A 70,352-nucleotide genomic window follows, 5' to 3' on the forward strand; every position below is an offset into this window, starting at 1 on the left:
AACAACCCCATTCTGAAATGGTCAGGCTTGAAGGCTGCAAAAACTTTGGGGTCAAAGCCCTCCTTGGATAGAAGGATTCCTTGGTGACATTATGAGTACATTAGGAGACAGGTCAAAAGCAGATAGGAGAGTGTGTGGGGGGCTTGAGCGCTTACACATGACTCCTGGGCTGAGGAGGACATTGCCTGCCCTCTGAGTTGGGGGGCACTGAGCGCTAACACTATGCGACATCCTGGATAAACCAAACCACCCTCAGCTCCAGGCTGGGCTCTGTGAGCAGAAGCAGGGCTTGCAGGCAATGGCTGCCCTGTGAGGAAGGGAGGACAGTGCCCAGAGTGGGCATCTCACAGCCTGGCTGTCACCAGGAAGCCTAGAGAGCCACTCTCCAGAAAAAAGTCCAGCCCCACTCTACCTGGCACCTGTTGTTTTTCTTCCCTGTCCCATTTTCCACATTGATTACGGTAGGCTAAGTCCTAGTAACAGGTGGACCCCAACGTATACTGTGGCTGAAACACAGTGATGGTTCGGGAGCATGTTCTTGGCCAAAAGACCTTTGCGTCCCAGACTCGTTCTATTTGGTGGCTCCATCATCCCCTAGAGCTTTGTCGCCATAAGCATGCAAATGGCAGGCAGGGAAGGGAAGCTGCAGCATGGAGACCTGCTCTCTTAAAAGCCCCAGCGCAGAGGTGACAGGCAGCCCCTCCACTCATACTCCCATGTTGAGAATTAGTCACCTGGTCACACCTAACTACCAAGGTGTCTGGGAAGGCCGGGTGCCGTGGCTCATGCCTGTAATCCCAGCACTTTGGGAGGCCGAGGCAGGCGGATTACCTGGCTAACACAGTGAAACCCCGTCTCTACTAAAAATACAAAAATTAGCCGGGCGTGGTGGCACGCACCTGTAATCCTAGCTACTCAGAAAACTGAGGCAGGAGAATCGCTTGAACCCAGGAGGCAGAGGCTGCAGTGAGCAGAGACTGTGCCACTATACTCCAGCCTGAGCAACAGAGCGAGGCTCTGTCAAAAAACAAACAAACAAACAAACAAACAAAGGTGTCTGGGAAGTGAACTGAGTCACAACTGTGGAAAGAGAGGAGAGACTTCACTGGGCAGCTAGTGGTCTCTGACCCCATCTTTTGATTTTTGTTTTTCCTTACATCTAAGCTAACCATGCACATCACTTGAAGAGTCAAGTCGTTCTACAAGGTTAGGAAACACAGCAGTCCTTCCCTCCTTTCCTCCACTTTCCCTCCCTAGAAATGATCTCTTTTTCCTCTTTTACCTAATTATTTCCACAACTCAAAGAGCATGGGTATTCATTTTCCACTGCTGCATAACAAAACAGCACAAGCTTAGAGGCTGGAGATAGCACCGGTTTAGCATCTTGAGGTTCTGTGATCAGAAGCCTGGGCGAGGTGCAGCTGGGTTTTCTGCTCAGGGTCTCACGAAGCTAAAATCAAAGTATTGCCCAGGCTGTGTTCTCTGCAGCTTGGGGCCTTGTGCCAGCTCCACGTGGTAGGAGTCTTCTTTGTGGTTACAGGGCTGAGGTCTCCATTTCAGTTGACTGCCATCCGGGAGCCACTGTCAACTACCAGAGGCTGCCGGAGTTCCTTACCATGTGGCCCCTTTGTCTTTAAAGCCAGCAATACAGACTCTTCCTCACTTCAAACCCCTGTCTTGCTTCTACTCTCTCTGAGTTCCCTGTCTCTGACCTTTGACCCAGATTGAAAGGGCTCAGGGGATTAGTACAGGCCCACCCAGATACCATCTCCCTATCTTCCAGTCAACTGATTTGGGACCTTGATCACATCTGCAAAACTCCTTCACAGAAACACCGAGTGTTTGACTAACTGGGAGAAAGGTGGTGAGTACAGACCACAGGCAGGATGCTGGGGCCATCTTAGAATTCTGCCAACCACAGCACGATTGCATCGCTGCTTCTCGGTTTTTCAGTTTGGAGCCCTGTCTATTGACTTCCCATTATGTAGATAGGGACTTCCCTCCCACCCCTGTGCCATGTGTACACCTGAGTACCCCATCCCCCTACCAGATCCATGCAGAAAAGCTTATAAGATCAGTGTTCAGTATTATTACCATTATGAAAACACTATTTGCAACTGTGCCAAGTAGTCAACTATAACGGACTTTCTTTTTGTTTTCTTTGGAGCTCTTTATTGTCTTTTCTCTTCATTTAGTTTTCTGTCTACTTATTATTTGAATCCCAAACCCTTCACCAGTTTTCTCAATCTTCTCAAGTCAGATTGGCTATTGGAGAAACTCTTAATGTGTCCCTGAATAGCTCAGTTCCTTGCTTTTTGGACATCATGGGTCTACTCCTGGCTCCCTGTTGACAGGATGGTATCTTAGTCTGTTCAGGCTGCTATTACATAATCGCCAGAAACTGGGAGGCTTATGAACAACAAAAATTTATATCTCACAGTTCTGGAGGCTGGAAAGTCCAAGATCAAGGAGCTGACAGATCCGGTGTCAGGTAAAGCCCTACTTTCTGGTTCACAGAAGGCCATCTCACTATAACCTCACATGGTAGAGGGGGCCAGGGAGTACTCTGGGAGTACTCTGGGGTCTCTTTTCTTTTTTTTTTCTTTTTTTGAGACAGTCTTGCTCACCTAGGCTGGAGTGCGGTGGAATGATCTCAGCTGACTGCAACCTCTGCCTCCTGGGTTCAAGCGATTCTCCTGCCTCAGCCTCCCAAGTAGCTGGGATTACAGGTGTGCACCACCATGTCTGGCTAATTTTTGTATTTTTTTTAGTAGAGATGGGGTTTCACCGTGTTGGCCAGGCTGTTCTTGAACTGCTGACCTCAAGTGAATCCACCTGCCTTGGCATCCCAAAGTGCTGGGATTACAGGCGAGAGACACTGTGCCCTGCCTGGGGTCTCTTTTCTAAGGACACTAATTCCACTCATGACCTAATTACCTCTCAAAATCTCCCCTCCAAATATCATTATATTGGGATTAGGATTTCAACATACAAATCCTGGAGAAACACAAAACATGCAGTCTTTAGTAGATGGTCCATGTGACCAGTTATGAGCAGAAATGATGTGTGTCACTTCTGGGCTAATGCAAGACCTTACAGAAAGTCCCTTTTTCCTCTGCCATGGTGACTGTCAGAGAGTGGCTGCTTTGTTGATCTGAGTGCTGGGGTGAGGATGATAATGACAGAGAACAAAGTCCCCATCCAACCCTCAATGTACTGAGAATTAGGCTTTTGTTATTTTAAGCCAGTAAGCTTCAGGAACTATTTGTTACTGTAGCATAACTTAGCTGATCCTGACTGATCCAGAGAATAGTAACCAGGAATGGGGCACTGCTGCAACAGAAACCAAGATATGTGGCTGATCAAGCAGGCAGTGGGAAAATGGATTCTGAAGGCTCGAAGCATGGCCATCCATGTATTGAATGGCATAATATTTGGTAAATTGTCACCTTGGATACCTTAAAAGATTCAGGGAAAAGCAAGGGTGTTACTCTACCATCAAGGACTGAGAGGCTCAGACAATCTGCAATCAAGTTGAGAGAGAGACATGTCTTGAAAAGTACTGTGAGTAGATACTGACAATGAAACCAAGTGAAAGCAAAGAAACTAGGTAAGATGTTAACTACATTTTTGAGAAACTAGCAGTGCCCAAAACTAGGATTAATACAATCTGTGGCTGGAATACAATTTCTGGCCTCCAGAACTGTGAGATATAAACTCCAAAAGGAAAAACTTCCCGAGGGTGGAGTAAAGCCCCTGGCTGCCCCATCCCCAAGCTCCACAGTGAGCAGATTTGAGGCTATTCAAGGACTAGTCTCACTTTAGGGCAGGGGACAGTATCTGCCCAGCAGGGTTTCAGGATTGCTATGGATACTGTCTACTGTATGTCTCCCCCTCCTCCCTTTTCTGAATTAGGCTGTTTGTTGTGTTATTCTCTTTGCACTTCCAGCATTGGGTGTGCATATGAGCAGCGGGGGCCCAGACAATTCATCTTTAGGCTGTAGGTCTCTAGACCAAGAGGAACCACATGAGCCACATGAAGAAGCCACTGTTCCTCCCACGGGGCTCCTGGGCTTTGAGCTGGCTGCCACAGAATGTCCCTCACCTCAAATTCCTGTTATCCTGTCTCTGGCCTCTAGACCCAGACTAAAAAGGCATGTGAGATGGGTCAGGCCCACCCAGGGAGGGGTAAAATGTATTTTGTGTGTGGGAAAGAAGGGATAGCTAGCACCCTTGGGTCGATGCTATCCCTTGTCTTCTGTGCAGCAATCAGCACATTCTAGACAGAGGCTGCTCCATCAACCTGCTGTCCCCAGGTGCCTCCCTATGGACATGCAGCACAGCCAGAAATAAACCTTTGAGCTTTGCTGTGTGGCCCAATCTCTCCTGACTGATACAGGGACACTGTTCATCCTACCTCTTGAAGACGTGTTCCTGGAGCTGCTGATCTACTCCAGCCTCGGCTGCTGACCCTCTGCACCTGGCTGGGCAGCTATCACCTGGGACTTCCTTTCCCTTCCATCCTGCAGTGACTTTCCTGTTTCTGGATCACATGTCTCCCACTTTCTTGGTTTACATCTTTGTTTTGATGAAGTATAACCTCTGGTGGCTTCCTACTATGAGAAAGGATGCATGGGAGATAAATTTTTTGAAACCTCATGCATCTGAAAAATACTTGGTTTATAGTTTGGCTGGGTGAAGGCTGGAAAATAAATTTCCTTTACATTTATTTCCCACGGCTTTGTTCCCTTCCTTCTAACTTCAACTGGTTGTTGTGGAGAGGCCCACGGTCATTCTGACCCGACTATCCGTATGTGACCTGTTTTAATGTTAGGACACTTTTGTCCCCTGCATTCTGAAACTCACCAATGATATGTCTTGGCGTAGAGCTATTCTTTCCCACTGTGTTGGGCTCTCTCCCTTTCAGCATGTGGTGAAGACCTCTCGGATTAATAATTCATTGACGATTTTCTCTCTTGTGTTTTCTCTGATCACCTGTTGGGGGTCCCTATTCGTTGATCAATAAATTTTTTGGTTGGCCCACTAATTTAGCTTTTCTCTATTTGCTATATATTTTTTAATTTTGGTTCTACTTTCAAGGAGGTTTTTTACTTTCACATTTCTGCTACCTTGTAAACATCTCAAGAACACTTTTTGTTTTTCCCCTGAATGTTTCTTTATATATGTTCTCCCTTCACAGGTTGTATGTCTTTTAAAATTTAATGAAATTATTGATGGTTTTGTTGATGTTTACTTCTTTCTGCATAGTCTGTTTCTTCCAACTTGCTTTTTAAAAACGCTATCGTAGCTTTGTATTTCATGACACAGGGTTTCCTGAGATGCCGGTCAGCTCTGGCTGCCTGCTTGTATTTTGCCTGGGAGGGACTGAGAGACTGATGAGAACTTCTGTGCACATGAGTGGCAGTGTTAACTGTGGCCTTCCCTATAGGGTGAGCTGGCTGTTTAGTTGGGCAGCCACAAATGTCAGAATGTCTGGGTGTTTCCCCTTGGGATGGTAGGCTCCCCCAGGAAAGACCCTTCTAGTCTCCTGGCTGCTTGCATTCTGAAATCCCAGAAAGGGGCTTGTGGGTCTCAGCATCCAGTATCCATGTGTGCATTTAATCCCCTGATCCTATTACCGTACCTCTGTCCTTAATTGTGCCTGGTGTCCACCCACCCAAGACGCTGCCTTTTACTTTTTTCAGGTCATAAATATCCAGCCTTTTGTCAGAACAAGGAAGGGGCAGCTGTCAGGCTGCATGAAATTGGGGTGCAGATATGGGCCTCTGAGTGCTCCTCAAGCAGACGTTCTGCCAATCTTTTCACCCCCGTTTACTCTCACATTCAGAGGTACGTAGTGCCACCCATTAGTGAACCTTCTGGGGGATTCCATGGAGTATGTTCTTAGCTTTCCTTCCTAGCTACTATCTCAGGGTTTCATTTTCTTGGATCTGCGAAGTATTTTAGCTTCAAAAACTGTGTTGCTGTTACTTCCTCTTGTTCTCCTGTCTTTGTGGATTTCTGCCTTCTAACAAATGCTCCAGAAGGAAGTTAAAGGCAACACATACTAACCATCCACCAACTTTACCCAGAAACTCAACCACCCTTTCAGCCTTTAGTCTCTATACTCCCCAGACACACCTGCTCTGCTTTTCTGTTGCTTCCATTTGAAACGAGACGGCCCAGCCCTCACATATACATAGGTCATCTCTGTCAAAATCTTACTTAGAAAACACGGACTCTCAGCTAAGAGGAGATTTTCTTTGGGGAAGAGCTGTGTCTGTCCGGAAGACACTTTGTAGGTTTGGGATAAAGTCAGTGAACACCCCGACAATCATCAAATGCTTGATGAGAGGATTTTTGAGAAACCAGCCAAGGGGCTCAGCTTTCTATCCAGAATGCCACAGGGCACAGTCAAAATTCTTTGGGACTCACATTCTTGGAAAATTCTTGGAAGGGGTTCCATCAGTGCAGAGGACCCTTGACCACGTAGTGCATCCCTTCACTCAAGGCAGGCCTGTTTTGTTCATGGCTGTAGTAGCCCAATATTAGAATAGTGCAGACTCTAGGCGGCCTACCATTGTGTATGCCGGCTGGGGTGACCCAGTGGGGAGACGTGGCACCTTGAAGATTGGGGAGAATTCTGCTGGCTGGAAAGGGGCCAGGAGGGTATGGGTGGCTGATAAGCTGGTGTAGGACCACTCCTTCCTTAAGAAGTGACTGATTGTGACATGTGGTGGGAATGGAGGAACATTCCGAATCATTACTTGGTCAGGACACACGTCTCTTATTAAATGTCATCAACACAATCTGCCTGGAAGAAACATGATTACTTTCTACCAAGCACAGACCCTCCTAGAGAGACCAGACCCAGTCCAGCACCTTCAGTTTCCCCAGAGGGTAGCAACTCAAATCAGCGAGACCGCATTTCAGGGTTTTAGTTACAGATACTGAGGATGCTCAAACATCCATGCAGTTTGCCGTTCACTGTAACACGCAACCCAGAATGGCTGTTTCAGTCCCCCGTCGGTTATCTGAAAAGCAGTCTTACTGAGCTCCAACCCCAAATTAATTTGGTGAGAACTTGAACTAGGCTATTAACCTTAATTCTGAGAGAAGAATGACACCCCCCTCCCACTGCTGGGGTCCAATGAGGGTGAGTGCCCGGGATCCTTCATTCTCCAGGCTCCTCTCAGAACACAGCAAGGGTGGCTGACTCCCTCGAACGTCCATTAAGCACAATGCACCGGGGCAAGGCAGTAGGGGGTTTGCTGAGCCCGGTTCTGCGGCGGTGGGAAGTTATTCACCGGCGTCTCCGAGGACGGCCCAGGCCTGCAGAATGGCTGGGGCCGCGGGCTGGGGTAGGGGTTACCGGGAGAGTCAAGGGCAAGTTGGCCCGGCCCGGGCTAGGAGGCGCGGGCTGGGCGCAGCCGAGCATTTCCTCCGGGAGGCCCAGACAGCGGGCGGGTGGGGCGCGGTGGGCGGGGTCCTCGCAGCTGGTGGCGTTTGAAGCCCCCCCGACCGCGGTGGGAGAGGGACAGCCTAGAAGAGTTGGCAGCGGGCCTGGGGCGGGAGGGGGAGGAAGGGGCCCCGCGTTCCCTCAGCAGCGGCGCCGGCCGCCCTGGCACGTAGTTCGCTTCTGGAGGCACAGGCCACGGTGGGCGCGCCACGCCACCCGGGCTGCCAGGCTCACCGCCAGCCGAGGCTAGTCCTGCTCGGGCTGACCCGAGCTCAAGGACAGCGCGGCCGCACCCCGGATCCCAGCCGCCAGGAACGAGCCCGAAGAGTCTGTCCCTCCCGCGGGAGCTGCCCCGCCCGGACTCCCGGAGCTCTGCAAGGCAGGGGCGTGGGGAGGGCGAGCGGCCTGAGGCTCTAGGCGCGGCCACCCGGCAAGCCGGCGGCGGAGGGCGCGGCGCGAGTACGTTCCGCCCCTAGGCAGCCCCGCGCCCAGCCGGGCAGACACGCCTCCCCGCCGGCGCCCATCGCGGGCGGAACAAATGGCGCTCTCCAGAAACCGCTCCCCTCCATACCGGGGGCCAAGGCTGTCACCACACAAAAGCTCCGGCAGACAAGTGCCCGCTGTGTCCCCGCCGCGGGGGGTACGGACAGCCGCTCCGCGCCGCGACTACCCGGCCCACCGTCCCCGGACGTCATGCGTCAGCGCGCCCCACTCCAGTTTCCGCCCCTCCTCCCACCGGCCCGGGGGACACGCCCACTGGCCTCGCGCAGGGCCCGGGACCCGGCACGCCCCTCTTGCGGCCCGGATTGGCCTAGCCATGAACCCACGGACCAATGGCGTCTGTCCCGGCCCTCAGTCACGCCCCCTTCCCCAGGCGCGGGCACGCGACCGCTCCGTTCCGCCGGTGCGCGCTCTGGGCTCCCCGCCCCCTCCGCGCGCGCAGCTCCCCGTGGCCGCCGCCGCCTGTAACCTGCGCCGCCAGGATGTGGCTGGGGGCTGACGTCGGGTCCAGATGTGGCCCCGGCCCCGCCCACCCCTGGGGCCAGGCCGCCCACACCGAGCCGCGGCGCGCACGGCAGCTGTCCCGCCAGCCACAATGCGCGGCGAAGCTGCGGCCGCGACTTGGCGCGGTAGTCCTTAACGTTGCCGCTCGGCATCCTTAGAACCGGCCGCCCCTGACGCCGGGCAGGGACTCCAGTCGCCCGCGCCCCCCATGCGCTCACTTTTCGGTGCCTGGCCGGGCCGGCGCCTCGCAGACGCGGAGCCGCGCGGGTGACGGCACAGGCGGCTGCGCGCCCAGCCCAGCCCAGCCCAGCCCGAGGAGAGGGCGCGCCGCGCCCCCGCCCCCCGCCCGCTCTCCCGAGGCCGTGGGTGCGGATGCGCGGCTGACGCCTCGCAGCAAGAGCACCGCCGCCGGCCCCAGCCCGCAGCATGGCAGCCGCCGCCTATGTGGACCACTTCGCCGCCGAGTGCCTCGTGTCCATGTCGAGCCGCGCGGTCGTGCATGGGCCGCGGGAGGGGCCGGAGTCCCGGCCCGAGGGCGCGGCCGTGGCCGCCACCCCCACGCTGCCCCGCGTCGAGGAGCGCCGCGACGGTAAGGACAGCGCCTCGCTGTTCGTGGTGGCGCGGATCCTAGCGGACCTCAACCAGCAAGCGCCGGCGCCCGCCGCGGCGGAGCGCAGAGAGGGCGCCGCGGCCCGGAAAGCGAGGACCCCCTGCCGCCTGCCGCCGCCCGCCCCCCAGCCGGCCTCCCCCAGCGCCGAAGGCGCGGCGGCCGCGCCCCCCAGCCCGGCGTGGAGCGAGCCGGAGCCCGAGGCGGGGCTGGAGCCCGAGCGGGAGCCGGGGCCCGCGGGGAGCGGCGAGCCCGGCCTCAGACAAAGGGGCCGGCGGGGCCGAAGTCGCGCCGACCTCGAGTCCCCGCAGAGGAAGCACAAGTGCCACTACGCGGGCTGCGAGAAAGTTTACGGGAAATCCTCGCACCTCAAGGCGCACCTGAGAACTCACACAGGTCAGTGGGGCGGCGCGGGCGCCCGGATCGCGCGGAAGGGGTCGGCGCGAGCTGCCCGACCACGCCCCCGGAGCCGCCGGCGGGGTGCGAGGTGGGGGCCGGGCGGGCCGGGTTGCCCCGGGCCTCGCCCCTTCCTTCGCCGCTCCGACCCGCGGCTGGCCCCGCGCGCCGCGCGAGGCGGGTCCTAGGTCTCGGAGCCGGCGCCCGCCAGGCGACCGCGCCCCCGCCGGGCACGCCCCCTCCCTGGGCGCGCTCGGGTGGGGCCGCGGGGGCGGATGTAGTCATTTGGGCCGGGGGCGGGGACCCCGCCCGGCCGGGAGGCGGCGCGGGCAGGTGCGGGCGGCCTGGGTGTGGACCGCAGGCGGCACTCGTGACGGTGGGGCGCCCGGAGCGGGGGCAGGGGAAGCTCTCCGGGGTCCTTCTCGTCTCCTCCCCCGCTGCCCGGGCGCGCGCTCAGGAGGGGAGGGGCCGGCCCCGGCGCGCGGCGGGCGAAGTTCACGTAGGGACAAGGCTTCCTTCGCCGCTCGGCACATTCTTCGCTTTCTTTTTCCTGTAATTTTTCAGCACTCTTAAGGTTTAATTTGTCGTGGCCAAAGTCAGCGGTGGCGCTGGGCGATGCGGGCGGCGGTCCCGGGTCCCGCTCCCCGCCTGCGGCTCTTTGTGGGAGCCCCCGCCCATCCGGCCCGGCTGGGGCGCGCCCGGCCCTAGGGCTCCTCGGCCTCGAGGCTCTCTGCGGAAAGGAATGCCCTGGCCGCTGCCCATCCTCCATGCTGCCCTCTCGCCTGCCCACCTCTCACCTGCCCTGCGCCGGTGCGGGGCGGGCGGCACCTGCGCCAGGGCGGGCGCTGAGCCTCCAGCCTGGGGATCACCGCCCGCCCCCGCCAGCCCAGCGGCAGCAGTTCCCACGCGCGGCCCGATACTTTGTAGTTGATTCATCTGTGGCGGTTCCCTCCCCCCTTTGTTTCGTTTTTAACACAAAGATGAACATATTTTAATGGACGGCAATCCTTCCCCATTTTGGTGTAAAGAATTGTATGCTTCCTCTGAGCTCACGTGAGTTCTTCTGTGACACTCACCTCTTATACCTTGGGGGCAGGCTGAAAACCCGTGTACTGAATACTCTTGCCTTGTGACCAAGGGTGGTGGTCTATCATTTGTAAAATAGTTCACATAGTGATTAAAAGGCATAAAAAGAAGCTGCAGTCTTGGATATCCTAGAACTGAAGGCCCCTTTTTTTTCCGGTACATTTGGAACTGAAAGGGCCCGAGGTCTGCAGGTGAGGCTTTCGGATCTCGGACTAACTTTCCCCCGGGAGGCTGTTGTGGCCGCCCCAAACCACGTGGCAGGTGATGGGGTAGAGGGTGAGAGCGGGGCCGTTTCTAGACATTCCGGGTCAGTTAAGGGTGTGGGGGCTCAGGTTGGGGGTGGGAGTCAGTGTGGGCTGAGAGTTCAGCTCGGGACGCGGCGCAGGGTGGGTGTGGCCCTGGGGGAGGGGCCAGGCTAGGCTCAGCTCGGCTCCAGGTGGACCCTGAGTATCGGGTAGGGGCAGCGATTGGGGCGTGGCTGGGGTTGAGATGCGCTTTGAGGGACGATGCCCGTGCTGGGCAGGATTCTTAATGTTTGGGAAATTTTTCTACCGCTCCTGTCAGGGTGGCCTGACACTCGGCAGCACCGGTAGCGGGGAATTGAGGAGGGGGGTGGCCTAGGGGAGGGGCTCGCCGTCGTGGGCGGGGCCGGCTCGTCAGGGCCTCAGCCCTGGGATGTCTTCCTGGTGGTGGGTCCACCTCCCGCTTCAGGCTCTGGCCCCGCGCGAGCCCCTTGACTAGAATATTGGCGCAGGGGCGCTGGAGACCCGGGCCTCCCGCCGTAGGTGGGGCCGGTTTCCTCGGAGCGCCTGGAAACCGAAGGCAGGCAAAAGAGAATGGGACCAACCCTTTGAGTGTCTGCAGTGTGCTACGGTGCCCATTCTTGAAGCAGAGAAGCTATTCCACCCTTCAGGTGTGCAGACATCAGAAGTCCTACCTCCAGAGTGGAAGCCGGCCTCTAAGTCGGAAGTGCACAGGGCTCCGGCAGCGGGGTGGCGGGGAGTTGGGAAGAACGCAGATTTCCAGGCCCCTGATGCCGACCTAGTACACACAGTTCCAGCCTGCAGCTGGGAATGCATGTTACCGGTACCCCAGGTGACCCATTATGAGAGTTGCACTGCCCAGAAACCTACCTCTGAAGGTAGTCTGGTTCAGCATCTGGTGGAGGGCACCCCTGGGAAGCCCATTTCCAGCCCCTGCCCAGGTGTGCAGAGCATAAGTAACTGGTGTTCCTCAAGGGAGAAGAGGAGCTTGCTGTGGGGGGAGAAAGGAGCATCTTGCAGAAGGGAGAAACCCAGGCAGGCCTCAGAGATGACTGAGAAGGCAGGCCACAAGGTGGTGGCTTCGCTGCAGCCGTGGGCTCAGGTGTCCGTGGTTTGTGGGCCTCTAGCAGCATTGTGGGGTCTCTGCAGTCAGTGACTGAGGTCATGCCGGGCCTTGTACTCCATTAGGCACGGGAAGGTGCCCCCGCCCCACTTCCCGCATTTCCAGGATCCACAGTAATTTCATGGCAGTGGGTGAATATCAAAACCAGGAAGGTAGCCAGCTGCTCTGTGCTGTTCCTCTATGTGACCAGGGACCGGTTCCCAGATCTCCTTGCACCTTGGTGATGTCTGCCCTGACCACCTGCAAAGTCTTCAGGGAAATGAGGGTCAAGTATGTGAAGACCCTTTGGGAAGTGCAAGGGTCAGCCTTGACTCTGGAGGCGCTTGTGGTCCCTTGGCCGTGGCTCTGCTCTGATTTTCCACCCCCACTCTCTGAACAGCTTCATGCTAAGAGCTTTCTGTCCTGGTTAGCTGTTTAGCAGTTTGGTCTCCCACTCCCACTCTCCGAGGAATTATCCTGTGGACACATTGGTCTTTGTCACATTTAGGTAATTGTTGATGTTGTAACAATGCATGATAACACAAAACCAAGAAAAGCATCTTTACAGCTCGTGCTGCTTTATTATTTGGCCAATGAGAACTTCCCAGTCCAGACCTGGAAAGTTTGCTCAGAGGGGCTTAGGGGAGCAGCAAGACCAGGAGCAGATTTTCTTGGAGCCTGAGGTGCTTTAATGCAGAAATTCAAGGACTCACCTTCAGATAGGTCAGGCTGGGGCCCTCTTGAGGGCAGACTGGTTGCCCAGATCCTGCCTCTGGAGAGTCCTGCGTGTTGTCCTGAATGGGGAGACTTGGCAGGCCCCCAGCAGAATGGCCACTTGGTCTTTCTTGGCAGAGAGACCCTGAATACATTTCTACCTATTTGTACCCACAGATAATTGTTTTCAAAACTGCTGTGTGTCCTGTTTCCCTCCAGTGCTGGAGCCAAAACATCTCTGCATGCTGGGCCCTCTCTGGGTTCTGGGGGTCCCATGGAAAGGTGGGCACAGTGGCGTGCCCAGCCTTCCCTCCTGCAGAACCTGAGGCATGTTTGTGGTCACTTGGCCCTGTTTGGGTGAAGGAGGGAAGTAGAGTAAGATCACATTCTGTCAGCCATTTCCTGTGATAATTTGGGTGGGGTTCACCTGAAATTTATCTTAACCCACTGAAGCAAGGATTCGATCCTAACAGATTATTGCGACTCCTCCCCCAGGGCACACTCCGGCTTTGGAGACTTGTTTCCAAGCACACCGCCCCCTGGGCACCCTGCAGGTCCTCCCTGATGCTGCTGCCTGGGAAAGCAGAGCAGAGGACATCTGGCAGAGCAGAGGGCATCTGGGCGGGATCTCCTTTAAACAGGGCAAAGCGAGGCTTGTTGGTGGTTCGTGCTTTGTTCAGAGACACACGCAGGCCAGTGGCTCAGCAAACCCACCCCTCCCTCTCACACCCTCGAAGTCCCAGGCTGCCAGTGGCCCTAGTTGTGAAACTCCTCAAACAATGCAGAAGTGTATGCAGCATGGGAGGTGCCAGCCTGCACCGCCACCAAACCACTGTTACCCCACGTTGGTGTTTTTCTTTACAGACCTTCTAGATGGATTTGCACGCATGCATACGTGTGTATCCATGTAGACATTTTGAAACATACTTAAATAGGATCCTAGCAAACATCTCACTGCTGGCATTTTGTTCTGTGTGTTTGCTTAAACGAGGCATCTTCATTCATTTTCACAGCCTCATGGTATTCCAAGATGTGGTTATATGGCTGCATTGTAACTTATTTACCCTTCACTTATGGAAAGGACAGCTACATTGCCTTTTTTTGTTTTTTGTTTTTTGTTTTGCTATTACAAGTTGTGTAGCAGTGGACTCTGGTGTGTGTGTGTCTTGGTGCAGGGGAGCTGGCATTTCTGTAGGATTGAGACCTAGTGGTGGTATTGACAGGGTTGATAAGTGTTGGTTAACTTTGTTGTGGAGTTACTATGTTATGTTTTTAAAGGAAATAGACCACACTTGTTGGTCCCCCCTCTGAGGGAGAGACCTGTGGTGTCGCCACTCCACCTTCTTGAAAATGTTTACTTCTCCCAGTTCTCCTTTTGCATGTGTGAGAACATTGAGAACATTTAAAACAGTACTAGCAAAACCACTGTCACTCCCGCACGCCTGGTGGCTGGCTGTCCTGGCCATCTTCAGTTCTGGTTTTACAGAGACTGGAAAGTGTGTGGTGGGTGCTCAGCCCCAGAGCAGTTGGGTGGGGGCTGGTGTGGTGCCATCTCCAACCCCCCTTCCCCCCCTGTTGAAAGAAGGCTGGAGGCTGTGCTGCCTGAGTGAACTGATAGGACGCAGTTCATTAAACCAGTAGCCTGTGTCTGGGGCTTCACATGTCTGGAACACAGTAGAGATGGGGGCCCGATCCTTCTGAGTAGGTGCTATGAAGCCCGCTTCTCAAGCTTCTGACAGCCTCCTGCCCTTAGGTCCTGTGTGCTCCCACTTTACACATAGCTTTAATCCGACTGGTTACTGGGGAAGGGCAAAAGACATGGATAGCAGCTAAAGGGAAGGGAGGAAACAAACCAGCAGGTTGTTAACATATGCGTGTGTAAGTGTGTGTGTTTAAATGGGTCATGAAGGAGCCCTACAGTCAACCAGCGCTGGAACAAGCGTGGGGCCATTTGTGGAGGGGCACATGTTTCTCCGCAGCAGTCCCTGAGGTCTGTATGAGAGACCCTGGCATAACAAACACTCTAGCAGGGATCTTGAGATAACAAGGCACTGTGAAGTGTGTTCAGTTTGTGCTTTCAGGAAGCAGTTAAAATAGTTTTAAAAATAAAAACTTCTAGAAAGGTACACTCAGCTTTCACAATCCTAAGACTTCCAGACTGTTTGCTCTAGGGGCCAGGCATTGTTCTGTTTGTATTAGTTTACATCAAGCTATCTAATCTTCACAAGGACCCTATGAAGTAGGCTCTATTATTATTACTAAATTTCAAATAAGGAAGCTAAGGCTCCAGTGTCTTAGGAATCGTGCCCAAGGTCACACCGTAAGTGAGGGTGGAACAGAGATTGGAGCTGGGGCTTGAGCCTGGGCAGCCACCCCTGAGGTGGGTGTACCTGCTGTGTCCTACTGCCACTCCTGTCTGGACCAGTGTTTCAGGTGACTGCAGGTGAGCAGGGCCCCGTAGTAGTAGAAATCTGGATGTCCCCAGCACACGGCTTCCCGCACAGATTTTTACTGCTTCTTAAAAGTTGAGGGAGTAGTATAGTGAACACTCCTATGCTCTTCCCATAGGGTCATTGGGTAATATTTTGCCACATTTTTCTCCTTTCCTCCTCTTTTTCTTTCTAAAGAAAGAAAAATTAATTTTTTGTCTATATTTTTCTCCCTTTTCCATCTCGCCTCTCTCTTTATATATTATCTGATACACAGTCCATGTTCAGTTCCCCTAGCGATTCCTAAAATGTCCAGTATAGGATTCAGGATCCAGTTAATCACACATTGCATTTGGTTGTCCTCTCTAGTTTCCCTTAGTTTAGGCTAGTTTCCCGTCTTTTGGTCCTTTATTATGTTACGCTGGCATTTGAAGTCCCGAAGCCAGTTGTCTTGTAGAACAACTCACAATCTGGATTGATCTGATTTTTTCCCGTGATCAGGTCTGGTTTAAACAAATTTTGGTCCAAAATATGGCACAGGTGATGTTGGGCACTTCCATTGCCTCATGGGGGTGGGAGAATGGGATATTAGCCTGTCCCACTGCAGGATCACATGGTTAAGGTGGGCAGCCAGGCTCAGCCACTTCCATCCACCTGGTTGGTTTCTAGTACATCTTCCAACTTCCTTGACTGGAGAGATGTTGGGGGTTGGGTTCAGCTTTGGAAGGCTTTTGAAGTCAAAGGACCACCTAGAGGAGGCCTGGGTGCTCCTTTCCCCAAACAGACGAGACACCCTGATTTTCCTTTGAATGAAAGTGGCTCCAGATAGTATTAATAGCCAGCTCAAGGGTAGCTGTGAGTGTGTTCTTGGTCAGCCCACCTGAATGCCGGCCCTGTGGCCACAGGCAGCCTGTCTCCTAGGGCTGGAGAGGGCCTACAGCAGGTGACACTCTCCAAGTCCTCGTGAGTTGTTATGTGCTTTCAAGAAATAAACAAAAATTGTCCTAAGTCCACACACTTGAGCCTGTTTTTCTTTCCTTTTTTTTTTGTTGAGACGAAGTCTTGCTCTTGTCCCCCACACTGGAGTGCAATGGCACGATATCGGCTCACTGCAACCTCTGCCTCCCAGGTTCAGGCGATTCTCCTGCCTCAGCCTCCCAGGTAGCTGGGATTACAGGCATCTGCCACCATGCCCGGCTAATTTTTGTATTTTTAGTAGAGACGGGGTTTCACCATGTTGGCCAGGCTGGTCTTGAACTCCTGACCTCAGGTGATCCGCCCACCTCGGCCTCCCAAAGTGCTGGGATTACAGGCGTTGAGCCACCGCACCCGGCATTTTCTTTCCTTTCAAAGCCCCAAATGGAATTATTTTCTTGAGAAGTCAACTTCCTGTCGAGATGGGAATAAACTTTTCACCAGCTTGGCAATTCAGAAGCAGCCGCAGTGCTGTGTGGCTGGGGTTGGGGTCATGAAGACAGCCACCAGTGCAGTCCTCGGGGTGGGAGATACTGAGTTCAGAAGGCTTTGGACACTCTTCTGGGCCAAAATAATGGAAACTTGAACTTGTTTTACTCTTGGCATCAATTGGGTACTAGGCACAGAAGAAATCCTCACCCAACCAAAAGCTCTGCCATTTGGCCATAAACACACTTGTATGCCTCCATAGCCACATACATGTGTATAAACGCATATGGGTGTGTGTAAGTGGACGTGGCACCCTGCTCATGTGCTTGCTGAACGGGGGAGCATCCACACCTGGAACATAGTAACTATGTGGAACTTCTGATTTCTAGTTCAGTTTTAGATCTTAGGTCCGTCTTCACCCCCAGCAAACGTTATCAGCTGTTTGTGAGTCAGGCGCTTTGGGGAGACATGGAGTTTGCTCAGTTGAAACTAGGGCTGTGGTGAAGGGGCTATGCCTTCGCACCTTGCTGCCCCGCCCAGCAGAGTGACTGGGCTCCTGTGTCCTCCACACTGCTTCAGTTCCCCTCCTGATGCAGGGCCAGGCTGTGATCGCCATTTGCTGTTGGGCATTGTGTGTGTGTGTGTGTCTGTGTGTGTGTGTGTGTGTGTGTGTGTGTGTGTGTGTGTGTGTGTGGTGGCGGGGCAGGGGGAGGGCACAGCATGGCACCGAGCACCAGAAACACAGCCTTGACCAGTCCCTGGTCAAATCATTCTGGACAAACAAGACAGAGCACACTTGGCAGGGGCAGGATTCTGTTTATTGTTCTCCGTTTTTGAAGTTCATCACACAAAAACACTTGCTAACCAGAAACTTGGCTACACTCCGTGGCCATTGGCCAGTCTGTCCCAAGGTGACTTGTTTGGAGCACTGAGGCTTGATGCCTCAGATTAAATGTCCTTATGCTGGTGCCACAGGGGTGTGGCCTACTCTGCATGGATGAGTGACCCTGGGTCCCCAGGCACAGGGCACAGGCTCGTCTCCTTGAAGCTGGAGCCCATGTTGCATCATGAAAGAGCTCTGCAAGAATTGAAGGCCCAGAGCAAAAATCGCTCACCAAAGAGCATGTGGCTCAGAGCCTACCTGGGCCTCCTATCTCAGTTAAAGTTTCTAAAGGTGGAGTTGTGTCACGTGCTTGTCTCCTGTGAGCACAGGCCAGGTGGGAGGAAGCTTGGGAGTGGGGAGAGGATGACGTGGGCTCAGAGGAGCCACGGGCTTCTCCCCCGGCCCCAGCGTCCACTGGACACACATGGGAGGTGAGGTGATGCCTGAGCAGCCTAGCAAGTGGTCAGGGCCCTGGTTGGGGCCTCCTCACTCCCTTTTGGAGCACTGGCAGCTAGTGGCAAGGGCCTTGTGCTTCCATATGTGGGTCCAAGCTGTGGATGGGGAGGCCAAGTGTCCTGGCATGTGGGAGGTGGTGAGGTGCTCCCTGGAGATCTAACAGGTATGCACGGGTTAGCGAGACCTGAGAGTCCTTCTTGGGCCACACCTAAGTATGTGCAGGGCCTGTGATACAGCCAGAATTTCCTCCTCTGATAAACTTCTCTGAGCCTTTCTACTTGTCTTTAACTCTTTTATCGTCTAAATGTTCACTAAAAAGAAAAAGAATAAAGGGAATTTGGTTTAGGGCTATTGGTAGAAGTTAAAGTTGATGGCAGAGCATGAATAGGGGTGTCTGCAAGGAATTGTTGGAAAAGAGATTGGAAATAGAGCAAAGGCTTGTGTGAGTCTCAGAACCTGACTCCTTTGTTGACTGGGAGTAGGGCAGAGGGCAGGGGTCCAGCAGGTCATTGGTCTCGGGTTACCAAAAAGGTTAAGGCTATTCACCTGGACCGCTGGCTGGGGGTGCTGCTCAAAGCCAGGATCTGGGAGCCAGGGTCAGCACCTTGGGTGCACCCAGGCATCATAGCAACAACAAACCCCAACATGTTTTCATAGACCAGGGCAGATAAATGGGAGTTAATGACATGGTTCCCACACATCCGAATCTGGGATATGTAAAATGTGACACACAGTCTGAGCATTTGGCAGGCTCTCCATGGTCTTGCTTTGCATATTTTGGCCTATCTGCCCTCCAGACTTACTGCCCATTGTCCTCACCTGCATGGCTGGCCATGTCTGGTTTGCCTACTCGTCATTGAAGGCATCCACAGGGGTGCCATCTGCCCCCATGTCCCTCTCCCACTAGGCATGCTAAGTGGCCCATGGCAGGGCAGGCAGGGACTCAGATTCCCTTCATCCCATCGCTGAGGTCTCACTTCCTTTCTCCGCCCGCCTTACACGTGGAAGGTTTCTCCTGTGCTTGTCCACCAGTTGTCGTTTTTGTCTCCTAGCATGGATGGTGTGGCAGAAGAAGGCCTTGCACAGCAGCACATGAGGACCCACAGGGTTTCTGGCCCCTTGCAGCTGTGCATTCTGAGGGAAGATGCCCAAGGTTTTATTATCTTCTCCAGAGCGCCCTTTTTTTCTGCTTGCATGGCAGGCCCTTTCTAAAATTACGGTCACAGGTTGCTTAATGACAGGGGTGTGTTCTGAGAAATGTGTCGTTAGGCAGTTTCGTCCTCATGTGAACATCATAGAATGCACTTATTATGCACACCTAGATGGCATAGCCTACTGCACACCTAGGCTGTATGGTGTAGCCTCTTGCTTCTAGGCTGCAAGCCTGTACATCATGGTACTGTCCTGAATACTATAAGCAACTGTAACACAATGGTAAGCATTTTGTGTCTAAATATAGAAAAGGTACAATTAAAATGGGGTATCGTCTTATGGGACCAGCCTCTCATCCCACGTGGACTGTCATTGTTTGAAACGTCATTAGGTGGTGCATGGCTGTACTTTGCTGCTTGGCCTAAGGTGCCAGGGCATTCTCTGGGTAAGCCTGAGGGGCCTTGCAGGATACCGTCTTCTATCAACGTTGAAATTAGTTTTAGCACTTTACACTGTGTCCCCTTTGTGGCTGATAGAGCAGGAGCCCTTCAGTGTCTACTGTCACAGGTGTAGAGCTGCTGTGTTGGCGAGCAGGTAGGTGGTTGTCCTGAATTACTGTCAGGCTTTAGAGTCTTACAGGAAATACAGCCTTGGCTACTTATAGCTTGTGATTTGAAGTTTCCATAATGATGCACTGGGTAGTACTCTTCAGCAGTTTGCTTTGGACAAACCATATCATTCTTAAGTTCACTCACTTTAGCCTTTGAGAAACTTCAAAGTTTGTTTCCCTGATCTTCCTAGTTGCCCTGGATTATGAGCCAAGCATTTGAATTCCTTTGCACATCTAGCACTGCACATGGCCTTGGAAGATGGGTATTTATGTGAGTGTGTGCGTGTGTGTGTGTGTGCGTGTGTATATATATATATGCCCGTATTTGCGTGCATGTGTGTGTGTGCTTGCGTATGCACAGGCACACGTGGTCAGCCATGCAGCCAAGTCTCAGAACAATCGTTCCACTGGAAGTAACCCAGTCTTGAGGCATCTGGCCAGGTGGTGTGGGCTGCAGCACGATGTTTGTTTCTCCCAGCCCCATGAACCCCGGTGGGGCTGCATCACTTAAAGGCCAGTCTCTACAAGAGCAGGGTAGGAAGCAGCAGTGCGTGCCCAGCCGTGGCTGTGTAGGCTGAACCAGCCTTCAGGATGGAGGGTGGGACCCTGGAGCCAAGCCAGAGGATGTATACCCTTGGTCCCTAATGAGGTACTCCATCTTGGGCCATTCTGCCCCCTGGTCTCTCTGCTCCTCCTCTGCAAACCAGGGGGGCCAGCAGCCTGCTGGGATCCTGGCCCTGGCCGGGTTAATGGATGGGAACTGAGCTCCTTGTCTGCCCAGCTGAGGTTCAGTCTGGCCCCGTTCTCACTTCTTCTACTCCCCGTTGTACTGTGGGATCTGAGCATTTCTTTAACAGCCTTCGGGGGTTTCCAGCCCTCAGGACAAGCAGCAGGTGGGTATACAGGGGAGCAGACCCCAGGGGGGCCTGAGGAGGGAGGGTGAAGGCACCCCTCCTTTGTGCTGTCTGTAGCTGCTCAGCCTGGGAGACACTGTGGAGGAGGCTGTGGCTTCCTCCTTCCGCCCTCTGGGGATGCCCTGGCGGCCTGTCCCTTGGGGTGTTGGGAGGAGGTGGCTTGGCTGACTGTCCCTGCTCACGGTCAGGGTCCTCCTACACAGCAGAACTGGAGGTAAACACTGGGTTGCCTTGGCAACTGGGCTGCGCCACGGCTCCAAGTGCTCCTGGCTAGAGAAGTTCCCATTGTCTCAAGTTTCTAGGATGGGTTTCTATTTTGATTTTTTTTTTTTTTTTAATTAGCAAGAATGACTAAGATACCAAAATGTCTGACCTGGTTTCTATAATTTCTTAATAAACATTTGTCTTCCCTTTATAGGAGGAATGTTTTAGTGATTCATTGACTTTTCTTTTAGACGGTGGCAAGGCCCTGGTGAGGCAGTGCGGGGGCAGCACAGAGGGCCCCCCACTGCTGACAGCTGGCACGGGAGGCTGGGAGAGCACTGGCCACGATCCAGGGACCAGGCGTGCTTACGTGGACACCACACCAGGATTTTATTGGCTTTGAGGCTAATTAAGTTCCATGGAAAATTTTGGGGAGATGCCTCTCCCCTGTTGGGTGTTCAGATACCCACAACTGGTGCTTCCAGAAGCTGTCTGAAGGCTGATGAGTCTGACTGAGCCCGAGGAGCGCCCTCCCACCCAGTGCTGGACTCTCCCGCCAGAGGCCTGGCCCCCTCCCTGCAGGTCAGGGCATGTGCTTGTTTATACCTTGTTGGTGTTTGCTGTTAAATTCTAACTGCTCACCTAGGTAGCCTGGGCTGGCTGCGCCCAGTGGATGTCCTCCCACCCCCCGCCTGCTGTCTCATGGGAGAGCCCCAGGTGACACTTTGCTGTGGGAGATGCAGCAACGGGCTCTCGCGCAGGCCTGACCCTTCACCTTGGATTTCACTGGGCTTCCCTGCTCTGCCCACCCATGCATTATCTTGTACAGAGTCACCCGCCCCATGGAGGAGCCTGGTGAGGATCCAGGGAAGTGGCTTTGTTTATTTTACTGTCAGTAGGGCTGACCCAGGTTGCCCTGGTGGGTGGTGTGTCCTGTGAGCCTCTCTGCCTCTAGGCCTGTTTTCAGGGTCTCGTCTTCATTGTAGGCTTGCAGGTCCATTTGGGTCCCTTCTCACGACTCAGGCAGGCTGAGGATGTGCCCAGTTGGGCTGGGCTGCCTCATGGGTCATCTCTCCACTGCCCTCACAGCCAACCTCAGGCGTGAACCTGCCTACAAATCCTCTCTCTGCAGCAGCTGCTGTGGCAGTCGCCAAGGGAGCTCAGCACCAAAAAAGATGTTAAGATTTGCTGCATTTGTTTTGGAATGAGTCCCTGGTGTTGCTTGTGCACACCCCAAGCCTCCTGGCCGTTCCAGGTTTCCCTGTTGAACAGACAGCTCTCCTGTGGTTGGGTGGCACAGGGCTGTGGTGAGGGCCCCAGCATCCCTCCTCACCTGGGTGCTCAGCTCCTTGTCATCCTTTCTCTCTTTGTAAAGCAGAAACAGTCCTGCTAACATCACCCCCTTCAAAGATGTATGCAGAATTTGATTTTTTTTCCTGGAAAATACACTTTTTATAGTGTTTAAGAAAAAACTTGTGTTGGGCATGATAACTCATGCATGTAATCCCAGCACTTTAGGAGGCTGAGGCAGGAGAATTGCTTGAGCCCAGAAGTTCGAGACCAGCTTGGGCAACATAGTGAGACTCCACTGGGCATGGTGGTGCACACACCTGTAGTCCCAGCTGCTCAGGAGCCTGCGGGCGGGCGGATCACTTGAGCCCAGGAGGTGGCAGCTGCAGAGCTATGATCTTGCCACTACACTCAAATCTGGGTGACAAGGGGAGATCCTGTCTTAAAAACAAAAGAAAAAAATTTCAAGTCAAAGGTATTGAAATAGTATTGGAAAGTGTTAAAGGAGTCCAAAACATGAGCACACTTGGGAGTTTCGCGGGAGACCCAGCGCCCCTGTGCCCTGTGTTCATCCTGACAATTTGGACTCTGGACCTGGAGCCCTGAGACATTGCTGTGTCTCTTATTGGATCGCCTCGTGGAAGTTTGACTCCACAGATGTTGTATTTGCATGACCTTCCTTGGGAGCCTTTCAGTGTTTTATTTTTCATCAAGAGAAAGGCCTTCTTGTTTGATGGTTCTTTGTTATCTAAACAGCAGCACTATGGCGTAGTGATGAGGAGCCCTGGCCTCGGAGTGGGACAGGCTGAGCCCATCTCTGGGTTTTCACTATGAAATGGGTCTGGTCATGCTGCCTCTAGGAGCATAGGGGTAGAATGTGGGTGAGGCACCCAGCAGGAGGGGTGTGTGTGCGTGTCTGTTCGCGTGTGTGTACGTGTGTGTCTCGGGTAAGTGGTGATTAACTTGCAAGAGCAGAATTTCACCCCCTGCAGTATTGTTCATGGGCACCTAAATGAACAGACAGGTTTGCTGTCTTCTCTTTTGAAAAGAAACAGACACATAGACAATTCAGAACTTTTTTTTTTGAGGCTGGGACAATTCAGAACTTTTTTTTTTGAGGCTGGGTCTCAGTCTGCCACCCAGGCTGGAGTGCGGTGATGCGATCATGGCTCACCGCAGCCTCAAACCCCTGGGCTCACACTATCTTCACAGCTCAGCCTGCCAAAGTGCTGGGACTCCAGGTGTGAGCCACCACACCCAGCCCAGAACTACTGTTTTAAAGCAGGTGCTGGGTCACTTTCCAGGATCCTCACAGCCTGCCTTGAGCCCCCCTTCCCAGAGTCACCCTGTGACACAGCATGTGGGATGGTGCTCCTGGCATCCCAGCCCTAGGCACATCCAGCCTCAGCTTCCGTGTCTGTATCTTCCTGGATAAACCCAGACTGGCTGCAGAAAAGTGGTACAGTCTGTGAGCTTCTATGAGCATCCTGTTGTTGCTATGGAGACCCTGTTGCTAGGCATCAGGCATGCTCAGACTAGGGAGTGGTGACCCCGTCTCAGGTGAGCCTCATGTGTTACCAGGTAACCAACCCCTCTCAGGTACCAACAGGCTGTATCTGGCCAGACTCTTTTAATTAGCAGAAGTAGATGAGCTGAAACCTCAACCTCAAGGTGAAAGACTCAGTCACCAGTCATCAGAACAGTTCTGGACAAGTCCACCTGTCTGAGGTGGGCTTGAAGGTTGCCCTGCACCCTGTGTCAGTAGTCTTGGGCAGTCTTACAGGGACAGGAGAGATTGTGTTTGCAGGTGGCCATGCTAGTCCTGCTGAGTGACCCCACCCCAAGGGAAGGACTTTCTGAGACCAGGCATTCTCTGGGTGAGACTCCCCACACTGGGCAGTCTTGGGTGAGGATGCCGGCTGCTCTCCCAGGGACGCAGCGCCCTGCTGGGTGCCCCGCCTCCCCTCCCGAGGCCCAGGCACCATGACGGGTTTCTTAACTGACAGCTCTTCAGTAGAGAACAACAGAAATCCTGTTTGCAGCAAAACTTGCCTCACTCGACCACTTTATAACAGCTCCTTCAAGTGGGGCGAGTTCATCAATGCCGTTGGCATCTCAGCCATCAGCAGCCCGGAGAATCCCACTCAGGACTTAGGTTTGCTATTTTTGTGTCTTGCCTGGGCTTCACTTGTTTCTATAGGCATTCCACTTCTTGTTTACAGGAGTAATTGCCTTCATGAGCTTCGTGGGCCATCTGCGGATATATGTATTTTTTTCTTTATTTTCTTTCTTTTTTGGGGTAGCAGTTCTATGTTTGCAAATATGAGGATTGTTTCCTAAAGGGAAGCATGAGGCCGTCTTGAGGCTGGCCTCTTGGCTGCTGAGCCGGGCCTTCGCACCCCTTTCCTGCTTTATTTCCGTCTTCCTGTGAGTGTATTTGGTATGGAAGTGCTTCCTGTGGTTGGAGGTGAACATTTGGAGTGACTAAGGAGAGCATGGCCTTCCTCGCTTTCCCAGCATCTGATTGCTCCGTGGACACTTGTGCCTGTTCCCCAGGCAGGGCCTGCTTGCTGGAGGGGGTCAGGGCTGCTCCTGGCCATGGGGTTTCTGCATCGTCCTGCTGGCCAGGCTTCTGTGCTTGGGGAGAGGAGGACGCCGAGGCACATACTGTCTCCGTGCTCTGCTCTTGTGCTCATGAGTGGCCTCTTCTCTCTTCTGCTCTGAGTGACTGGGTGTAGAGTGGCCCCTGAGCTGGGGACAGTCTTGCACCCTTGCGCAGAGCCCGCCGGCTCAGGTGTGCAGCAGACACCATCCTGGGAGAAACAGTGGCAAGGTCTGGGGTGGCCACATTTGCACGTTCTGCAGAGGCAGATGCCTTCGGGACTTCAGACTTGCCCCCAGCCCTAAGGTGGAGTGCAGTGCCCACAGCCCTAAGGCGGGGTGCAGTGCCCACAGACAGGCTGGGTGCATACAGCCTCCCAAACAGCCTCCTGCAATCTTTAAGTCTGCACACCTTCCACCAGGTGTCGGCCCCCAGCAGTGGGAAGGAGACCAGCCTTCAGGCTGCTCACCTGTAGGGAGAAGGCAAGGAGGCATGAGGGGTGCATCCAGCCTCCAGTGAGGACCCACAGGTGGCGTGGGTGCTGATGGGCCCTGGCAGAGTCTGTGTGCCCACCCATGCTGTCAGTCTCTTGAACCGCAGGAGCAAGAACTGGATTTCATGTTAGGAGATAATTTCCAACTTCAAGAAATGACTGGAAAAGTTTTCTACTTAAACTGCCTGTTGTTAAGAGCTGGCCAGCTCTGGCTTTCCAACAGCGCACACAGCCCTCGGGCCAAGCTGAGTACTGGTGTGGGGATGTTCCCACTGACTGCAGGTCACCATGACTCCATGGAGAAGGTCTCCTTGGAGAGGTCTGAGGCTCTGGTATACGAATTAACGTGCTCCTTAGTCTTCCCTGGGAGACCTCTTGATCCACTGTCCCCACCCATACTTTTGGTCACTTGTCAGTCTTTGTATAATGTGTTCAGTGTCCCTCCCTGTGAGACGGCAGCAGAGACAGGAGAGCTACGCATTGCAGGTGGCCCGTGCCTGGTTGCTGCCCTAAATACTTACTGTGCACAAATGGCCTGGCTGTCAGGGGTGACATTGGCCCTGGGGGATGTTTTCCAACCCCCTGGGACAAACACCTGCCAATACTTAGCAGCTACCTCCTGCTAGCGCTGGGCACCCACACCACGCTGGGCCTGTCACTCTAGCTCCAGAGGTGGGGCTCTCCCCACACCCATACCCATCTCTGTGCAGATGGAGACATCTCAGATCCGCCCCTCTAGCCTGTGTCAGGAGGGGAGTGGGCACCTAGGCTTTCCCCTCTTTGTGGCAGGACTGGAGGAGTGTCAGCAGAGTGGCCTCCTTCACCTGCCTTTTAAGCCAGGGCATGCTCTGAAAACATGCCAGGCTGGACGTTTTCATGTGTCTGGCTGGCAGGGGCTCCAGGGGAGGTGGCAGGGGTGCCAGGCACCAAGGCCAGGAATCCCCAGCCACCCCGACATTTGCCAGGCTTGGCTCCTCAGTGCCTTGGCTGGTGGCCTTTGGGGGTGACTTCACCCCACTGTCATGGCTGGCCCATGGCAAGAGGGGTCACCTGCTGTTTAGGAGCTGAGACTGGGCTGGGCCAGGCCAGGGGCCCTGTTTCTCTTCTGGATTGTGGGGGTTTGGGCCAGTGGGAAGGGAGAGCTCCCCCAAGGGACCATTATAGAATTTGCTGTAAGGATGTGGAGAAGGAGTTCTGGTCCTCGGGTTTACAGGTTTTTATTCTAAACCTAATGGAACCTTTCTTTTAACAAAATCTCCTGGAATCCAGTGCAGAAAAGAGCTGGGAGGATTGTTGGGTGGGGCAGGATGAGGGTGGGAGGGGTTTTGACTTTGTCCTGAGGCTGTGCAGGATCCTCCCTGGGTCCCCCAAGGAAGCTGCCTGAGTGGGGAGGGAGGGGCCACAAGTAACCAGGAGCAGGCCAAGGTTCCAGGGTTCAGCCCAGGACAGCCAGGCTAGGTGCAAGCCAACCCTGGGGGCTGGCCAGGGAGTGTGAGCTGTTGCAGTTTGGGGCGGGTGCCTTCCAGGCTCTGTGGGTCAGGGTCGTCTCCTGGCCCTTCTGAGGGTGCCACCCTGGCCTCCCAGCCTTTTGAGCAGGTGGGGGTTGGGTCTGGGCTCCATAGGACTAGGCAGGAGGAGGCAGCTGTGAGATCCCAGACAGAGCCAGGAGAGGAGCAGGACAGATGGCAGGCAGGCAGGCATGCTGCATCGGGCTGGGATTGTGGGGTGCCAGCAGACAGGGGTGGAGTGGGGACTTGGGCATTCCTCACTCATTGCCTGAGTGTCGTGAGGGGCCTGGCTTTGGCTGGTGTTTCTGTCCCTTGAGGGTGTGGTATCTGAGGGCAGGGCCTGTGGCTCCACCCTGTGTGCTGCTCTGGGGGCCTGGAGGCCTGTGCCCCCGCCTCAGCCTGCCTTTGCCCTGCTGCACCTCTGGCCTGCCTCTTGCCCATTCGGGTACCTGCTTGGAGAGCACTGGGGTGGGGGCAGATCCTACCTTGAGTGACCACCGCGTGCCCAGCAGTGAGCAGCAGGCGATCTACAGGAGCGTAGCAGGGTCCCATCCTGAAACTGACAGGAAATCCGTGAGTGTGAGGGTGGGACGGAGAAAACCCGGGAGGTGCATCGTTCCTTTGGCCCCCAGCCCCCTCACCAGGGGACCCTGCCCTGCTCACTGTCTCCCAATGGCCCTACATGGGCAGCATCCTGCCTGGCTGTTGTGGTTGTGAGGCCGCAGCCTGAGACTGACCACACCAGGGCTTAGTGTGCTTGGTTCTGACCCGGGTGTCTGCCCCGCCAGCCTGGTGTAAAGTTGTCAGATGCTGTGGGCCACGCGAGGTCATATTTGCACCGTCAGTTTATTGGGGGCAGATGACCTGCTGGGGAGGGCTGCAACTGCTCCCCATCTCTCACCCCTGGTTGTCTGTTTCCCGGAGGGTACCGTTTGTAGGCACTGATGGGGGTTCTGGTTCTAGAGGAAGAGAGTATCTGAGCTCAGAGGGAGTGCAGCTCCACAAGTGTGCCCCTCTGTGCCGGCATGTGGCACAGGCGTGCGTGAACCCCTCTGTACAGATGCCTGCCTCACGCTGAGATGCCCACGGCCCAGGCATATCTCTCAGGAGCCCCCAAGAACCCTGACGGGAACCCAGAGCTGTTCTGCACAGAACACCAGGTCAATGATCTTGACTCTGTTTCTGGGAAGATTACCCATCTGTGGCTTCCAGAAAGCACCTCTTCCTTTTTCTGAAATTCACAGCCTTCTCCCCCGATCTTCTGTCCTCTGCTTTTCTCTGAGGCCAGAAGGAGAGATTTCCACACGGGCCCTTCGCCTGGCCACAGGCCTGAGCTCCTGCATAGCAGCTGCTGTCCTTCCCCTTCTGGACTGGTCCACTCTAACCTGACCCTTTGGTAAAGTGTATGATGGACCCCCCCACTGCTGTTACCAGTATTGAGCCACGCTGGAGCTGCGGCCACCCACACAGCTATGGAAAGCCCCCAGGCCACAGCCAGGCAGGAGTTCTCTCCGGGCTCTCTTCTTCCCCTGCAGGAGCTTCCAGGCCAGAGCCCCAAGGCCTCATGCTGCCCCCTGCCCCAGCTTTCTCAGGACATGAGGTGTCCCCTCCTTGCAGGCCCCCCAGGCTGACTTCTGTGTCACACAGCAGCCTTCACTTCCGTATCTTTCTTTCTCTTTTAAAGGCATCACCTTCAACTGGAAGAAGAAATGAAAATACCACCTGTGCCTCGAAATCTTTCTGTTTCTAGACAGGGACATCCTAGGCACTTGGTGGTGGGGCCAGGGCTCCTGCCGGCCATAGCTGGGCTGTTGACCTGCAGGCCAGGTCCCTGCCTGCCACCACTCTGCACCCCTCTGTGCTGGCGGCATCAGGGAGGGTCTGGGGAGATGCAGACTGGACGTGTGGGTTGGGTGGGCCAGCAGGGGAGAGGGGCAGCGTAGGGTCCTGAGTCTGGGGGCAGGAGCAGACGGTAGCAAGCATGGGTGAGGACCTCAGTTCCCCCACCTGCTGGCTGTCATCGGGGCTGGGACGAGGTCAGGTGTGTGACAGGGCACAGCACCAAGCCCAGCAGGTAGGAGGATTTGAGGACCTGTGAAGCTAGAAGGTCAAGCAGGGAATTCAGGATTTGGACACCCTCCTGGGATCAGCAGGTGTTCCCCCTCCATTGCTCTGCTGGTAGCACCAGCCTTCCCAGAAAAAGGCTTCTTTGGCAGGGCCTGGGAACCTCCTGGAGGGAGCAGGGTGACCAGCTTCTTTACTGAGCCCCACTGGGACAGCACACCTCAGGAAGAGGCCATCCTTGGTGCTCGTGATGGGGAAGGGGAGCTGTGAACAAGGCTTCCCCCTGAGGCAGGGCTGCGGATGGGCAGTGGAGACTGGAGGCAGGGAGGAGCTACCCAGGCTTTGCCGTGTGTGGATGGCAAGCCCTCTAGAACCTGTGTGTGCTAGTGTCAAAGGGGACCCTCAGGGGGCTGGGCTGGGGAGGGGCCCCACCTTGACTGTGGTGATGAGAGAGGCAGGATGTGGGGCCCAGGAGGTGGCTCTGCCTTGGAGGTGCTGCTCATGAGGGACGGGGGCATCCTATGGCAGGCCTTTAGCCAGCGGAGCCTTAGAGTAGGGGAGAGAGGCGGGGCAGTGTGACTTGGGAAGCCAAGGCAAGAAATGGCTAAAGGAAAAGCGAGTGTCGCAGTGGCTGGGCCCAAAGGCTCCCATCCTGCTATCCTGTGGCAGCAGCTTGAGGGGGCCCCAACCTCTTCTGTCTGCCGTTCCACCCCCTCCAGCCTCTGGGGCCCTGGGGCAGTGTATAGGCTGCAGGGGTTGGGAGCTGCCTCTGTTGTAGTGGCTGCAGCGCTGGTGGAACAGGAAGGTGTGTTGTTGGCTTCTCCTGGACCACACCCCCTGAGGGTGACACCCTCCCAACATGACGAAGAGAGCTGCGCTTCTCAGTGCGTTCCAGATCTCAGGCTTCAATGTCTCCAGCCTGGCCTTCTTGGCCACTCCACATGAGTCTGCCTCAGTGTGGAGGCTTCTTCCTGCACTTTCTGGGGGCTTTATTTCTGAAGGCGGAAGGCAGGCCTCGAACCCCAGGTGTTCTTGCTGGTGGAGGAGAGTGGAAAACATGCAGGCTTTGTGGGAAGACAGGACACCACTCCTCCAGTGGATTGCCTGTGGAGCTGGGACAGGCAGCTTGCCACTCTTGTCAGGATGACTGTGGAGGGTGACTGGAGGGGGACGTCTAGAAGAAAGAGCAGGAGCACAGGCGCCCCTCTTCAGCTTGGTTTTGCACTAAAGGGACAGCAGAACCCAGAGGGCCTGGCTCTGTCAGCCCAGCCTCCAGTGTCTTACGAAAGGAAAAACCATGCATGGTACGTAGGCACACACACACGCCGCACCACATACTTTTTATTGAAGTATACACGTGCTACAGACCATTTAAGTACAGAAAAGCTAAAAGAAGAAATTAAGTGGCACCCACAGTTTTACCTCCCAGACAGGACTGTTGCCTGGCCCGGTTCTCACTGAAAACCTGCCAGCGTAGAGCCCAGGAAGCCTCTCCTGGCAGCCAAGGGTGTGGCCCTGCAGTCACGGCAGCCTGCCTGCTCTGGCCACCGATGTCTGCATTTTTTAGACCCTGGGGTCCTGACTGCATCTCAGGCCGCAGTGCCTTGGGCTCCAGTGGGGTGTCTCGGTGCTGGTATTGTAGAGTTTAAGCACCGCCCCAGAGCCGTGGTGGAGGCTCAGTGTGCTGCTGTAACAGAAATACTGGAGATGGGTGGCAAATAAACAACAAGTTTATTTTCATAGTTCTGGAGGCTGGAAGTCCAAGATTAAGGCACTGGCAGATTGTTCTGTATCTGGTGAGGAACCCTCTTCCTGGTTCGTAGACAGCTGTCTTCTTACTATTATGTCACATGGTAGAGGAGGCGAGGGGATTTTCTGGGGTCTCCTTTCTAAGGGTACTAATCCCATAAGGAGGGCCCTGTCCTCATGACATTATCACCTTCCAGAGGCCTCACTTCCTAAGACCATCCATCACCCTGGGAGTTAGGGCTTCAGGGTATGGGTTTTCAGGAGGCACAAACATTTAGCCTATAGTGCCCAGCATTCTTGCCTAGCTACGGAGTGCAGATGGCGAGGTAGGGTGGGGTACTGTATCCTCTGCAGGCCTACTCCCCCCACTCATGGCAGCTTTTTTGCCCCTTAACTTTGTAGGGCCACAGCCTGTGACTGTCATTCCATTTGGGGGAATCCCAGGACCCAGGGCAATGCTGCTGCTGTCCATTTAGGGAGGGGAGGCTGACACTGCTTTCCCCGTGAGCCACCTGTGCAGATTACGACATGTTTCCCCAGAGCATGGGATGGACTGATGCTGGCTGGGCCACATGGGAGGAGGGTGCCCTGTCAGGCAGCAGTGGTACAGCAGTGCTGTCTTCAATGGAACGGCCACCATGCTGAGGACCTGGGGATCTGGAGGGCGCTTGCCTCGTTCTGCACTGACCCTCAACATGAGCCTCTGGGACCCAGTCTGCTCCAGCTGGTGCCAGCCTGTGGTTAGTTACCTTGCCTCTGATACTTCACTGCCCTGGCTGCATGAGTGCAAGGGCAGTGCTGTGCTCTTAGTGCCTAGCATGCAGTGGGGAGGAAGTAGGCTGGTGTCTGCAGAAGTCCTCCGGGCCCATGTGAGGTGAGTATGGGCCAAGCCTGTGCCCCTGTGCCTGTGACCCAGGCTGGGAGCAGGGGGCTTCAGGTCCTCGGGCTGCTTTAAGCCTGTTTCTTTTGGGCCTGGAGGGCTTCCTGGGGGAGGGGGTTCACAGCTTCCAGGTCCCCTCCTGCCAGTGTGAACTTGGGTGTGAATTAATGAAAAGCAGATGAGCTCAGATGTCCCTGGAATTCCACATGAAGTTGAATGGTATAATGTAACCAGCCATGTGTTCTTGGCGGAACCAAAAGTACTCAGAGTGTTGCTGAAGCTGCCAAGTCCTCAGAGTAGCCTAGCCTTTGCTGCATTTGTGCTTCATGGGATGAATCCCATTTCATGAGATGATGTGCTTTTCTCCACCGAGTGAAGCCCTAGAGAAAATGGCCCCTAACCCTCGGCCATTCCAGACTTAAAGAGTAATACAGCATGCGGCCCCTGTTTTTAAGCCAATGTGCCCATTATAGGGCAGGAAGGGGCCAGGGTCTGCCCCATTCATGGTAGGATATTGGGCACCCTGGACCCACAGATCCTGGACAGAAAGATGAAGTTTTGGGATTGGGGAGGGAGGGGATGGTCCGAGCAGGCCCCCCAGGATGCAGGGCACCTGGATGCTGACCACATTGTTCCCTTGTTCGGAACCTCTCCCTAGCTCTCCTCTGCCTGGGCCTAATGAGAACGATGGTCTGTCAGCTGAGCAGGTGGACACCTGTGAACTTCATCTCATTACAGATCTCAAAGGAGGGAGTCTATGTGGTTCTGGGCAAGGATGTTCCACTTCGCTTCTGTCTTCACCAAACTCTTAAAATTTGAAGTGTAGGAAATTTTGCCCCTGCAGGGTTCAGGATAAAGGAAATGACATCCAAGCCTTGGTTATTTGTACCTGTTCCATCCACTGGGTATTTAGAGAAAGCAGCTTGGCATGTAAGGTGGTCTCTGGTCCAACTTCACCCCCTTTTTTGGTGAAGTCTGGGACTTGCACAAGGACTGGCTTTTTGGCTCAGCTTTCAGACCTTGAAGGATCCACAAGGAAGCTTTGGTCTGGGTACAGTCCTTGAGAAGGGCCTTAGAGGTGGCCATGCCAGTGGAGAAGGTGAGGCTAAGCAAGCTCTTGAGGTACCCCATGGCCAGGCCAGAATGCAGGCCTGGCACTCTTCGCCCAGGCACCTTCTGGGCAGCAGCAGTTTTTTGAGTAAGGAAGGAGCCTAATGTTAAATGGCCTTTGTGTAAGAACATGATAATGATGGTGAGAGCAGGGAGGCTGGGAGGGAGTGTGTGGATGGACATCCGAGTAAGAGTTCCCCAGTGTCTCCAGGAACCACTTGCTTTGTAAAATGACCCAAATCCACCATCCCTGGACCTGGTGCAGATTCTGAGTTGGGCCAAGGCCTGGGAAACCTGAGTTGGGAAGTCTTTGCTCAGCCCATATCATGGACTTGCTTTTGGTGCTCTGGGCTGGGGTCAGATTTGTAAGTGTGTTCCTGTTGTAAGAAGTTGCCTTGCCAAAAGTTCATCATTTGAGTGCCTGGCATTTGTTTTTATTTCTGCTTGTGAAAGTCAAGCATGTTAATTAAGGATGATTTGAGAAACAGGAAAGTATCAAGAAAAATTAATAAAGAGGAAAATCAGTAACTTTAATCCCACCACTCACAAGTCACCACTGTTAAAACTTGGGATCATTCCATATAAGTCATTTTCTGTTCTACATTTTCCTGCTTTAACATCCTGTCAGGCTCATAACCCAAAAGCACTGACTGGTTTCTAACCTGGTCTGAATGGTTGCCCTGTGTGCCCTCGTCTTGCACTGAGAGCTCCAGTGATTGGCTGTCCTGGGACAGCCATCCACCTCATTCTTTTCAGGGGGAGTTCCCAGGAGCCTGCAAAGGAATGTGCATTTTCAGGGCAGGTTGCTTCTTTTCAGAAAGGAAGGATGAGTGTGCTACCCACAAGCAAGGCATGAGAGTGCCCAGGTACGCACCCTGGCAGGGAGAGTGGGTGGGTGGCTGTTGGATGTCTAAAAGGGTTTTGCATGCCGGGCGCGGTGGCTTATGCCTATAATCCCAGCACTTTGGGAGGCTGAGGTGGGCAGATCATGAGATCAGGAGTTCAAGACTACTAGCCTGGCCAACATGGTGAAACCCCATCTCTACTAAAAATACAAAAATTAGCTGGGTGTGGTGGCGGACGCCTGTAATCCCAGCTACTGAGGAGGCTGAGGCAGAGAATTGCTTGAACCCAGGAGGTGGAGGTTGCAGTGAGCTGAGATCACGCCACTGCACTCCAGCCTGGGCAACAGAACGAGACTCCGTCTCAAAAAAAAAAAAGGGCGGGGGGTTTGCAGTGAACAGAAGTCACTGTTTAAGTAGAGTTTACACACAACAACAACAAAAGGGTTTTGCAGTGAACAGGCTGCCCTGGACGTGGGAGCTTCAGACTGTTCCAAATAGGCCTCCTCTGGACCGTCAGATCTTGGAGGCTTTGTGATCCAGCCTTGGATGCTAGGTCCTGAGATCTTGCAGTCCAGTGAAAGGTGAGATTGTCTCACAGCAGAGACCTGGCCTGCTGCAGGCCACGCTCAGGGGTTTCTACCTCCCTCAGTCCCAGTTTCTGCCTTACAGGCTCTCTTGGTCCCGCTCAGAATGCACAGACCTGACTACCAGTGAGAAAGGACAGGCTGTGTGAGCTCTGCCTGGCCCAGGTGTGGGCTGGCCATGGGCTCCATGCCTGCCTTCTCCATGGGCCATGAGATCGGCCAGCAGCCTCAGCAGCTGCTGAGATTAGCGTCTGTATGTGGTGCCACTTGGTGTGCCTCTGGCTCCTGGCCCTGTGCTGGCCCCATGGAAGGGCCTGTTAGCATCTACTCTTTCGTGGGGACAGGAGCAGTATCTTCAGGGCTGGGTCTACCGACCTGGTCTGTTCATTTCCAGCCTCCTGTGTGCTTCCCAGCTCTGAATTATGACCACTGGGCTGATTTATTTCTTCTGACATTTGCAAACTGTTAGGTGGCAGAGATCAATGAATAAAAACTTAATAAAAGGCTATATTTAATCCCATGCATCCCAGGCTGAGCCAAGTTCCCTTAGGATTGAGCATCACCAGATAGAACCCAGAGACCACTGGCATTGGGACCTCCAGGGTGGCTACTTGGAGTTTTTGTGGGGAGGGCAGTTTCTTGACCGTGGAGCATGACGAGGCTAGACCCACCTCCCCATCTGTCTGCAGCCACCATGCAGCCCACCTAGGCTGTGGGCTCTGTTGATGTCACCTTGGAGTGTGCGGCTTGCTCTGGGTGGGCCTTCCAGGGGAGGAAGGACTGCAGAGGTGGTGACAGGGAAGGGACCCTGGGCCAGGGGACTGGGCTCAAGGGTGGCTTCACATCTGCTGACTTTGTGGCCTGATTTCCCGGTCTGTGACTTAGGGAGTTTTGCTGGGGCCTGTTAAAGGGGGAGTGCCTGGAGATATCAAAGCAGGGGCTTGTGGCCCTGGTCATCCAGTAGTTACTGGGGGTGTTTACAGTCGCCTGTGCTGGGCCTTCCCTGGAGAGGAAGTCACGCCCGTTAAGTGCGTGGGAAACCTGTCCCAGGCGTTCTGTAACCGTGGCTGCAGGTGCTCTGGGTGTTGCCTCCTGGCTGTAGAGGGCCCCCTTGTGAAGAGGGGAGCCCCAGGTCGGGGGGCCTGGGCTGGGCGAAGTCCCTGCCATCTGGCCTGCCCACTTGGGGCTGGCCATGTTGGGCCTGGTCCCACCAGGGCTTGGGCTGCTTCCAGATCTGTTTTCATTTTCAATTCCCTTTATTGCTAAAACCACCTCGGGGCTGCAGAGAACAAACTGTTGTCCTCAGCTGACCTCAGATTCCTGGCCTCAATTGTTTGCCTCTCGCTAATTTTAACTTCTGATCATTTCCACCCTTATCCTCCCCCCAAAGGGAGACACAGACCAAGAATAGCTGCTGGGAAGGGGGGCTGCGGTGGCTGTGGCCAGAGTTCCAACAGTGAGCTGGCAGGGCTGTGGGGTTGCTGGTTGTGGCCAAGCCTGGGGCAGGGGGCTCTCGGCAGGCAACCCCCACACCCTTCCCCTCTCTCACCGAGGACCCTGTACTGTAGGCATGGGCTTCAGAGGAGAAGAGGACTCCGCTGTTCCTTCTTTTAAACAGAAACCAGGCTGCTTCTGGGGAAAAAGTACACCTCCACGGCCCTGCCTAGCTTGAAGACCCTTGAGAGTCCCTAACTCCCCTGAGCCCTTCAGACTGCAGGACCCAGGTTGTAGTGTGGGGTCAAACGTGGCACTTGACTACAGCCAGGCCCTGGAGACAGCGTCAGTGTGGAGGCCTCAGCAGGCCTGTCCAGTCCCTACCCAGCTTGGCCCCGGAGCCTGGCACAGCTCTGCCTTCCCAGTGAGTGTCAGGCTGTAGTTGACTGACAGCAATGTCCAGTCCAGGACATCAGCCCAGGCCTGTAGGATGGGACCTTGCCTGCCTGGGGCAGGCAGAGAAGCAGCTGACCAAACCCCAAACCATGGTGTGCTGGTGAGCCGGCCTGGGGAGAGCCAGAGGAGGGATGGGCTGAAATCCAACGAGGAGGAGTGGCCTCTGGGCGGGGCCTGGGGTTGCAATCCCTGTCCATATATTAATAGTTTTGTATTTTTTGTTTTTGTTTTTGAGACAGAGTTTCACTCCTGTTGCCCAGGCTGGAGTGCAGTGGCGTAATTTCAGCTCACTGCAACCTCTGCCTTCTGGGTTCAAGCAATTCTCCTGCCTCAGCCTTTCAAGTAGCTGTGATTACAGGCACCCACCACCACTCCCAGCTAATTTTTTGTATTTTTAGTAGATACAGGGTTTCACCGAAATGTTGGCCAGTCTGGTCTTGAACTCTTGACCTCAAGTGATCTGCCCACCTTGGCCTCCCAAAGTGCTGGGATTACAGGTGTGAGCCACCACACCCGGTCATATTAATAGTTTTTAAACTTCTGTTTGGAGAACTTCAGACAGATGCCCACGTCTTCAGGATACCCGCATTTTCAGCTCCTGCTAGCCCCTACAGTCTTACCTCTGCCCCTCCCCCACCACCGTCCTCACCAGTTGTTTTGAAGGAAATCCCAGATGCAATATCAATTTGTCCATAAATATTTTAGTGCCTTACATCTTCAAATGAAAGCCTGATACGTCTAATTTTAATACTGGGCTAACAGTAAGTGTGGAGCGAAGAATCCAAAGCCTGAAGTCACCCCACATGACTTGGTATTGGGAATTGTGTGGGTCCAGCCCTAAAACCCCCGAGCTTGGGGTTGGAGCCACCATTTAAAGAAGTAATGGAGCCCATCTTGCCATCCCTCAGCCTGGAGTTACAACTAGTCGTAGGTAAAAAGAAGGCAACCAGGACAGAAGTGTTTATGAGATCAAAAGCAACAGCAACCGAAACAATCAACAGTGCTACTAAGGTAACACGGATAGGTCAGGAAGAGGCCAGGTGCTCAGTAAGTGTCTCCTGTGGATGGTCCCTCACCTCCCCTGAGCAGAAGGGCAGGGTGTCATCTCCACATGCCTTGGGGAGATGGCAGGGCCAGCACTCTCCAATGGCTTCTGAAGAGGAGCTCCTAGGAGAAGAAAGTGATGCTCTAAGGAAAGGCTGGACTGCTGAGAACGCTATAACCATCCCATTTTGTAAATTATGTTAAAAATTGTATTAGAGTAGTGCATGTGGTAATACACATGTATTAGCTTAAGGATCCAGTTATTCTGTACGTTCATTGTGATAAGCAGGTCACCCCCACCCTCTGCCAGCTTCTTCAGCTACTGCCTTTGGTATTTACCTTTCCCAGCTCGATAATGTGCTCATAGGGGCTCTTCTTGATGGTAGAAGAGTGTTAGGCATTATCTCCTGACTTCCCATGATGGCACGTGAGCGCCTGCAGGCACCCTTCCCCCATCCATGTGATAATTGGATATTTAGGATGGAGCCAGCATGCAGTATTTTGGGGATCATGACAGTAAATGCTAGTTGCAGGTGACCCATATGTTACACGTGTTTCTTTCCCTTAGACTCAATAGTTGCCGTTTCTGCTTGGTTTTCCTAGTGCTGTTGTCCCCACACCGCCAGCCCCCCAGTTGTCCCCACACACCTAGTATGGCCTGCTCCATGTGGCCTGGATAACATCTTTGTGGGGGTTGGCTGTCATCCTGGGACCCCTCCCCTACCATCCAGGCCCCACTTCCTGGAGCCCCTGCCGTCTGCTGCTTGGCGGAGCTCCTGCTGCATAGCCTCCTGGAAGGGGTGCACTGGAGGCCATTTTTCCTTTCCTTCTGACTTTTATTTTAGGTTCGGGGGTACATGTGCAGGTTTGTTACATGGGTAAATTACATGTCACGGGGTTTGATGTTCTTATTATTTCATCACCCAGGTAATAAACATAGTACCTGATAGGTAGTTTTTCAGTCTTTCACCTTCCTCTCTCCCCGCTCAAGTAGGACCTGGTGTCTGCTGTTCCTCCTTTGTGTCCCTGTGTACTCAGTGTGTGGCTCCCATTTATAAGTGAGAACGGGCTGGGCGCAGTGGCTCACACCTATAATTCCAACACTTTGGGAGGCCAAGGCGGGTGGATCACCTGAGGTCAGGAGTTCAAGACCAGCCTGACCAACATGGTGAAACCCTGTCTCTACTAAAATACAAAATTAGCCAGGCATGGTGGCGGGCGCCTGTAATCCCAGCTACTCAGGAGACTGAGGCAGGAGACTCGCTTGAACCCGGGAGACAGAGGTTTCAGTGAGCCAAGATCGCGCCACTGCACTCTAGCCTGGGCGACAGAGCGAGACTCTGTCTCAAAAAATAAGTGAGAGCATGCAGTGTTTGGTTTTCTGTTCCTGCGTTAATTCACTTAGGAGAATGGAAGGCCATTGTTTTAAGGCTTATATGTCTGGAAATGTCTTGATCCTGGTCTGAGGTTGATTCATGTTTCTCTGGGTTGAATCATAGGTGGGAATGGTTTATTTGTGGGGTTTGGAGCTCTGATGTTGCTGTGGAGAAGACTGAAGCTGTTCTGATTCTGGCTGTGTGCACCTGCCGGTCTCTTTGCCTCTCAGGGCCTTTTGGGCTTATGCCCTACGTGCATGGAGGTGCTTGGCCAAGCTCTGTCCTCTGCAGCGGACCCTTCGGGTGGCATCTGGAAAACATTCTTGCCACTTTCTTCACGATCACCTCACCTCCTGTGTTCTCAGGGCTCCCCTGCAGTTCCTTTTATTTGGAGCTGTTGGACTGATCTTACATTTTCGTATTTTTTCTCTCTTACCCATCCATTTGTATTTTTGCTCTGTTTTCTGTGTAATTCTCTCAGTGTTCTCTCCCAACCCTGCTATTGGGATTTTTATTTCTACCACGTTTCCTTCTGTATCTTTACTTTCAAACTCAGGTTTCTAAGCCTCCCTTTTAAAGGCATATGCGGTTCTTGCTTCCGCCAGGCTGTCTGTGCGGTTGAGGATGTTAGTGACAGCTCTGGAAATCTTCTCCTTGCGTGGCCTCTGTTCCCTCCGCATCACCTGTCTCTGCTCCTTGGTCTGGGTCTCTCGCCCACCCACGTCAGGCTCTTCTGCGTTGTCTGCTGATCCTTGATGTCTGGTGACACGGCCCAGAGAGCCTCGAGCTGGGTGGGGACTCCTGGATGCCCATCGGGCTCAGCGATGGTGGCCTCCTGTGGGTGGTCTACTGGGCCATCTCCTTCAGGGTTTTCCCCGAAGAGGAGTGTTCTGCTCCTGCCTGGGGGAGGGAGGGTGGTCCTGCTGCCACACTGGGAGAGAAGCTCGGAGGCAGCACTCAGTGAGCGGGCTGTTCCCCACACCCCTGTTCTGGAGGCTGCCGCACTCTGAGCTGGGTCTGGAGTCCTCAGTCCAGAGCTCCCTCCTGTGTAGACCCTCTCAGAAAGTCAGCCTCTGGTCCCTGGCAGGTGCAGGAAGGGCAAGCAGCCATCTGTAAGGTGAGGAAAGACCTTGTGTCCACAGCTGCTTTATCTGATGTTCAGATGCCCCCCACCAACTGCACCCCCACCCCGCCAGAGACTCCTGAGCCTTCGTGGGGAAACGTGGATTGCTTCCTAGCCTTCTCTGCTGTCTTTCTAATTTCTTGCTTCCAGATTATTTTTGTTATTCTCTTTCCCTTTTGCTTTGTCTGTTAAAATCCACTTTCTTTCATTGTAGTGGGATCTGGGGCTGGAAAGGTGGTGGGTGCCTGTGCCTGACCTGCTGTCTTTATCCAGAGTTCCTGTTAGGCCTTTGGTCCAGTGCAGGAGGTCTGGGGAGAGAGGAGGGTAAGGTAAGCAGTAGGCAGTGGGTGGCTGAGTTGTCCAGCTGCTGGGCAGCCAGCATCTCCTTTGTTCTTGCCCAACAATGTTATCCAGGAGTTTGCCAGAGATACACCCAGCAATATCCTGGAAGCAACTGAAGGCAGCTCACAAGAAGACAGTTGTGCAGAGGAAGGAGAGGATCCAAATGTAAGGTTGGCAGGTTGACTGTAGTACAGTTGCGATTGTCTGCATTCTTACAGTTTCTGTCAAAACATCGTTTTCCCAGGTGGCTGGTCCGCTCCCCTGTGGTTAACATGCTTGCAGCAATGGATGAGAGCTCCAGTTGCTCCACCAGCATTTAGTATTGTCAGTGTTTTAGATTTTAACCATTCTCATAAATGTGTATAGTGATATCTCATTGTTGTAATTTGAATTTTCATAACAAATGACACTGAACACCTTTTCACACCGTTGTTTACCATCTCTCTATCTTCTTTGGTTGAGTGTTCAGATCTTTTGTTCATTTTTTAAATTGGGCGTTTGCTTATTGTTGAGATTGAGTTCTTTACGTATTTTACATACAAGTTGCCTTTACTTTTGATCAGCCTCAAATGAAGAGCATTTTTATCAGCTAAATAAACCTGGCTGTGTAATTGTAGATTCCAGCCTCATGTTCCTGTCTTGCCTTGTGTTTCAGAAAATCTCTGAAGAGGTGCGTAGGAATGTCATCCCTGGGCTATCATCAGCCGTCAGGGCTGTGTTGGTGTGCAAGCAGCCACATTGCCTCCCGATGCCCAGAACAAGGGTGTTAACCACACACTGGCTTCTGAAGCCAGGGAACATTCCCTTCAAGATGGCAGAGGAAAGGTGGGGGCAGTGGGGTCAGCTGGACATGTGTCACCCCGCTGTGCTCAGGGAAGATGCTTCTGGCTTCCCTTGGGAGGCAGCTAATGATGAGGCTCTCACAATGGAAAGGAAATGGAAATGTGTTCTTTGGTTTCAGCTCTCATGAGTCCACAGGTAGCACCGTTCATCTGGAGAAGGCCTTCACTTGCACAATCCATGGTCTGGAAGCTTCTGTGGCAAGGGGCCGATATATGTCTCCCTACACATCCATTCGGGAGCAACAAGGGTTGTGGCTCAGGTGTGCGTGAAGGAGAGAAGCTCCAGAGTCCTTGTCTCAGGTGGCTTCTGGCCTTCTGTTGGCAGAAACCATTGGTATTCTATTATTGCTGTTTTTAAAAGGGACCTTGAGAACGGAAATTTTCAAATGTGTTTTGTAACCCTTAGCAAAAGGAGAGCAAACACTTTTATGAAATTCTGGCATGTAGTCCTTTTAACCTTTCCAGGCAGTATACTGGTGCATACAAACTAGTTCTATTCCCTTCTTAGGGGTTGGGGTGCTGGGTTCTGTGGAAGCAGTCCCAGTTGTGAGCTGGAGCTTGGGTGAAAGGTATGTGTGTGTACATACACCACTTTGTTATATAGTGTTATTGCATTAATTCCGACTGTCCAAAGTGATTCATTTGATGAAGACAGAAATGCAGAAAGGACAGTCACACACAAATCCCATCTTCCTGAGGTAACCTCTGTTTGCTTCCTGCAATTAGAGCTCTGGCATATGCATTTCATATGTGCATTTGAGGGTGGGCCTCAGCCACTTGATAGTCTGTTTTCTTCCCTGTCCATGTTCCCAGGGGCTGTTTATGAGCAGCTCACGTCGGTGGTTCAGAAGAACATTCGAGAGAGACAGCTGGGCTGGCTCCATGTGCTTACTCTCCTTCGTCCACCCCATCCAACAGATTGTGAAGCCTGGTTCCAGTAACCTTGGGGATGACACCAAGGAGCGCTGAGCCCTCCACCCCCCATGTTGTGGTCCTGGGGGAGGGAGGCAGGTAGGACACAGGACAGGCTTCCTGCCCCAGTGGCTCCTCCCAGCTCTTGCTAGCCTTCCTTAGCATCAGGCAGACCTAGGTAGCCTCAGGTCTTGGAGTCCCATACAGAGCTGTTGCAGAGGGGGTCACTCCAACCTTGAAGCTTCTAGGGGCCTGGCCGTGGGATAGTGCAGAGTGTGGCACTGCTTTTCTTCCCGGCTGGTGTCCCTGGGGTTAGCTCCCTTAAGGTTAGGGCCCTGTTCTAGGCTAGGACAGGGAAGGGCATAGGGAACAGGGCCAGCAGGATGCAGGGAGGAAGGTAGGGGCACGGACATGCAGCGGCAGGCCTGTGCCAGGAAGAGGGTGGGCTTTGTCTCCCGAGGAGAGGTAGCCCCCCAGAGCACTGGTCTCCCCACATGGCAGGCAGCAGGGCTCTGTTTCAGGCCCTCTCCAACGCACTTAGGCTGCGACAAGCCTGAGCAGGATGTAGGGGGCTACTAGACCTGTGGGCAGGGCTGAGGGACAGGGCCTGGGGCTGCCAGGTCACCTGTTCTCTGCAAGAGCTTTTTTTTTTTTTGAACACAAGGGCTTTCCCAAAAGATAGGGGGTAACTTGCTCCTAGCGGGCAAGACCGAGAGCCCCTGGTGGCTCCATGGGCCTGGGCTGCTACAGGAGAGGCCTGGAGGCTTTCTAGCTCCTCCCTGGGGGTCTGGAAGTTCTTAGCAGAAGCCCCGGGTACTGTTCACCTGTTCCAGAAAAAACAGATCATTGTCTAATTTGTTGTTGTTGTTTTGCCTCGGCTCCCTCAAAAACCAAAGGCGTTTTTTAGGCCCGTCGTCCAAATTACAAGCTTATTTTAACTCGGATGTATTTGCTTTGTGAAACCAACCCTGAAGAATATATTGTTTTGTTATATTCTGCTGGAAACCTGGCCACCTTTTTCCTGAGAAAACTGAGCCTGCTGTGCACCTGGAGCCGGCCAGGTGGCAGGTGCTGGGCCTGGAAGAGGAGCCTGCCCGAGGCTCCTCCAGGGCTTCTGAGTGCCATTGTTTTGGGTGCGCTGCCTGGTGGCGCTTGGCCCTTCCCAGGGAACTGCCCGGCTCCTTCCTCAGCTGCAGCCTTCTGCTGCAGGGGAGCTGGGGACCGTGGAGGTCCCCCACAGGTCCTCAGGCCCACATGCCCCCAGCCTGGGCAAGCCTGCAGTGAAATAGGCCTCGTAGAGCCTGGCTGTGGGGGCAGCAGGGGCCCCGGGGTGCAGAGGGTAGCCCTACCGCACTGTGGGTAGGTGCCCCTGCTTGCTCCTCCTGGAACGTGAATGTGGGCAGCAGTGTTCCTGTTCCATGCTGGGGAGGGGCTGTGAGAATGTCTTTCTTCCCAGTGGAGCCTAGCCTCAGGCCCACCCTTCTGGGTGTGTTACCTTGGTGAGGTCACTTGGTTCCTCACCTCTGACAAGGGTTTCACATCAACACTTTCCTGTCTTTCCGGGTTGGTAGAGTCAGATGAGCCCAGTGCAGGCCAAAAGTAAAAGCTGCGCCCCTGTAAAGAGTGTACATGCAGCTGTTTGTGCCATTGTCTGTAGCAGAGCTTAGCAGGGTGGGGTCCCTGCAGGCAAAGTCCCCCGCAGGAGTCACAGAAGGAGAGGGCAGGGGGAGGAAATGAAGGGTGGGGGAGGGGAGACACAGGAAGAGGAAGTGGGCCACGATGGTTGCCAAAGGCTCTGCAGACAGGGGCCCCTTCCTCAGTTGCCTAGAGAGCCAGCTGGGAGCACGGGGCCCTGGGGTGCAGAGCTGGGGCTGGCTGTGCAGGTGCTTGTTCGTGTCAAGGAGCAGTTGGACTTCTCTATGAGATTCTGCAGATCTCCCCTGTGACTGCCAAGGCTGGTGCCCCCCACCCCCCACCCCAGACGTCACAGCCAGAGGCAGGCCCAAGCGGCCTTTCCATACTGTGTCCCTTTCCCTACCCGCCACGTGCTCTGCCCTCTTTCTTCCCTCCCTACCTCCTTCCTTTTCTCTTTTGGTGCAAGAGAAAACCCTTTCCCAGTAGTCCACAGATTCCCTGGTTCCCATTCCTCATGAGCCCCTACAGCGGCACTTGGGATCTGCATCCTAGTGGCTGGACGGACTTGGCTCTCCTAGCTGCCAACACCTGCCCCATCCACCTGGGCTAATTTTCAGCCCACAGTGGTGTCACAAAGTGGTCTTATGGCAGGAGTGTGGTATTCAGGAGCCTGAAGGGGGCTTCTGACGTGGAATTACAACTCTGGAACTGCTTCTGTTTAAATCCTTTGCTGAATATTTGTCACCCATAGCCTTTTAAGTCTGACCCATTCTAAACTGCTGGGCCTGTCAAACAATTTATCAGGGAGAGCCCTCCTCCAATAGGACAGTTTGCAGCATGACCCAGGGGCTCTAAAGCCCTGGAGCCCTGCCCTGGGAGCATCTCCTACAAAGCTAGATTGGACTTTATTGCTATTTTTGAGTTTCTCATCCTGGAAGCCACTGCCCAGCACATTCTGAGGAGAATCTGCCTGGGCGACCATTGTTATTTTAAGAGAGCTCTTGGGGTAATATGAGGAACTGTGATTTGAAATAGGGAATGCAGAATGGGGCCAATAATGTGCCCAGAGTGTTGAATGTCTGATTTTTAAATTGGCATTATTGATGGCTAGCATTTTCTAGTTTGCTATGGATTTTTTGTTTTGAATTTAACTTTTTGAATAGGAAATGCATTTGTGTGTTTCAGAATCTAAAAGATGTAAGTAGTTTCCCCAGGGAAAATTCTGTCAACCTTCCCTGTTCTCCATCTGCTCAGTGTTCCCCTGGGTGATGTCTGTTCCTACTTTCCTAGGGACCCTCTCTCTGCACATACAGGCCAAGGCGCACGTAGATCCTTGCTGGTCATCTCTCCTCAACCTTGTTTTCCTCGCTCAGCTTGGAGATCTTTCCATATCAGTTTGTAAAGAACTCATTCTACTTATTTGCGATAGTGTTCTGTTACATGCGTGTTCCATAATTTATTTGACAGGCCCCAGTGGAAGGACATGAGTTGTTTTCAGGTTCCTGCTGCATTGACTAATCAGGAGCATATCCCATTTTGTAGGTGTGCAAATGCGTTTGTAGGCTAGGATGTCAAAAGTTCAGATCTGGGTAAAAGGGTGTGCACATTTCTAATTTTAATAGGTATTGCCACATCGCCCTCCATGGAGGTTGTAGCAGTTTGTACTCCCATCAGCAGAGAATGCCTGCTTACCTGCAGCCTCACCAAGGTGATAGCTACCAAGCTGCATTTCAGTGTGTTTCAGTTGCCGTTAGCTCCTGATGGATGAGGTGGAGTATCTTTTCAGGCACTTGAGAGCCATTTGTAGTTCCTCTTTTATGAAATGGCTTTGCCCATTTTTCTGTTGGATATTTTTCTTTTTAAAATTCCTATGAGCTCTTTCTGTATTGGAGATTAGCCGTTTGTGATAGGAGCTGCAAATATTTTTTCTCTCAGTTTTGCCAGTTATCTCTTGCCTTTGTTTATGATGACTTTGTTCATGGAGAAGTATAGTATACTTTTTTTGTGCAGTCAAATTGATTGATTGATTGATTGTGACTGAGTCTCACTTTGTCACCCAGGCTGGAGTTCAGTGGTGTGATCTCGGCTTACTGCAGCCTCTGCCTCCCACACTCAAGTGATGCTCCTGTCTCAGCCTCCTGAGTAGCTGGGATTACAGGTGCCCGCCACCACGCCCGGCTGATTTTGTATTTTTAATAGAGACGGGATTTCACCATGTTGGCCAGGTTGGTCTTGAACTCCTGACCTCAGGTGATCCTCCTGCCTCGGCCTTCCAAAGTACTGGGATTACAGGCGTGAGCCACCATGCCCAGCCTTTAGTCTTCTTTTATGGTTTGTGGACTTTGATTCATAGAAGGAACTTCTATCTTACAGTTTTCTCCTAGAATGTTTGTGGTTTTATTTTTCATATTTGAATCTTTGACCCATTTAGAATTTATCCTGGTGTAGGGTAGGAAGAATGAACCCAACCTTTCCAGATGCTACCGAAGTGTCCTGATAACATGTATTGACTGCTCCCTGCCCTAGGGGTTCGAGATGTCACTCCATCCTATGCACAGTTACCACTACCTTTCGTTCTAATTCTGCCATTTCTGCTGGGCTTCACTGGCCAGTGATCAGCTTATGAAACTGTTGAATCCTGGTGGTCTCATTTCCCCCACGTCATTGTTTTGCAGGATTTTTTCTGGCTATTCCTGTGTGTTTTTCTTTATGAATTATTAGGATCAAGTTATCCTATTCGAAAACAAAGCAAAGCAACAAGAAAAATGCCTACTTTAAAAAATATCTTCGCATGCATTGCAGAAATGTGGAGACACACATTTGCCCAAGGAGGATTCTCTCGTTGAAGCAGTGTTCCCTCCGACACTGTGGCAGTCTCCAGCCAGGCTTCAGCACCCTGCCAGCTCTTGCATGTGAAGAGTGGGTAGTAGTGTGTGATCAGCGGCACTAGACCAGAGCGCCTGGGACAGGGTACACCTGCCCCCCATGTCCCTTTTACTACTGGGCGGCTCACAAACATGCTTTCCGGGGCCCCTTGGCCCATAGGTGATAACATTGTTATCTCCTCCAAGCACCACTGTGCAGCAGGCATGTGCCCCGCGTATTCTCCCACTTAACGCTCACAGTGACTGAGAAACAGGCTGGATGACAATCCCTGAGGCATCAACAAAGGAGTGGAGGTGGAGCAGGGTGCTTTCTTGCCACAGGCAGGTTCCAGCTGTGGCTCTAGCTCTGGCGCCAGCCAGCTGAATGACAGCTCACTCTCTCCTCCTGGGCCTCACTTCCCTTACCTGCTCAGTGGGTGGGTAAGAGCTTCCAACCTGGACTTCCTGGGAGGCCATGTGCATGTCAGCTCCATGTGGCTTAATAAACCACTAACATTCCTAGAGATGAACAGGACAGCCAAATGGCCTCCTAAGGAGTTAGGAAGTCCACCCCCCACCACAGAGGTCAGGCCTTTCTGCCACCCCCGAGGCTGTGTGCCTGAGTTTCATTGGAGGCCAGCGGTTGATCAGCCCCTGTGTTTCACCGTGTGCCGAGCTGCTCCAGAACAGGAGGGTGAACAGGCTTCCCTGGAGTGAAAAACATGGCAGTCTTGAGGTTGGGAGCTAGAAGTGGCCCCAAACCAGTGCCCACAGGGCAGAGCTGTCCATCGGTGAATGACACAGCCCACTCACTGGTGGGGAATAGCCGGAGACTGGGGACAGTGGCCTGGGAGCCTGAGGGCAAGCAGTTTCTCTTTGGAAGGCTCTCCCTGTGCCTCCCTTTGAGTCTGACCGGCCCTGCCCCTGCCATTGCCTCCAGATACACACCCGCATGGACCCTTGCGCTGCAGAGGTCTGCTGTTGTATCCGAGACATCCCTTTGAGGGTGATGGCTCATCTTCCTTTCCAGGACCTCCTGATAGGAGTTGCATTTCTTCCCTTCTCCCTTCCATAAAGCGGAGCTCAGCGAGGTTTCCTAGAGAAGACCCAGCAGGAGGCCGGCAGAAGAGGCCCTTGCGGCAGACGCTGCTCTGGCCCCAGCTTGGTACCGGGCATTGGGAACATTACAAAAATGACCCCTCAACAGGCTTCCCACAGGAGGTTCACAGACAGAAAGATCTGCAATGTGGTTGGTTTATACAGGTGCAGATGGAGCCGGGTGGGGTGGGGGGGCCCACTCACCTGTGGGGTGGTGGGTGGGAGTTTGGCTAAGGCTGGATTGCAGGAGATAACTTGGAGCGTGCCCTTTGCGCAGGAGGGCAGAGCAGAGTGGAGTCCGCGCCACAGCCCGAGTCTGAGCTCAGGCTTTGAGCTGGAGCACGCACACTCCTGAGCTGGCTGCATTTGCGTGTGGCTGCTGTGGGGGAAGGGGGAGGGCCTGGGACTTGGGTGTTGAGGCGGATGGGGGGCTTAGCTGAAGGAGAGAGAGCCCCTGCGCCCCACTTCTGGCTGCCTCTCTGAGAGAACACGCTGTCCCCGCCTGGGCCTGCGGCTTGGGCAAGAGCAGCATGTGGGACGCTGTGTTCCCTGATAAGATGAGGCAATTGCTCTCACTCAGCGGCGGCGCTGCTCCGCTCGCGGCCTCGCTGTGGCGCCAGGGAACATTTATGTAACGCGCAGCCCTGAGCAGCTGCCCCACCCAACCCTACTCCAGTCCCCACCCACCCCACTCTCCCCGCAACTCCATGCGGTCCCCTACCCTGCATCACCCGGCCATGCAGCCTCGTACCCGAAGAGTCCCCCACTGCCTGGCACCCGTAGGACTCCCAAACCCCAGCATGGCTTAGCCCCTCCCCCAGCTCCCCACAGTTCCCCCAACCCTCCTACAGCCTCCCTTCAGGGCTCCAGGGCACCTAGCGCCCCTCCAGGCTTGACCCCAGCTCCCTTCCTCTCACCAAGTCTCCTCACAAGGCCTAACCCCGCCTTGTCCCACGGCCCCCACCCCATGCACAGGCACAGGCACACATAGCCAGAAGCCCTGGGGCCCTCCCACGTGGGGAGCTGGAGTGGCTCTGGGATCCGGCAGGAAGGCTAGGAGCTCCTCGGCAGGAGTCTGGAATCTCCTACTGGTTCTCTTGTCATTTTGGAGCTAGAGGGAGCCCCTGTCCTGGTGAGTCCCTGTCTTGATGTTGCTGTCTCCGTACCACATGCCCGGGTGGAGGCAGATGCAGGGTTTGAGCCCAGCAAGGAGGATGCTTGGATTTGTTTAGGCCATTGGGCTCTCTTTGCCTTAGAATGGGAGGTGGGCTCACTCCCTGAAGGGCTGGGCCTGGCTGGCCCCTCACCTCACTGGGTGCCCCCCTGTGCTCACTGCACTCGGCTGCACACAGCCCCCCGGAGTCTGTCCCCAGAGCAGCAGTTTTTAGAGTGAAGCTGGAGGGCACCCGCTGGTGCCTCAGGCCCTTCAGAGGGGCCATGAGATCAAAACTGTTTTCATAACAATAGCACTGTTTGCCTCATTCTCCCAAAAGAGTACAGTAGGCTATTGCAGATGCTACAGGATGTGTGACAGCACTGTCCCTCTGACAGCGACTGGAATGCATGCTTGGGTTGAAGACTTTTTTTCCATTTTAATTTCTAATTTCTAACATGATGAAAGCAGTGGCTCTCACCCACATGCAGGAAAGCTCCTGGGGCTCCTTGCGGATCATGTGGGTGAAAGTGGCCTGGGGCCTGTTGCTCCCTGTTCCCTCCTCCACCCGTTCTCCCTTCTCTGCGCTGCTCCTTGTCAGCCTCCTGGGTGCTGCCTGAGTGTCACTACCAGGGGACCCAGCCAGACCCAATGTTGCTCCTTGCTAGCCTGAGCCATATCTCCTGTTGTGGGCCAGTTCATTGGCCGTCACCTCTCTGCAGCAAGCTGAGGGAAGAGCAGAGAATGGAGCCGTGAGGGCCGCGTCTGCCTGGGTCAGGACCATGTCTCTGGGCCAGGCACCCAGTATGTGCCCTGTCAAAGCATAAAGTTCCTGATGTATAGGGAGGCCAAGAGCTGTGCTGGTGGAGTGGCTGCACCAGACACCCACCTTCCTCCACTCCAGGCTGCCTGGCACCAACACCCCATCCATTGGATGCTGCATTTCTCTGCGGCCCCAACACCGTGTGGCCCACCTGTAGCTCTGTGTACCTCACATGCTTCCCCGGCCTGCAGGCAGAAGGAGCTAAAGGACAAGGCTGCTCACAAGGGCTATTAGGAAGCAAGGCTGAGTCTGAATTTGGGTTGGCTTCCCCCGCACACCAACAGGCCCAAATCTGGGGAGACCCAGTTGACAGGGCTAATGACTAAGAGCAACAGTAACAGCTGAGATTTCAGAAGGGGATCTTTGGAACATGCCAGGCACTGTGCTGAGGCCGGTCGTGCGCAGCCCCATGGGATCACTGTATGGACCCCCCTATGAGGACAGGGCGGTGTGCTCACTTCCTGTGGCTGCTGTCACACATTACCGCAAACTGGGTGGCTGAAAAGCAACTGAAACTTACTCTCTCACAGTTCCAGAAATCAAGGTGTTGGCAGGGTTAATTCCTTCCAGAGGCTCTGAGGGAGAGTCTGCTCCATGCCTCCCCTTCCTTCCCCTGCCGCCTTTCTCCCCCTTCTCACTTGCTCCCTTCCCCCTCTCCCTCACTCCCCTCCCCTCTTCTCTACCCTCCACACTTGGGAGCTCATCTCCAGATCCTGACTTGATTACATCTGCAAAGACCCTTTTTCCAGATAAGATCACATGCACAGGTTCTGGGGGGTTATCACTTGGCTATATCTTTTGGGGGACCATTATCCGCCCTACTACAGGCAGCACGGAGCTTGTTCGAGGCCATAGTGTCACAACTCAGGGCAAACGGTCTGAACCTCATCTGTGAGACCTGACATGGTTAATGCTAAAGCATTTAATGTTGGACTTTCCCAAGTTTTTAATGACTAGCGTGCGTTGCGAATCTCCAAGAGCGGAATTACCATGCAACATTTTCACTCTTTAGTTGATAAAATTTTTTATTCTGGAAACGATAAACAGTTTTATACGATGATAACATTTCTTTGAACATGTTTTGGGAAATATTGGACTAGATATTTAAGGAACTATATTTAAACATTTCTTCTTCTTCTTATGGAAGAAACAAATACATAGGATTTTTTTTAAAAGACCCAAGCCAGGTGTGTGGCTCATACCTGTAATCCCAGCACTTTGGGAGGCTGAGGAAGACAGATCACTTGAGGTCAGGAGTTCAAGACCAGCCTAGCCCACATGGTGAAACCCTGTCTCTACTAAAAATATAAAAACTAGCCGGGCGTGGGTAGGTGCCTATAATCCCAGCTAGTCAAGAGGCTGAGGCAGAAGAATCACTTGAACCTGGGAGGTGGAGGTTGCAGTGACAGAGCAAGACTCTATCTCAGATTGGATAGATGGATAAATAGGTAGGTAGATAGATACCTATAACACAGAGGAGCTTGCAACAAAAAAACATCCTCTCACCAGTCCAGCCCCACTCCCTAGACAGCAACACTTCTTTTCTGATTTTAGTTGTCTTGATGGTTACTGCCATAAGTGAACTGTATTTTATTGCTGTTTCTTGATTTATCAAATTTAGATATTTTCTTTTATCCTCCTGCCATGAAATTTAAGGATTTACCTCACTCCTATCCCTCCCCTCCAACTCTTCCTAAATTGATGGATGTATTATTTTACTTATTTTGTTGACCGTCTTTGTAATTTTAAATCTAGGTGTTTCATTTAGATATGTTCTTTGCACACTGTGTGCATTCTGACTTTTCCCTTAAATCCACGTTCTCTGCTGGGCCCACAGGTCAGTTGTATGGCCTTTGTTTATAGGATTGGTTCTGAAACATTGACAACTAGTGCTAAGGTTAGCATGACCACAACTGTGTAAAGTTTGCTTCCATCAGCAGGGCCTGTGCTGGGATTACATTTCCTGCCACCACCTTGTGGAGTTGTTGTGAAGAATAAATAATAGAGCATAGGAAAAACCTCTAGAAACCGAGCTTGGCTCGGAGCTCTTGACCCATAATCATGAGGCATTTTCGTTTACATCTAATTTGAACCACAATTTTTTTGTATGTCTTTTATTTTTCCTGGAGTTTCTAATTGCCTCTCTTTTAAACAAAGAAGAGTGGTGTGTCTTTACTGTGTCCTGAAGTTTATCCAGCCTTTTGATGGTACTCTCTGGTGCACAAAACTCACTTTCCTCCTGGAATTTTCCCCCGTGAGTCTTGGTCCTGTGCTCCAGTGACCTCCCAGGTCTCTGCCTCACTCTTGTCATGAGATGGCCCTTTACTATTCAGTCATGTCCCTAGTTCCTTGGTCTTATCTCATTTTAGCTGGAGTGTGTGAGACATTAACTTGGAAGGCCCTGTTCCTTTGTCTTCAGGATCCAGTGTGACTTAGGAAAAGTCTGATGTCTGTCCCAGCCTTGTTCCTTTGTGGATGACCTGGTGTTTGTTTCTTCCTCCTCCATTAAGCTGTGAGAGCTCCTGTTTTTACTCAGTGTTCTGACATTGCAGAGCTTCTCGCAGCAGAGGTCTTAACTCATTTACCTGGTCCACCTCTGTGCATCCTGTCTCATGTTAGTCTCCTGTCTCCTTTTTCTTCTTCTTTTTTTTTTTTTACTCTTTGACAGAGACTGTTGTATTATTTCTTTTGTAATTTCTTCTCCATGTTTTCTGTTTTCTCACTTGATTGTAATTGTCATGTATTTGGGAAATCGTGGCTACTTGATTTTGAATCCCCCCAACACCCTTTCCCCCAAAACGTAAAATCAATAAAGAGAACAAGTGTACCCACACATGGCCCCTGCTTCAGCAGTACCAGGAGACGGAACACCGCAATATCCACATATTTTCCAGAACTGTTTTTTGGTTCTTTTTTCTCATATATTTGCTTTGAGTATATTTCCAGCTTTTATATGAAGGTTTTATATGCACACAATGCTGTTTTCAATTTCTAAATGCTATTGTTTTTGCTGTCTTTTTTTTTTTTTTTTTTTTTGAGACAGACCCTTGCTCACTTGCCCAGGCTAGAGTGCAGTGACACAATCTTGACTCACTGCAACCTCCACCTCCCAGGTTCAAGTAATTCTCCTGCTTCAGCCTCCCGAGTAGCTGGGATTGCAGGTGCACACCACCACACCTGGCTAATTTTTGTATTTTTAGTAGAGACGGGGTTTCACCATGTTGGCCAGGCTGGTCTCAAACCCCTGATCTCAAGTGATCCACCCGCCTCAGCCTCCCAAAGTGCTGAGATTATAGGCATGAGCCTCCGCGCCTGGCCGTTTTTGCTCTCTGAACTTCTTTGTATAGTATCCTCTTTGCTTTTGCATCAAATTTTGTCTCAAATTCCTCAGAGAATACTAATCAGAAATTTCAAGTTAAAATTTTCTTCTGTTTCCTGGCTTCACTCTTTTCCTCTAGAGTTGGTGGTTGCATTGCGCTTGGCCTTTCTCTTCCATGCTGCTGGGTCTCCCTGGCTGTCTGGCCATCCCTGGGTATCTGCTTGTGTTTAAGGTGGATGGGTGAGTGGGTTTCCTCTGTTGAACATGGGTAGACGAGCTTCAGTGACTGGCAGTCACTTTAGGGTCGTATGGGGGTGAGAGGGGATGAGACCGGGTAGGAAGGGCAGCCCTGCGGCCACCCCAATACAAGAAGGGCTCGTTTCTGGGGTGCCAGAGCCCCCCACCCTGGTTCTTCCTGAGCAGTTGATGTCATTTTTGTGATTGAGAGTTTTGTGCGTTGATAGTTTGCCTGGGTAAATGCTGGCCTGTCTCCCGCTCTGAGTAAGGGATGGGAAGGAGGGAGCAGCATCCTGACTGTAGCCAATCTTCATTACCTCCCACCCCACTGTGTTCCGCCTCCTCCCTACCTGCACAGGCCCCTATAATGGGGTGCTCTGGGCTGCTGCCCTTGTCTGTCACCACACTTGGGTCTGCAAGAGCCTGTTTCATCCTCCTGCTCTGCCAGCCATCCCTGGTTGGCCACTTTGGGACTTCTGTGAGAGAAGGAGCAGCAGACTAGTTGTAGAATTCCAGGCCCAGTAACCCACCGTCTCACGTTACAGACTAGACTGAGGAGGGTCAGAATGGGAATTGCCTTCCTGCCCTGCAGGGGTCCAGAGTGTGGCTCCCCTGGAGCAGCATGGGCAGCTGGGCTTCGGGAGGCCTGTGAAGCCAGGGCATGGGTCTGCAACCCCCAGGCTTTGGAGACCACTGGCCCAGCATGGGTGTGTAGTGCAGCCTGATTTGTGGTGTACTTGGGGGTCCACTGCCAGGAGCCTGGGGCCCTGACCTGTACCTACCCATGGGCCCTGCAGCTTCAGCACCTGAAATGCTGTTTTATCCTAGGCCGTGTCTTCTGCCTCTATCCCAGGCGTGGGCGGGAGGGCAGGGGCCCACCTTCATCTCTGCCGTGATGGATTTGTCACAGAAGCTCTTGGAGGTGGGGCACGTGGGAGGGGTGATGAGAGACCGAGGTGTTGGGTGTTGCGGGCCCTTTCCCAGAGAGGGTGTGAAGGCGGGGTCAGGTGCAGATACTGACGCTCTGCCCCTGTGCCCACAGGTGAGAGGCCCTTCGCCTGCAGCTGGCAAGACTGCAACAAGAAGTTCGCGCGCTCCGACGAGCTGGCGCGGCACTACCGCACGCACACGGGCGAGAAGAAGTTCAGCTGCCCCATCTGCGAGAAGCGCTTCATGCGCAGCGACCACCTGACCAAGCACGCGCGCCGCCACGCCAACTTCCACCCAGGAATGCTGCAGCGGCGCGGCGGGGGCTCGCGGACCGGCTCCCTCAGCGACTACAGCCGCTCCGACGCCAGCAGCCCCACCATCAGCCCGGCCAGCTCGCCCTGAACCCGCCACAGCCATGAGCAGCCGCTCCCACCCCCTCGTGAGTCCCTGGCCTTTCCTTTTGTAATAAGAAAGAAGAGAGAGAACTTGATGCGAAGTCCACGAAAAAACAATTTTTTTCACCTCAGGTGTCAAAGTAAATTTGTTAAAAAAAAAAAAAAAACACACAAAAATTTCAAAAAACACCACCCACCAATTGCACAATAGATATACCCACAAAGTTGAGATTCAGCATTGTTGAACCCCCTTTCTCAGGGATGGACACGTTCCATGAGGTCAGTGAGGACACCCTTTCCTGCCGCCTTACTCTGTACATAGATTTGCACTCTGGAGTTTTCTGTTAGGTTCGGGAACACGCTGGGGACAGAGCAGGCCAGCCAGTCTGGTGGAGCTCAGCGTCTGGCTGGCTGGCCAGCCTGTGGGTCTGTTGGGAGCAGATGTGGTCACTGACATTTGTGCCTCCAGGGCAGATTCCTAAGCAGCAGGCCTGACCTTTTCCTGCCCACCCCCCAACCCAGTCTCTGGCCTCTGCCCAATGAGCCTGGCTGGGCTTGCAACGCAGCTGATTCTGAGACAGGCCCCTGCAGAGGGATGCCTTAAACTGTCCCTGGCTGGAGGAGCACTCCACCTTGGGGACAGTGGAGGGGGCCTTCAGCCCTCTGCACCCTGCCTGCCTCACACCCCGCCTCCAGGAGCCCTCTCCTACGGCGCTAGGGAGCACTGGAAGCAGAGATGCCAGCCCTGGCTGAGCGTAGCGCTGCACCGTCCGACCTCCGAGGCAGGGGCTGGGGTCACACCTGCCAGGACTCCGCTTCTCCGTGTCCCTGCAGAAGGCACGCAGGACCCTGTCACTATTATACCTGGGCCTCTAATGGGGAATTCTGGTCTTCTAAAAATATGTTAGAAATTCCTGGTGGCACATCCAGTTCCGGAGTTCGCCCGCATGGGCACCTTTGTTGGAAACAGTGGGCAGGTCATGGGGCCTCCTCATCAGAGGGTCTGTGTGAGCGGCTGTGCGTGTGGCAGCGCACCATGCTTCACAGAGGCCATTCTGTAGCAAGAGACCGGAACATTGTGACTTGGACCTTTTCAGGAGTGGTGCGGATGTTACAGGAAATGCTGTCAGAGAGCGCGCATCCTATTTCCTCCCCGGGGAATGCCAGATGGAAAGTTGCACGCTACACTTTTCGCAGACCCACCATGTCCCCAACTCAGACTTAGCAAACCTCCAGCCTCTCCGTTTCCCCTGGCCTCCTCCTCCCTTTTCCTCCTGCTTCTCCTTGTCCTGCCTGGAGGCTCCCGGCCACACCCAGCTGGTGGGGCTGCTCCAGTGCTCCATCACCGGCCTTCTCCTGGCAGGAGAGGAGGAGCAGAGAGCTGGGTCCTGGGTTGGGATTCGAGCCCTGGGCGGGGTCAGTCAAGCCGTGGTCCAGCAGATTCCTCTGCAGATGGCTGGAGTGTCGACCCCAGGCTTGTGGCCCAGGTATCACCTTCCCTTCCTCCTGAGAGTTGGGGCCTGTAAATACAAGGGCCCAGGACAGAGTGTGTGCGTGCGTGTGGGTGTGTGCACGCGTGAGCACACACCCGTGTGTGTTCGGGGGGGGTGGGGGGATTGGGGTGGACTCAGGGTATCTTGCCAGAGATACCTGTTTTGATGAGTACCTATTTTGATGCAAAGGAACGGCCCTGGGACCTCAGAGGGCCACAGATGGGCTTCCTGGGCCTAGCGTGCCTTGGTTGTGGCCATCCTGCTTCTACTCAGCCCTGCCATGGTATGGGGTGCAGCACAAACCCGGGACCCAGGCCTAGCAACTGCCCACAGCTGCTGGCCACTGTTTTGGCTGGCTCCAGAGTGGACAGGTACGCTCTGTCCACAGCAGCTGCTCAGGCACAGTATGCCGTCAGGTGCCCGCTTCTTACCACTGGATGTCAGCTGGGATTGGCCGACAGCGTGGTGGTGTCTTCTGGGTAGACCGATGGGCCCTAAATTGGGCAGTAGCATTGTTTCTGCTGCGGTGGGAACTGGCAGGGAGAGGGTCACCCCCACTCTGGTTGGATGCAGAGCTGGTCCCTCTGACTGCCATGCTGTGTTGGGGCTCCCTGACCTCCCTGCTTGCGTCGGGTCTGGGAGAGAGAGTGGAATATTCGGTAGGGACCTTGACAGAAGAGAGCCCTGGGTGCTTGTGGTGCAAAGATCTTCATGCCCAGTTCCAAAGTGAGGTCCCCTCCCAAAGTTGTTTTCGTGTGAGGCAGAGAAAGCCACACTCTGAATACATTTTATGTCTCAGGAATTCACATTCCAGGTTCAGGAATTTTATTCCAAAGTCCTTTGGTGCACTCACCATCCACCGTTCCCCAAGGCAGGGAGAGGGAGTGGCCCGTCCCTGGGAGGCTGGCAAAGTGCTCTCCAGGGAGGGGTCAGACGTCCTTGTGATCTGCCCAGGGTGTCACGGAAGGAGATTTTCTAGCTCCACATCTCTGCACATAGGAAGGAAAAGATAGGACTCTAAACCTAGTCATCTTGGAATAAAAAGAAGAGCTGGTTTGTTTTTAGAGCAGGGCGGGGGGTGGGGGAGGGAAGCGGGTGTTGGCTGTTTCCAAAGAGAGCACTTAATTTAATTTTTCCTTTAAATGACCCAGGGCTGTTCCGTCTGATAGATGGAAGGGTAACATTGCCTTAAAACAGAAATATGCAGGCGTTGGCTATTTTTGGCATAAGAGTGTGTCTTCATTCCCAAAGTGGTTCTCGTTTAATGGCAGGGTGTGGTCCTTAGGCCCCGGCCTGGACTGGGAAATGGGGGTAGGGCACCAGGAGAGAAATCCTCCTGGGTACTCCTAGCCAGACCCTCCTGAATCATCTTGGGGCTTAAACTCATCTCGCTTGAAGGGCAGGGAGAAACCCATGAATCTCAGGCACGGTTCACAGGGGTCCTCAAGGGCAGATTTCCATCTCATCATGAAGTGAGGGACTCCCGTGGATGAGGGTGGTGGGCCTTGGAACGCTGCCTCCACTGAAGCGGGCACACAAGGCGGACCCTCCTGAAACAGCCTTCATTTTCTTGAGACATGCAGAATGTTTTACCAGACTGCGTCTATTTCAGGGTCTTCCATTTTTGTGGTTTATGGCCATGCTTGCCAGTTTTGGTGGGGTTGAGGAACCCATAGGACTCACAGAAATAATAGTTAAAACTCACACCCTTATTTTGGGATTTCAGTTCTAGTGGTCCATAGGGGCAGAGATCTCAAAGTGAAGGTTGCCTGAGTGAAGGGAGAGTTCCCCTGTAAAAGGCCTAAAATTGATTTCGGGCTCAGCCATCAAGGGGCCGGTGTTGCTCCTGTCCCAGACAAGGAAGCCCCTCTTTACGTCAGCCATATTAGGGGAACGGTTGTCAGCTCCCCAAATGCCTACTGGATCCTACAGCCATACAGGAAAACAGACGGACACAGCCCTTTCCTCAAAGAGCCCTGGGGTCCCGTCCTGCGGGATGCTGCGTAGGAACAGGCAGAGATGTCCTGGATGGGAATGTGGTCCTGGAGGTGCCCTACCTGCATCCTGCTGCACCCCCACCCACGACACTCGAGTGCAAGATCACCTCACTCTTAACCCCGACTTTATTCCCAGGCCCCACACCGAGGCAGGTGCAGGATTTGCCACGGTGCAGCCTCCAGGTACAAACATCTGAGGCACTGGCGATCCCAGTCCTTGCGGCACCCTGAACACAGCTCAGACCAGTGAGGGGTGATTCAGGTGGGGATGGGCAGAGAGGGCTGGCCACTCTGCCTCAAGACTTGACCTCAAGTCTTCTGTCTCCCCACCCAGTGTGTCCAGAAGACCAGCCTCTTTCTTGCCAGAAGCAGGTGCTAAGATGGACTGCACAGGGTCCTGGCACTCCCTCGGGACCCATTCAGGATCTCAGCCGGGCAGGGGTGCCACCCAACAGGAAGATGTGATCTGAGCAATAGTGTGGCCTTGTTTCTCTGCTTCTGGTTGTGGCTGTGTTTACAGGGCTACCTGACTATTTTGACTTGTGACAGGTATCACTGATTTTCTTTCCCCCATTTAAAAAAGGTCATTTAGTCAAAGACACAGTGCTGGAAGGCTTAAAGGGTGGAATGTGTTGGTCACATCACAACCAGTAAGAAACGCTTGGTAGGTTATCCACATCTTTTGCTGACTGTTTCCATATACAATTCTGGTCACCGTATTTTCCAAAGCTAAAATCTGAGGCGTGGGCTGATGGTTTTTGAAATCAGGATTACCCCAGGAAGAACCAGGTCCTATTACTAACTTTCCTGATTCTGAGGCTCTGAAGGCTTGTCTGAGACACATTCCAGAGACCTTTGTACCAGAACTTGGATGCACAGTCCACCTTACTACTGATACACGCCTGAGCACCCTTTAGGGCGAGGCGTCGCTTCCTGCCTGCTGTCCTGTCCCTCAGCATCAGAAGAGTTGAATTCGGCAGGACACGGGAGCCCAGTGTCCATGAGGGAAGAAGGGTCACGCTTGGTTTCTACTGACCCCCATGAAGATTTCAGACTTGCAGTGCGGCCACCTGGCCCTGCCCTGCCTCTCTCTTTCTCACACAGCTTTAAAACTTTACTACTTTTATTTAAAAATGAACTGGATGGGAGAGAAGTAGCATCCCCTACCCTACAAGTCACACATTCCGGGGAGGGGGGTGGGGGGTGGAGGCAGGAAGTCATGGGGGTGGGGGTGGGGGCGCGGGAACAGCTTTCTTAAGGCCTCAGGGTCCTGTTTTCCCTGGCCTCTTCTAGAGGGCCCGTGGACAGGCTGCAGTGCGTGCTTATTTGGAAACCAGGTGTGTGAGCCGGATGCCTGCGAGGCCATGCACTCAGCAGAGGAGCCCTTGTACCTGGCTGCCCTGAGAGGAGCAAGGGGCCACCTCCCATGTGGGTCTAGACACCACGTGGGCTCATTAGCCCCAGCGTCTGTGCCGGCTCCAGGTGCCTGCCTCTGGGTGCATGAGTGGGAGACTTTGCTCCCTGGCCTCATCCTAGAGAGGCCCCTGGTGCCGAGTGCTGGGGCCTCTGGGGCTGGTCAGCCTCAGCAGAAAGGAGGCACTACTGAGCAACTATGCATTGTCATTGTCAGGTTTGGGTTCCTTGGTGACTGGGAATTGCTTGTGTGCATGTGTTGGGTGCATGCTTCCGGGTCTCAGCTGCCCCAGGCCCGCACAGGCAACCCCTTCCCATCCAAAGCCATTGGCGGAGCTTCTCTGGAATCATTTGCCAAAAGCCCAAGGCAGAATCCAAGGGTCCAAGACCATTTCCATGGAGCTCATGTTTTTCTTTTCTGTAGGAACTTTTTTTTAACCAGCACCCACCATAATTCCGAAGGCCACGTTTCATCTTTCCTGGATCACTACAGTGAAGTATTACAGTTGTACAGTTCCCAGTCTGGCCTTGGCTTGCTCGGATAAAACTTTGTATGTATTTTGTATGGCATAGATTCTATATTGTAATGATGTCCTATGCAAAAAGAAAAATTAACGAAATTGTAAATTTTATTGTTTTAACGTGTATGCATGTTTAGTGACGTTTACATTTTGAAATAAAATTTATGATTCATTATTTTATTTGCTGGAACTAGTTTATTTGAAGAGCATGTCTTGCAGAGGCTCTGGGAGGGGAAGGGAACTGAAATGCACAAATTCAAGCAGTTGCAATTGACTGAGGGACTGAAGCTTGCCTGGAACTTGGCGGGTCCTGTTTTGGAAGGAAGTCTTTGCAGAAGAGCTCTTGCAGACAGTGGGTGCTCTTCTGGCTTCCCCTCCTGCCTATGGGAGGCTATTTCAGCTCATCACATTCCCACCCCTCCGTCCATCCGAAAGAGCATGGGGGAGAAAGGGATGTGGCAATGGCAGATTCCCTCAAAGGGCACAAAACCTTTCCCTCAAAGTCCCCCCAAAACACCTGGACTTCCTTTTTCTGGGCAGCAGCCACCGCTTCTTTCAACCCCAGATGCACTGCTTGCCTCACCCCTCAGCCTGCAGTCTAGAAAACACCGCTGTTTCTGGCTACCAAAGTTCCTGCAACCTGCCACGGGCACTGACCCCAAAGTGTGCTGCAGCGAGGACGTCCGGTCCCAAGACCCTGAGAGTCTGGGGAGTAGGAAGGCAGGTGTTGATAGCAGAGCCCGTTTAAGTCCCCAGTGAACACTAACTGCCCCTGGATGCCCCCAGGGCAGATGATGTCCTCATCAGTGGCAATGGGAAGCTGGCAGCTAGTGGAGGAGGTGGCTGCTGGGGTGGAGGTCTGGCCCGAACCCTGTTCTAGCCACTACATGTGGAAGGGAGGTGCTGGTGCAGCCACATCTCAGCTTCACCCAGGGGTAGACCAGCGCTGCATCTGGGCTGTACGCTGTTCGTACATGATTACCTGTTCTTTTTTTTTTTTTTTTGAGACAGAGTTGCTGTGTAGCCCCACTCGTCGCTGTCACCGAGGCTGGAATGCAGTGGTGGCAATCTCAGCTCACTGCAACCTCTGCCTCTCAGGTTCAAACGATTCTCCTGCCTCAGCTTCCTGAGTAGCTGGGATTACAGATGTCTGCCACCATGCCCAGCTAATTTTTGTATTTTTAGTAGAGACGAGGTTTCACCATATTGGCCAGGCTGGTCTCGAACCCTTGACCTCAGGTGATCCACCGGCTTAGCCTCCCAAAGTGCTGGGGATTACAGGATTGAGCCACCAAATGCAGCCTGTGATTACCTGTTCATAGGGTAAATGAAAACCACCACAAAATGTGAAGTGTTACTAACAAACACAGGCATTGCGGTTGATCAGACATGGTTTTTCCTGAAGCTACCCTGACACCAGCTGGCATTGCCTGATGAACGTTTGTTTTCTGTATCATAGATTGGGGGGAGGGAGGCGTGAAATGAATGCACCCAGGCACATACTGAACAGTCATAAAAACAAGCACACATTTTTCAAACAAAAGTCTTTTTGGTACTGAGACGTTTGGAGCCCATTCTTGGTTGGAGTATTTTCCCAGGACAGCCACTGTTCCGCCTTCTCAGAGCCATTTATTGCTCAGGAACTTCCCCAGATAGCAGCAACTGCAGGGCGGATCCGCTTCCATAAATAGTTGTCAGAGGATCCCAGATGCTTAAAAAATATTGACAGGAAAAAAAAAAAAAAGCCTGTCAGTTATGATGCCACTGCTGAGATTTGAAACCCCTCCTGGTATTTCTTTCCAGAAGACTGGGGGACCCACCATTCATGGAGCCCCCATCCCAGGAATGAGGGGTCTCCTAAGGCCTTCAGAGGCCCCCAGTAATGTAAGGGAGAAAAAAAGTAAGCAATAGATTTTCCCCGCGTTTGAAGAACAAATGTATGAGTGTCTGTGACATGGGCATAGCACATTTTCTTCTCACACTTTCTTTTTGGACCAGGTCACAAAGCAGTTTCGGGTGGCGGAGAGGGTCTGTGGCTGACAGGTCCTCTGTGCTAAGCAGAGATGACAGTGTCCTGGAGGCAGGCCTGAGAGGCCAGCCTGAGGACACTCCTGGGCCTGACCCTTTTTCCATATTTCTCAGGACTTGGATTAGAAGTCAGGTTTGTGGCAGTTAGGCGAAGTGCTGTGTCTGGCTGCGTAGTGATCCAGGTGAGGAGAAGCATCTGGTGGAGGGCGGAAGTGCACTCTCCAAGAGGGCCGAGCCTGGCGAAGGCTCACAGTGACATCTGCCCCTCTAAAGAAGGACTTCCGGCCGGGTGCGGTGGTTCACGCCTGTAATCCCAGCACTTTGGGAGGCCGAGGCGGGAAATCACCTGAGGTCAGGATTTCAAGTTCAAGACTAGCCTGACCAACATGGAGAAACCCTGTCTCTACTAAAAATTCAAAAATGTGCCTTGCACCTGTAGTCCCAGCTACTCGAGAGGCTGAGGCAGGAGAATCGTTTGAACCCAGGAGGCGGAGGTTGCAGTGAGCCGAGATCACGCAACTGCATTTGAGCATGGACAAGAGCGAAACTGTCTCAAAAACAAATAAATTAATAAAGAAGGACTTCCCATCCCTTGGTGCTGGCCTGTAGGCAGTGAGCACCCTGTCGCTGGAGGCATTCAAGCAGGGGCTGAAACACTGCTTGCCAGGAATTCCATGAAGGGACTGGTGTTCTGGAAGGGGGCCTGGTTAGCGTTCAGAGGAAGGGCCACAGTATTTTCCAAGTGGACTCACTGGGATGTAATCATCAAGACCCTCTGACACTTTCTCCTAGCCTTGTCGGTCATGCTGGGGTGTGGACTGGCCTTTTCTGGGTTGGGTTTGGCTGCAGAAGGCCTTGAATAACAGACTAGGCAATGTGTAGCTTATTCTGGGGACATGGGTGGCTCAGTCACCCCCAATCAAACCTCATCTAGGCCATGCTAAAATTCCTGCCATTAGCACCACTCCTAAAAAGTCTCGTACGTGGAAAGCAGTAAAGACATGTGGCTACTCCTCGCAGGGCTGCTATCTCTGCACCAACTTTCCTCCACCGTTACGCATCAGAGACCAGCATTCCAATGGTACGTAGACCAGGCAGGTGTGGACAGAAGACAGTGTTGGAAGCACAAGGCCTGTATTAATTGCCAGTTGCTGGCTGGGCACGGTGGCTTATGCCTGTAATCTCAGCACTCTGGGAGGCCAAGGCAGGCGGATCACGAGGTCAGGAGTTTGAGAACAGCCTGGCTAACATCGTGAAACCCCATCTCCACTGAAAATACAAAAATTAGCCGGGTGTGGTGGCGGGTACCTGTAATCCCAGCTACTCGGGAGGCTGAGGCAGGAGAATGGCTTGAACCCGGGAGTTGGAGGTTGCAGTGAGCGAAGATCGTGCCATCACACTCCAGCCTGGGTGACAGTGCAAGATTCTGTCTCAAAAAAAAAAAAGAAAAAAAAATAGAATGCCTATTCCTGCTGTAACAAATTACCATAAGCAGTGGCTTAGAGCAACACCAGTTTATTCTTTAATTCTCTTACAGCTCTGGAGGTCAGAAGTGCAAAACAAGTCTTACAGGGCTAAAATCCAGGTGTCGTCAGGGCTGTTTCCTTCTGGAGTCTGTTTTCCTTTCCAGCTTGTAGAGGCCACCTACATTCCTTGGCTTGTGACCTCCTCCACTGTCTTCAAATCCAGCAGAGTAGCATCTCCTCTCTGACCTCCTAATCTCCCTCTTATAAGGACCTCTGTGCTTACCCTGTGAGGCTGAGATGTGGCTGCACATCAGGCTGCCCCCAACCCCGATGAGTCCAGGATGAGCCCCCCATCCATCCCAGCCTTCATGTCCTTCCTGCACTCCCCTGAGCTGGGGAGAGCAAAGTGGCAGCTTAGGCTGCAGGGCTTGATGAACTCCTGCATAGTGGAAGGAGCCTGCATCCCACTCTCCATGGCCCAAGCAAGGGCCACAAAACATAGTTGAATTAAACTGGACTGAGCATCTCTTCCACCTGTGTTTTGTCATCCTTCATAGTATTCCCTATCAACTATTCAGCTTTAAAAAGTAGGAGTAATAGTAAAAATAATTGTCACTTCACTACAGTTCTTAAAAGCCGATCAGTTCTTGAAGACCTGCACCCCAGTTCACCTGCCACTGCCTGCACAGCCGTTGCTCAGGGCGGTGGCCACACAGTGTTGGAGAAAGGTCTGGTGTCTCCGTGCCAGACACAGCTGGGCCTTCAGCTCTGAGCAGCCTGCCATGCAGCCATGGAAAGAAGTCTTTCCCTGAGCCTTGCCTTCACCTGGGAAGCAAGCTTGGCATGGTCTGTGTGGGGTCATGGTGAAGTTCCCAGTGGTGTGTGAGATGTCAGATGCTGGGAACTGTACCCATGCCAGATATTCAGGCCCCCAGGCCAGGCCTCCACACTCACATGCCACTGGGAAATGATCCCTGTGGACAGAGACTGGGACTGACCTGGGACACAGAGGAAGGTTGTCTCACACTGCACTCCCTGTCCCAGATACCTGCCGAGCAGCAGCCACTTGCCCAGGTCCTGGGCCAGAGGGTTGCTTGCTGAGCTGTGCCCTCTGAGCACTCTCAGAGGGAGGTGTGAGTAGTCCCAACTTAGGGCTGCAGGGGGTACGAGGCTCAGAGGGGTGAAGTGGCCTTCTCAAGGTCACACAGCTGGCAAAAGTCACGGAGGGACCCTGGTCTGATTGGACCACTAGCCACAGCTGCCTTTTAAGCTCTGAGTTCTAAAGGCTTCTAACCTATCTAGGGGTACCTTTGTCTATTCTCTGGCATTGTGGGACAGGCCCAGAAGACTGACAGGCCCCATGACACGGGGCTGGTGACTTAGCATTTTTCTGGCTGCTGCATTTCTGGGGCCTGAACACTGGCCAGTCTGTGGGCCTGCACCTGGCAGCTCAGTGTATCCAATGCAATGTCCTCTGAAAAGATGAGCAAGCTGCCCTCAGGGGGGCCCAGTCCCAGGCACTGTGAGGTTCAGACCTCCCTTCAGGGCCCACTAAGCAACCAGGCAAAGCCCTTTCCCCTGCATAGCTGTGACTCCCTGTGCCCAGGCTGCCAATATGTCTAGGTACCGCATCCACTCACTCAGACCTCTTGGAACGCAGAGACAGACGGTACAAAGTTGTGACGGGCGTTGCCCTCACTTACAAGCACATAATAGGCCCAAGGAGCTCAGTCTGGGTGTCCTGACCCCAGCTCCAGGGCTCATTCTTGACCCCTGCCCCATCATAATGTCTTCCATTCCCAACCTCACAATTAGGTAATCATTTACTTATGAATTGGCCAGGGGACCAGGGAGAATCCACAGTAAATATCAAGATGGCCTGCATAATCAGCGGACTTCTTCTGCGCCTCCTAAGAGGGGGTCCTCATCTCAACACCAGTGACACAGGGTATTTTGGGAAAGTGGTTATTGCATGCTTACCCTGATGAACACAGCTGCTCCCTGTCTCTTGTCTGTCTCCTGCTCTTTTAACCATAAACACACTCCAGTGGGTTTTCTGAGATTGACTGTTGGCCTGTGGGGGCTGAACATGCTCAGAGCAGGGAGGACGGCCTTCCTGGGCTCTGCAGTGCTCTCCCACCATGGCCCAGTGGACTTTGTACATGAACCTTCCACTTTGGGAAGACCAGCTGCTAGTTTGTGGAACCTGGATTACAACGGAAACACAAACTCTAAATCCAAGAGAACAGGTGCCTCTTCAGTGAGGATCACGGAGCCAGGAGAGGCACACACAGGAGTGTCAGTGATGATGACAGCCTAGTGCTGAGGACAGGGTCGCACTCACACTTTCATTACATATGTTCTTGTGAATGCAGCCAATGTCACATAAGAACAACATTAAAAGAAAGTTATCTGTTAAAAATATCAAGATGTTTCGAATAGCTTAAATGTCCAGGAATAGGAGATTAATTCAATGAACCACATAACCTCCATTATCACCAATACCCAATCTATTATTAAGTGAAAGAGGTAGGTTGCAAAACAGTACAGAAGTATGATCACGATTTATTAAATCATTTTTCTCTGTAGCTATATTGTGTTTATATGTTTAAATGCATAGAAAAAGGGTAGGTAGGCCAGGCGAGGTGGCTCATGCCTATAATCCCAGCACTTTGGAAGGCCGAGGTGGGCAGATCACCTGAGCTCAGGAGTTCAAGACCAGCCTGACCAACATGGTGAAACCCCGTCTGTACTAAAAATACAAAAATTAGCTGGGTGTGGTGGTGGTGCCTGTAATCCCAGCTACTCAGGAGGCTGAGGCAGGAGAATGGCTTGAACCCTGGAGGTGGAGGTTGCAGTGAGCCAACATCGCACCAATGCACTCCAGCCTGGGCGACAGAGTGAGGCTCCTTCTCAAAAACACAAGGACAGGTAAGAGACAGAACAAACTCAAGCAATTGTTACCTTTAGGTAGAGGAAAACAGATGACTTTTATTTACTTATTTTTGTGTGCTCTCTAAATTCTCAAAACTACTCAGGTATCACTTTTGTCATTAAAACTCACAATAGCACTTTTGTGAGGCTAAGAGCTTGCCAAAGGTAAGCTGGTGCAGTGTGTCCCCACTTCATCCCCCAAAAGATGTCCACCAACATTCATGACCGTACTTTTGGACACACCCCAAATGCCCTCAACATGTCCACACAAGGAGAGACACGCCCAACGGCTGTCCACACGTTGGTGCAAAGGGATGACGTAGAGCTGAGTGTGTCATCCCAAAGTCACCCAAAAATAATGCTGCACCACAAAAGCAAGCTGCTAAAGGAGCACCGAACACACCAAGCAATGCCATGTGCTACTCATGCATCAATACCTGCTATGGACTGAATGTTTGTGTCCCTGCCAAACTCATGTGTTGAACTGTAACCCTCAATAGGATGGCATTAGGAGATAAGGCCTTTGGGAGGTGATTAGACCATGAGGGTGGATCTCATGATTTCATAATCCTCATGAATGGGATTGATGCCTTCACAAGAAGAGATGTGAGAGGGATGATCTCTCTGTCAGCCATATGAGGATACAAGAAGGTGGTGGCCATCTGCAAACAAGGAGGAGAGCCCTCACCAGACACTGGATCTGTTGGCACCTTGATCTTGGACTTCCCTGCCTCTAGAACTGTGAAAAGTAAATGTTTGTTGTTTAAGTCATCCAGTCTATAGTAATTAGTTTTAGCAGCCTGAACTGATGAGTATCTATAGACCAAGAGCATGAAACCTACATGATAAAGGTTAATCCCAAAGTCAGGACAGGGCGACTGAGAGGGGCCCAAGGGGGTTGCAACATTAGATTTATTTAGGATTTACAGATATACCTTGTTCTAGTGCACATGATTTTATTGCACTTTTCAGATACTGTGTTTTTTAGAAATTGAAGATTTGTGGCAAATCCACCTTGAGCAAGTCTATTGGTCCATTTTTCCAACAGCACATGCTTACTTTGTGTCTTGGTCACATTTTGGTATTTCTCAAAATATTTCAAACATTTTTACTATTATTACATCTGTTATGGTGATCTGTGATCAGTGATCTTTGATGTTACTCTTGTAATTGGAGTGCCATGAACCACTTCCATATAAGATGGCAAATTTAATTGATAAATGTGTGTGTTCTCACTGCTCCACCAACCTGCCTTTCCTTGTCTTTCTCCCTCTCCTCAGGCCTCCCTATTCCCTAAGACACAATATTGAAATTAGGCCAATTAATAACCCTACAATTGCCTCTAAGTGTTCAAGTGAAGGGAAGAGTCACAGGTCTCTCACTTTAAATCAAAAGCTAGAAATAGTTAAGCTAGTGAGGAAGCCATGTGAGGAAGTCTCAAAAGGTGAGGTAGGCTGTGCCAAGTAGTTAGCCACATTGTGAATGCAAAGGAGATGTTCTCAAAGGAACTTAAAAGTGTTACTCCAGTGAACACATGAATGATACAAAAGTGAAATGGGCTTATTGCTGATATGGAGAAAGTTTCAGTGGCTTGGGTAGAATATCAAACCAGCCACAACATTCCCTTTAGTCAAAGCCTAATTCAGAGCAAGGTCCCTAACTTTCTTTCAGTTCTACAAAGGCTAAGAGAAGCTACAAAGCTAGAGAAGAAAAGTTGGAAGCTAGCAGAGGTTTGTTCATGAGGTTTAAAGAAAGAAGGTATTAGGCTGGGCGCAGTGGCTCATGCCTGTAATCCTTGCATTTTGGGATGCCGAGGCAGGCGGATCACCTGAGGTCAGAAGTTCGAGACCAGCCTAGCTAACACGGTGAAACCCTGTTTCTACTAAAAGTACAAAAAATTAGCTGGGCGTGGTGGCATGCACCTGTAATCCCAGCTACTTGAGAGGCTGAAGCAGGAGAATCGCTTGAACCTGGGAGGCAGAGGTTGCAGTGAGCCAAGATCGTACCATTGCACTCCACCTTGGGCAACAAGAATGAAACTCCATCTTAAAAAAAAAGAAAAGAAAAAAGAAAGAAGGCATCTCTACAACATAAAAGTGCAAGGTGAAGCAGCAAGTGCTGCTACAGAAGCTGCAGCAAGTTATCCAGAAGATCTAGCCAAGATTATTGATGAAGGTGGCTTTACTACACAACAGATTTTCAGTGTAAATGAAACTGACTTCTATTTGAGGAAGATCCCATCTAGGACTTTCAAAGCTAGAGATAAGTCAATGGCTGGCTTTAAAGGACAGGCTGGCTCTCTTGTTAAAGGCTAACACAGTTGATGACTTTAAGTTAAAGCCAGTGCTAATTTACCATTTGGCAAATCCTGGGACCATTAAAAAAAATATGCTAAATCTACTCTGCCTATGCTCTAGAAATGGAAGAACAAAGCCTGGATGACAGCATGCCTATTTACAGCATGGTTTACTGAATATTTTTAAGCCCACTTTGAGATCTACTGCTCAGGAAAAAAGACTCCTTTCTGATGAAACTTGAATGAATGAGGAGTTGCTTCTTATGGATGAGCAAAAACAGTGGTTTCTTGAGATGGAATCTACTCCTTGTGAAGATGCTGTGAACATTGTTGAAATGACGACCAAGGATTTAGAATATTCCATAAACTTAGTTGATAAAGCAGTGCCAAGGTTTGAGAGGATGGACTCCAATTTTGGAGGAAGTTTTACCGTGGGTAAAATGCTATCAGCATTGCACACTACAGAGAAGTCCATCACTGAAAGACTAGTCAATTGGGTGTGGCAAAATTCATTGTTGTCTTATTTGAAGAAATTGCCACAGCCACCCCAACCCTCAGCAACCACCACCCTGCTCAGTCTGCAACCATCAACATTGAATCAAGACCTTCCAGCAGGAAAAAGACCAAAATTGCTGAAGGCTTAGATGATTGTTAGCATTTGTTAGCAAAAAAAGTATTTTTAAATTAAGGTATGTACATTATTTTTATAGACAGAATGCTATTGCACACTTAATAGGCTACAGTATAGTTTAAACATAACTTTCATGTGCACTGGGAAACCAAAAAATGTGTGTGACTCACTTTATTGTGATAATTTGCTTTATTGCAGTGGTCTGGAACCAAACCCACAATATCTTTGAGGTCTGCCTGTACTAGAACTGGGTGGTGGGAAAAGTGGGGCTTGTTTTTCCTTTCTCTGTATTCACTGTGAGTGTGAAATGTTTGACAATTTGACAGTCTGTGACATGGTTCACAGATGTGGTTCCTGCATGTTATCAGGGCTTGGCCAGGTTCAGGCAGGCCTGCAGGCTGTCCCTACAATGGGCAGATTGAAGTGTGCACAGATGTCTGTGACAGGGCTGTGACCAGCCTGTGATCAGGCTGTGACCAGGCTGCTGCCTGGACCAGGCAGAGCTTTGTCCCATAATAGGGGTGCTGCCAGGGAGTCTGACACCTGGAGCACAGCCACTGGCTTGGACACGAGCCATCCAACAGCGTGGAATAAAAATAGAACTGCTTCAGCCGGAGAGGAGACAGGCTGAGCTCCTTGCTGGGAGGCCTTTAAAACAAGAGCAGGTCTCATTGATCTGAGACTAGGTAAGGATGCTGCCACGAGTCAGGAAGGAGTCGAAGTAATCTGTCCTGGTACCTGGAAGTACCTGAACATGATGGGGCTGGGTGGTTATTATTCTTCTCATCAGTTGGCACTGTAACTTTAGGTAAGCATTAGAAACTGTTTGTTTGTTTGATTGTTTGTTTGTTTTCCCTTCATGTCTAGGGTAAAGAATGCATGCTCTGTATACAGTTGGTGACAGTTGTAAAACTGAGAAAGTGCCAGTGAAAATGATTTTAAAAATGAAACAGTAAGGCTGGGTGTGGTGGCTCACGCCTGTAATCCCAGCACTTTGGGAGGCTGAGGCGGGCAGATCACCTGAGGTCAGGAGTTCAAGACCAGCCTGACCAACATGGAGAAACCCTGTCTCTCCATGTAAAAATACAAAATTAGCTGGGTGTGGTGGTGCGCGCCTGTAATCCCTCCCAGCTACTCATGAGGCTGAGGCAAGAGAATCGCCTGAACCCAGGAGGTGGAGGTTGCGGTGAGCCAAGATTTCAGCCTGAGTGACAAGAGCGAAACTCTGTCTCAAAAAAAAGAAAAAGAAAAAGAAAAAGAAACAGTAAAATATGTTTATTTTATGGAGTATTGAGTCATGATGTTCAAGGACTTTGGAAGTAATTTGATTGTTGGTTTTATTTTTAAAATTCAGGAATTCTAATCATACATATGAACAAGGTTAAAAAATACCAAAAAAAAAAAACAACTAATGATAGAATGTCTCTTTACCCATTCTCCACACACACACCAGTTCTACCACCTTGGGACTAAACTTTTTTTTTTTTTTAGGGGACTAAACTTTTTATTGCTTCTGTTTTTAATTTGTTTTTGTTGTTATTCCCTTCAGCTTCAATAAAATACTTGTCCTCCTACTTTGTGATTTATGAGTATTTGACAAAATATACTGGCTTCCTAATATGAAAGATGAATACCGTTGACCATTGAACAACACGGGTTTGAACTGTGTGGGTCCACTTCCATGTAAATTTTCTCCTGCCTCTGCCACCCCTGAGACAGCAAGACCAGCTTCTCCTCTTCTTTCTCCTCCTCAGCCTACTCAACATGAAGACAATGAGAAT

The 70,352-nt window shown here is 52.5% G+C and overlaps 1 protein-coding gene across 1 annotated transcript; it reads left to right on the plus strand.

Annotated features, from left to right (window-relative positions):
- Positions 1-8,380: 8,380 nt before the first annotated feature.
- Positions 8,381-59,396, plus strand: KLF13 (Kruppel like factor 13). Its single transcript, XM_030814375.1, has 2 exons — positions 8,381-9,467; positions 53,510-59,396. The coding sequence occupies exons 1-2, from the start codon at positions 8,891-8,893 to the stop codon at positions 53,797-53,799; spliced, it is 867 nt and encodes a 288-aa protein (XP_030670235.1). The 5' UTR covers positions 8,381-8,890; the 3' UTR covers positions 53,800-59,396.
- The last annotated feature ends 10,956 nt before the right edge of the window (positions 59,397-70,352 follow it).

Source organism: Nomascus leucogenys, chromosome 6, assembly GCF_006542625.1.
Source record: "Nomascus leucogenys isolate Asia chromosome 6, Asia_NLE_v1, whole genome shotgun sequence".
NCBI classification, from domain to species: Eukaryota; Metazoa; Chordata; class Mammalia; order Primates; family Hylobatidae; genus Nomascus; species Nomascus leucogenys.

Bases quoted from the DNA above. Each gene is read 5' to 3' on its own strand.
- KLF13 (XM_030814375.1), top strand. From the start codon at position 8,891: ATGGCAGCCGCCGCCTATGTGGACCACTTCGCCGCCGAGTGCCTCGTG. The intron at 9,468-53,509 runs GTCAGTGGGGCG...CTGTGCCCACAG, and splicing joins GCACCTGAGAACTCACACAG to GTGAGAGGCCCTTCGCCTGC.